This window comes from Papaver somniferum, chromosome 4 (assembly GCF_003573695.1).
Source record: "Papaver somniferum cultivar HN1 chromosome 4, ASM357369v1, whole genome shotgun sequence".
NCBI lineage: Eukaryota > Viridiplantae > Streptophyta > Magnoliopsida > Ranunculales > Papaveraceae > Papaver > Papaver somniferum.
In genome coordinates this window covers 158,896,498-158,968,586 of record NC_039361.1, presented here as the reverse complement: position 1 = coordinate 158,968,586, position 72,089 = coordinate 158,896,498, and the positions used below count along the sequence as shown (strand labels likewise).

Genomic DNA, 72,089 nt, shown 5'->3' with positions numbered 1-72,089 from the left:
AACGGGTACGCATACTGTCAAACACTTCCAAACTTCAGTTGAAACCAGTACGCGTACTATAGTACCCGGACTTCAACTGACTTCACCAGTTCGCGTACAGGTACGCATACTCTAGCTCTCGGACTTTACCTGATCAACCAGTACGCATACGGGTATGCATACTAAGTTCCGGTCTTGGATCAACACATATGCAAGTACACATAATGTGCTTATAATCTAATCATGGTTAAGTGTTCTAAACTCCCATTTCAATCATAGAAACATTCTTGGAAGACGGCAATAGATGTCTCACACAAACTATTATCTTCAAACAAATTTTCACGTGATCAAATGATCAATACGAAACATTCCGAGTCTACATCAAATGACTGTCTCACACAAATCATGTAAGATGTTACCAGATGATTTTCACATGATCATCTTTTGACTTTCGTCAAGAATATAAGATGAACTTGGTTAAAGCGAAAGCTTACCAGCACATATTTCGAGAAATATGTAAGAGAGTTAAACTCAGCTCGAAATATCAAATGTGTATAAGATGAAGTCTATATAGGTATAAAAGTTTTGTCTCAACTAGGAGATAGAGTAGAAATAAACTTCTGAGTGATATATGAGTTTCAGTCTCCACATACCTTTTGTTGATGAAGTTCCACAAGATCCCCTTAGTAGTTCTTCGTCTTCAATTGATGAATGTCGTGAAGTCTAAAGCTCAATTACACATTCTATCCTAGTCTGAGACATAGCTATTAGTATACTAGAAATCAAGACTTATAGTTTTGATCACTAAACTTACAAACAAGCTTGAGATAACAACGCTTGCGAGTTTGTCCGAGCAGTGCTCTAATACTTTTTTTTTGGACCTTATGGTTAGCTAGGAACGACCTAATATACCGCCAAAAAAAAACAACTTCAGCCGAAATCTTAATTTGGGCTCAAAAACTACAACAAGAATTCACTGCGGCACTAGATTCCTTACCACCGGTCCTACCAGGAGATGCACCGATATATAACCACCCAAGAGGAGACAAAAGGATATCTACATTATCGGTAGGATGGTCAATTCCAAACATCGATTGGATTAAAATTAACACAGATGGGGCAGCCAGATGTCACCCAGGTTTTGTGGGAGCAGGATTCATCTACAGTGATTCTGGTGCACGAACTTTAATAGCTCTAGATAAACCTTTAGGAATTATGACTTCCTTAACCGCAGAAACTTGGGCTCTAAAATTGGATTCAAGAACGGAAACAGAAAGACGATGGCCAAAAGTTCTCTTTGAAACTCAGAAAACCTTTTGCGCTTCATCACATCCTCTACTCCTCCACACACCCCGCCTAGCACATCTCAGGGATGATTGAGGAAATAAATAATAGATTCAGACGGATACTACAAGCTGCCATTCAACACAACTACATGGAAGGAAACCAAGCAGCAGATGATTTGACCAATCATGCGGCAGATGGAAGTCAATTGGGAAACTCATCAACCAAAATATGGGACAAGGCAATCCCGATTTTTATTACTAAAATTTTATTTCATGACTCTATGAGTACCACATACCCACAATTTTTTTTTTTCAAAAATCATTGTTATTGATTTAAACCAAAGAATTACAAAACAAGCAGAAATAAAAGACAAAAGTAGACAACATATCTTAGGCCCAAAAACAGAAAAAGAAAGAAGGCCTCATCAATTACATGTCTTGAGCCCATTAAAGAAAAAAGTTTCAAAACCTGTAGTAAGTTTTTCCAGGCACCTCCATCAGTGCATATTATCTGGTCTGTTGTGAAATTTCATTACATGTCCCTTCAATAGATACACACCCTTCTTGGCAAAGAAATCAGCTGAGAAATTTATTTCTCCGTAAACACGGTTAAAGTGAATAGATTTCAATTTCTTGCAAATGTACCACCATCTGTTCCACACAAACCATGGGAGATTTTTTTTATGAAGGATGCAATAGCTGATGTAGAATCTGTGTTGATATTTAAATTAGTTTTAGAGTTCAGCACTACCCATTCCAAAGCACCAATAATTCCCAGTACTACAAAGTTTGTTGATATTCCCAGTCCAAGACTCTCAGCAAAAATGAAATTCCCTCCACTGTTTCTAGATATGAATCCATATCCATCACATTCAGGATTATCTTGAGATGCACCATCACAGCAAAGTAAAAATCTATCTGCTTCAGGCAGGGAAAAAGTACACTCTATTCCTCTAAAATCTTTCACTCGTCTACAACCAATGTTAAAGTATTTCAGAACTTGGAAATCATAAGAAGAATTGCTCATATTACCTTTTAACCTCACTTCACAATCTTGGACCATCCTAGTAATTCTTTTTGTTTTGCCTTCTTATTATCAGGGGGTAAATTCTCAAAAAAAAAAAAGCTTATTCCTGGTGAACCAAATATCCACCATTATATTGAATGCTGCAACATGCCATAATTCCTGTATCACTGAACTTTTATCTTTGCAGAAATTAATAATGTCATCATAAGATTTTGGTTTGAAAGCAAAGATTCCACCAATCCAGTTCCATAATCACAATTCCAAAGCAAATGATTAATAGAGTCTTGATCTTGCAAACAGCGATAACATCTGGAAGCAATGTTCATACCTCTTTTTTTTTTGCATTTTCATCTGTTGTGCAAGCTTCTCTAGTAATTTTCCACACATTTGAAGCAGTAAAAGGATGTACACATGCTTTCCATATTCTTTTATACCATCTCAGCTTAGGTTTTCTTTGTCTGACCATATTAATTGCACTATGAACTGAGAAAGCACCATCTTGAGTTGCAGTCGAAATCAGCTTATCAGATGCAGCAGTAAGTAAAGGAAAATCTTCAGCTGAGAAGAAGACCAACATTTCTTCTGGTATATTCCAGGTGTTATTCATAATCAAATCTTTCACTTTCATATGAATTTTCTGCTGCATATATTCATTTTCTGGGTAGGCTTTAATAATACTTGAATCCAGTATCCAAGCATCCTTCCATACTGAAATATGTTTTCCATTGCCTACTAGTCATCTAGTATTATCTTCAAAGTCTTGTACAACCCATTTAATTCCAAGCCAAATAGAAGATTTTTTGCAGTGTGAAATCCAACATCCATTTTTATCTTGATCTTTAGCTAAGAAGAACTTTGCCCATTCTTATTTAGAGGTAAGAATTCTCCATAGTAATTTCATCAAAAGTGCTTTATTAATGTCTTCAAACCTCTTTATCCCTAAGCCACCTTCCTCAATATGGGTATACACTTTGTCCCATGAAATTGTGATGAACTTTTTATTTTCAGCATTTCCACTCCATAAAAAATTTCTAAGAATTCTTTCACAAGCTTCAATAACTTTTTTAGCCCATCTATATATGGACATATTGTATATAGGAATACTACTCAGTACAAATTTAATGAGTGTTATTCTAACTTAAGAAATTTACCAATCCATGTAGCTAATCTTTTCTGTAGCATTTCAACAAAAGACCAAAGGTGTTCAACTTTAATTTTTCCTTGAACCAATGTGACCCCCAGATATTTGTCAGGAAATGAAGATAAATTCATGTCCATAAATTCAACAATCTATGTTTTTCTAAGATTGGAAGTCCTATCAACAAAGCATTTAGTTTTAACAGCATTCACTACTTGACCAGAAGCAGATTGGTAATCTATGAGTAGTTGTTTGAGATGGAGTAAAGTTTTCTTGCAGCCATTACAGAATATAAAGATGTCATTAGGAAAAAAAACAGATGTGAATGATGAATACCTTTTTTAATGACCATAGGTTGGATCTTTCCCACTTGAATATAATGAAGTATATTTCTACTTAACACATCAGCAGCAAGAACATAAAGAATAGGAGATAGGGGGTCTCCTTACTTAACTCCTCTACCAACTCCAAAATACCCAATTGGACCAGCATTTAACATGATAGATATCTTGGTTGTTTTTATGAGTATCATAATTCAGTTACAGAACTTTGCAGAGAATCCATATCCCTTTAGAACAGCTAGAAGATATTCTCAACTAATAGTACCATAGGCTTGAGATATATCCAGTTTCAAACCCACATTTCCTCCTCTTCTATTAAATTGCATTTCATTAACTAATTCAGATGCTAGTAGGACTTGTTCATGTATATTTCTCCCTTTGATGAAGACACATTGTTGAGTGGAGATCAATCTATGCATTGACTTGCTCATCTCACATACCCACGACAAATTATAACCTAATTTCCTATCAATAAAATGCATGCTTCAAAAAAAAAATGTTGGCTAATATGGGCAAATCGGAATTGAAAATTTGTCTTGATTCGAAGAGAAAAAACAAGGCCATAACCTGCAGCATTGCTGATAGGGGTGCCTGTTTGCCCGTGGGAGTACCAAATACTCCTATATAAGACAATTTTTATTCCTTCAGAATGGCACACCCCCAGTCAAACCGGTACCCTTATCAGCAGCCATGATAACCTGGAGGAGAAGCTTATTTGGACAGTCCATCCTCTATAGTTAACCATATGATTATGCCAATTTAATAAGGTGTATCCACATACTTTAATGTATTATGTACCACCAATTCCGAGATCAAGATCAAGGATCAAATTCCAATTCAAAGGTAACAAACTACCGACAAGAATACCAAACAATCCAAAGATTGGGAGAATGGTTTTGGGATTATAATCCAACCATTTTGAAAGGGTTTTCTCTTCTTGGAAAAGAGAACTTCTCGACCTATTCCAAGTTTAATGCATAGATTGAAACCTCAAATCACACTACTTGGACTCATTTCAAAACCATAAAAAGCTGTAAATATACAAACTAATTTCTTTTGTCAACAGTCTCCCCTGAATAAATATTTCCAAGAAAAGCAAAAAGTACCAACTAGAGATGGCAATGAATTCATTTCCATCCAAAAATATACTATTCAATCTTCTCATTTGAAAGCCAATCTGCTCTCCAAACAACGGGAGGAGCCAAGAGCCGCTCTGTTTTCCATCCTGTCAACTTCAGCTGTATAAAATTATAACGGATTAGAACCATCTTAGTGACGATATTGCCAACAATAAAATTAAGCTACATGCACAACAGTACCTTAGCAATGTAACCTTCATAATGTTTATCCATCCATGACCTACTTTCTTCGTGAACGAATTTGGTTTTATTGACATGATTTCCCAGCACAAGTGCATGGATAAATGACTGCAACACATCAGCAGCTGTTGACTGCTTGTGCACATACACATTGACAACTCCACTCTTTGGCATCAGCAAGTACTTCTCTGAAGAGGCAAGAAGAAAGGAAGCTAAATGGGACTTTTTTGCTTGATTAAAAAGATCAGAACTGGTGAAAATAATGCACAACTCCAAATCGAACCTTTCTTATAGTAAGAACCTGTTGAACCTGAGAGGTCAATCCTGTATTAGCAAGGGTATTTTACAGAGGTATGTTAGTGAAGTACATCAAATAGTCATAACATAGTCTGGCATGAAAGTACAAAGAAGATGCAAACGTACATATCCTTGTGGCTAAGTGAAGAAACTCTGACACCTAAGTGTATCCTCTTGTGAAGCAAATCATCAGTCTTTGAGCGCCATAAGCTAGTCCAAGAGGGCAATATATGCTCCATACTTGAGACCTTCTCTGGGGAGAGAACTGGGAAATGATCGATATAAATAAAATGCAAGCAGCGTAAGTTACAGAAACTAATGAGATACATATACTAGTTATTGAAAATTTCAAGGAAAGGTAATATATGGATACAAGATGCACTCCACAGGGTTTATTCTGTAATAAAAGGTTTCTTTAGAGATGTTAGTAGCATCAAGGAAACCTAATTTCTGGAAACAGTCTTTGCTATTCAATATAACGAATTGTCAGGAAACTGACCAAAACTTAACGAGGTTTTGTTCCTTCCGAAGTAGAACTCGTAAGGGATTCTGGTTATAAAAATGAATAAACCAGCTAAGGCAAACTGATTGAAGTGAACATATCGGTTTTGTTGTAGTTTACTGGTGATGATATATTTAAGTTGATTCAGTGTTTGAAAGTGCCTATTTAGAATGAGAATGATATCAGCTGGAGTTTCAAAGTTCATGGTCGACGCACCAGCAATTTTGATACCAATTTCGTGGATGTCAGTAGTGTGCATCTAGAATCTTACTTTTTACCAGACACTTTGACTAATATATAGTGCCAATATTTACCACACAAACAGCTGAATATAAGAAAAAGAAGAACAAAAAACTATTTATTATATGATGCAGAATTCAGAGCTAGTCCAAATGATACCTTTTCCAGTTTCCATGAAACCCTGTAAAAGGATTGAGCTTCTTTGGCAATTCAAAGTTGTAAGCGAAAGACAACAGACTGCCCTGTAATTTGCTGAAAATCAAAAAAGAAAGCATTCATTAATATTTGGTATGTTTCGGTAATAAACTATCATCTGCAAAAAAATGTTCAAGAAAGGTATCTAAGAAGGGAATTTTGAGAAATAGAAATCTAGCGAGATAAAGTACGTTTTACTGAAAAAGAAAAATACAATAATAACATTAAAATACATGAAAGCAGAATCCATTGGTGAACATGAACCTCCAAAACTGCCACGATTGTACAATACCCATGTAAAACACATGCATAACCATATAAAGACAAGAGAAATAATGCTCTACAAATGGTTTTTCCCTCAGTCAAGTATCCATTATGTTTAAGACTTTGTACTCTTTTCTTTTCTTATTTTAAAATCGAACGGAAGTTAGAAATTTACTGGGTCCACATATATGCAGTTTATAGTTTAGTGTAATTGATAATGTACAGTTAGCAAATTTAAATTTCAGCAAAGCTATAGTCAAGTCCTACTGTTATGATTATGATCTCTTGCAAAAAGTTCTGACCTGGCAGATGCTTAAGAAAATGAACTTACCATACATATGAAACAGGGTGAGAGACAAGAAAGAGAACCAGATAGCTACAGGATGTCCCATTGTGACACGAGCAAGAAGCATTCCTAAGATCATTCCTGTCATCGTTGCTAGTGTCTCTTGACTCCCTTCCTATAAAGAACAAACAAGTTGGTGAGATTTAACAGTATTCCAAGCAACTGTTTCTCATATCATTAAAATGAGACTCCAAGTATAAGTAAGCACCTTGGCAGATATATCAGCTGCATTGTTTTGAAGTGAAAAATGTTGTGTCAAAGCAGCTCTAGTTGCTCCACTTGCAACTCCAGCTAATAGAACAATGTATTAGCATATAAATCTTAACTAGGGAGAATACAAAAACCATGGGATGATACGAAAATATTGACACCTTTTGACTAAGCAATGGCATACTTATACATGCTATTGAAGTCTGAAATGTAGAGTTTATTTACTTACTGAATGATCTCGATATGCTACCCAAGCAGACTATCACAACAAATGCAGAAGGGAAGAGAGGAGAAACAAGATCCGTCAGCATGCCTGCAATAAAAGTGTTATCGAACAAACAAGGGGTTATACAATTTCCAATCTGTTATTCTTATCACGGAGGAAAATGCCATGTGAAAGAGAACAGGTGTACACCATTACACCAAGACATAAATCAGCATAAAAAGGGAGAAAAATCCACTCGATGGTCTCAATGTTTCCAGTACCAAGATCATTCATAAGGTCTGCAACTAAACGCCACATTTTAGCATTATTGTCCAGATTAGAGCCCTGCGATGGGAGAAAAGAATATGTTTGAGCCATTTGTACTCTTCGAACAAAAAACTAAAAGCATACAAAAATACTTCAGGAAACAGGGTAGGAATTTATAAACGATAACAGCATATACCATTATAACTGTTTCTAAATAATCAGTTCTAACTTAGATGAATCTTGTGGATAAAATGTACATTCCATCATAACACTTCCACTAATCAATACATCAGAAGATCATATGTCACCCCCATCGAAAGCTATTGATTTTTCAACGAGAAAAAATTAAGTATAAAGTGAATAGAAAAGGATAATACCTGGTAAAAGGTGAATAAGATACCACCAAGCATCCCAGTAAAGTCCCTCAAAAACCACTGTTAACAGATTCCAACTCTCATCATCATCCAATCTATAAAAACAATAAAAAGTACCATAAACATAAAATTACCAGAAAAATCATACGATTCATACAAAGCATAATATATCAAGATCACTGCAAACCAAAACTGCACAAGAAAATAAATCAGAACTACCTGAAAAGTGGCACCAATGACGGTTGCTGATTTCTCACCAACTCCAATAGCACTCAACAAAGCCTGAAGCAATTCAAATTAAAATGGGCACATATCCGAAGCTATGGTCCATTCTGAATTCACATAATAAGAATGACTTACTTGAGTAGAGAGCATCATTCGTATATAAGTTGATAATCCCTAACAAAAGGAAGCAACAATTCCATCAAAATTCATAGAATCTAACCACTGAAGTAGTATTAGCTTAACAAAACTCAATAGTTTGTAATTTACCTGCAACGAATCCCAGATTTGAAAGGGGACATAATCTGGAGTTACACTAGTTGGAAAACCCTGGAAAAAGACATAATGTTTAAATATATGGCTCAAAAAATGAAGTTAACAAGAAAAGTTCAAATGTTTAATTGAGCTATTCCAGAAATTAGAATTCCCTTTAGAGAGAATGACACAATCAGGTGGCTGCGCACCAACAAATGGTGAGTTACTGTTAAATCTGCCTATAAAGAAGTAATATAAACTGAAGAAAGTAGAAGTGAAAGTAATCAACATCCTAATTCTGCCAATTGGGATTCTTTCTGGAAAATCAAACTTCCACCTAGAATTTTCCATTTTCTTTGGAAATGCTTGCAGAGTTGACTTCCAATATCTAGATTTTTGCCTAACATTATCACTTGTTGTTCTTTGTGTCAGTATATCCAGGAAAGTATTCAGCATCTGTTAATGGAGTGTGAGTATATTGCTAAAAGAATTTGAAACGCTAACTCCCGTAGTTCTCCAATGGGATCCCTTCTCCAATTTATGTGATTATATTGCTACTTTTCTGAAGCCTCCCGGATGAGATTCGAAAGGCAGGTCTTGGTCTGATAATTCGTGATTGTTTTTAATTTAATTTCCTATTAAAACAAGAATAAAATTTAACTGAACTTACCTCCGGTACAAATGCTCCAATAATCCGTGTAGATACTTCACTGAATCGATTCCCAGATCTACGAATTCCAGAGAGACATGAACCAATAGAGTGAGGAAAACGTTCGTGACGAAATAAATAGATGATGATAATAGTTATTTACAAATACCTTTGAAGGGAGAAAGAAGAAGGAGTGAGAGTTAAAACAGCGGTTCTTGAGAGCTTAGTGGAAGATGATCCATTCCATTCCTCCATTATAATAACATTCTTTGATGATGATGATGAAATCCCATCTTGTTGTTGGAATTCCGTCATCGTCGATCAGCTTGCAGTATCTCCTGGACTCTGAAAATTGGGAAGATGGAGAGAAATCGGAGAAAGACTCCCTCGCAGGGTTTTACACGGATAAAACTAAGGCTGCACAAGACCCGGTCCAAAGTACGTGTACCGGTTAGGAACCGAAAAACCCCGACTTGTACCGTACCGGACCCGGAGTTGCCGGTACATGTACTGGTTCTGAAAGTAGAGACCTGGAGTAGGCCGGTACAGGTACTGGTTCTGGGGTGAGTCCCGGCCTGTCCCGACCCATATGTCCCGGTTAATCATAGCCTTAGCTTTTTTTAGGAATCTTACATCCTGACCGTCCACTAAACATATATATTTCCAATTTTATTGACCTACTCACTGTTTCTCTCGATTCTTTTTAAGAAAATCTTCTACTCTTCTTCGTTTTTCCCGACAGAGAGTCACCCCCACTCACCATTATAGCCTCCACCACCAGAATCACCACCACCGTATTTTTCTTGTTCTCTTGTTCTTTACACTTGGGTACAACTACTATAGATGTTAATTAATTTAGGGTTCATGTTTAATTGATTTTGGAGAAATTAGGGTTGTGGTTGTTTAGTTGGGGGTTTAATCGATCCATTACAGAGAAGTTTCAGATGACGGAGAAGATAAGGTGGTGTAATTGGTTAGGATGGAATGGTGCTGCTTCACGAATTATTTATAAATCGACTTATCTTCTTAATGTTCTTCAATTTTGTATTATTTTTTTTTGGAATTTCATGAATAATTGAGGGAACAGTTTGGAGGTTTGTTCAAATTTGGTATTACTTTAAGTTAATTGAGATTGGTTTAAGCATTGGGTGATGCCTGGGTTTTGTATATTCTTAACGAGATTTGCTTGATTTCGAATTTTAGGACTTGTAGTCTTATAATAGGGTTTCCTAATTCTATTGTTACGTTTACTGTTTAGTGTTTTTGATTCATTCTTTTCCCTATCCTTGATTCCAAGTTTTGTTATGTCTTTGAGTTGATTAGAATAGTCTCATACGTTTTGTTATCTTTTGATTTTGTTGAATACACATAGAAATGTGGATTTCGCGATTCAATAACTGATCAAACTAATCTCTTGATCAATGATTAGTACACTGTCTATAACCGATTTAGATCCTGGGACATCTTTTGAGTACCAATAGATTTGGATGAAGATGATTACGTAACTACAGCGGGTAAAAACCCGGTACCGGAGTGGAACCGGCCAGTCTCACCGGTACAGGTACAACTCCAGGTACAGGTACAGGTACCGGTCCTCAAAGTGAGGAACCGATCAACACCAGGTACATGTATCGGGTTCACAAGAAACCCGGACTGTACCGGCTCATGTGCAGCTCTAGATAAAACTGAACCAGGATGCAGGTCATGCGACCAAATGTTTCTTCAGGGACCAAATAAATCAACTACTGTTGACCAATGTCAAATGTACTTTTTTTTTTTTTGGCTAAGAAACACACCATTGCATTAACAAAGAAGAGAGTTACAAATTACATTCAGGTTTACCTTCCTAAACAGAGAGTTCAGAAAATTTGGAAGGGAAAACCACATACCCTTGAGACTGTTTTTCCTAGCCCGACGTGCAAGCTGGTCTGCTAGAGAGTTATTCAACCGTTTTATATACATAACTTTATAAGAAATAGAACTAGAAAGCAAATTCCGACAAAGTTCCAAAAGATCCAAACTTCTCCAATCCACACAAGAATTGTGACCATTCAAGAAATTCACCAGTTGGAGACAATCACTAACAAACACAACTTTGGGAAGTTTCATCTCTTCTGCCCAAAAGATTGCCAAAATTAGAGCAGCAGCTTCAGCTCCTACTGCATCTTGAATTAAACCAAAGTCTGGTCGATCCCTTCTTACTTTTCCTGCAACATCACACCAAATAACACCCATACCCAATTTAAAATCTTTAAAAGAGCCATCTACAAACATAAAATGATCCACTTCAGACCCTGGAATTCTAACATCACGAACACAATCCGCAGAACAAAACTGCTGAGAAATATAAGAACTTATCATTCTCTTGATATCCAAAATGATCCCGTTCATATCCACAGAAGCATTATTGAAAATCACATCACATCTCAATTTCCAGACACACCACATAACAATAGCACCAACACTAGGCCAGGAGACTTTATAGGGGGACATTCCCAGAATAGAGTCATGCCAATAAAGGAAAATATCGTCAATCCATTCAAACTCAGTAGTTACTAAGTGATGTAGGGAAAGACCAAACCAAATACGCGATACCACAGGACAGTTTATAAATAGATGCATAATAGTTTCTTCATGAACATGACAGAGAGGACAAGACACATCCACATTCGGGTTATAAAGCTGCATTAAATAATTGACAGGAAGCATATGTGCAAAAAATTTCCACATGAAAAACTTAATTTTCGGTAAACAATCAATACCCCAAAATTTTCTCCAGAAAGCAGAGTCTTCAAAAGAAGGAATATCATTCATATAGATTTTATAAGCTAATTTAATAGTGAACTTACCATTTCTGGTATGAGCCCACATAAGAGAGTCAGACTGCGATTTATCCTAATAGACATAATCCTAGTAACTTCATCAGGCGAGAATAATTGATTCAAAAGAGCCACATTCCAACAGTTAATAGTATAATCGAAAAGTTCAGACACACAAGCATAGTTATTGCAAATAGAATGCAAAGGAATTGGAGGGTTATCATTCCCTGGAATCGAAATTGCATTACAAATAGGAGTGAGAGCCACATTATTTATTTTAACCACTGAATTAGCCTTAATGAATTTCAGACCCTTAACAATGCCTTTCCACATCCAAGAGGAGGAATCAGCAGCTTTATCAATTTCTAACATATTCTGATTAGGAAAGTACTTATCCTTAAGAAATGTAAAAAGCAAAATATTCTGATTCTTCAAAAGTCTCCAACCAAGCTTACAAATGAACATCCTATTAGTAGCATAAGTATTTCTAATACCTAAGCCACCATTTAACTTTGATTTTCCTATATCACCCCATGAAGGAAAATAAGACGCATGCTTTAGACCACCAGAAAGTTCTCTGTATAGAATCTATTTTACTAGTAACAGTCTTAGGAAGAGGAAAACAGGCCATATGATATGTAGGCAAGCCAGACAACACATGCTTAGTTACCACAGTTCTACCTGCAATATTCAAGTTGGATTTCTTCGAAGAATTCAGTCTAGCATAGAAATTATCAATGAGGAAATTAAAAGATTTAGTCTTTTTCTTGCCAATAAACAAAGGAGTACCTAAATATTTTTCAGAACTGCTAAGAAACTTCATGTTAAGGGTTTTCGATAAGATCTTAATGTGTCTATGATGCATTTTCCCACTAGTTATGAAACCAGATTTATCAAAGTTAATCGCCTGACCTGAAGCCTTCACAAAAACATTAATAACCTTAAGGATATTCTTTGCATAAGTGACAGAATCTTTGCAAAACAACATGCAATCGTCTGCAAAAAAAAGATGAGAAATAGAGGGACTATGTTTTCTGAACCTGAAGCCCTGAACCAGTTTGTCATCCTCAGATTTAGAGAGCAACTAAGATAATACCTCCATACAAAGAATGAAGATATAAGGTGTAAGACAGTCCCCCTGTCTAATACCCCTAAAAGGAAGAAAAGTGTCACTTGGGGAGCCATTGACCAAAACTGAGTAAGACACCGTGCTAATACACTGATAAATCAATTGACACCAATATTGAGAGAAACCCAACTTTTTAAAAACAACAATGATACATGACCATTCTAATCTATCGAAGGATTTAGAAAGTTTAAGCTTTATTGCTATATGGCTATTTTTGGAATTTTTCTTTTTTGTCTTAAAAGAATGAAGAATTTCATGCGTTATCACAATATTGTCATGAATCTGACGATTAACAACAAATGCAGATTGAAAAGGAGATATCAGAGAATCTAAAAGAGGCTTCAACCTATTAGTTAAAATTTAAGATATTACTTTGTACACACAATTAGCTAGACTAATAGGTCTGAAATCATGAGGAGTGGCAACATTCTTGATTTTAGGAATTAAAAATATATAAGAACCATCAACAATTAGCTAGACTAATAGGTCTGAAATCATGAAGAGGCTCCATACGAAAACACTTCATTCATATTCATCTTAAGTAAATATTCTCTAATAAAATTTGGAGGAAATGAACCATCAACACTACCTCCTTGTTTTTCAGAGCTATGTAAAATGAAGTTAAAATCTTCAACTAATAACCAGGGGTTGTTGTTATTAACTAACATGTCATTTAAAAAATTCCACTGATTTCTCTTTCCACTCAGAGTTAAAGACCCGTAGATAAAAGAAATAACACAGTTTTTAATTGCAGGCGTAATGTCACACAAAATATGTATCATGTTAAGAGAACAACCTAGCACTTCAATACTCGATTTTTCAAAATACCCAAAAGCTAGACCACCCGATTTACCAATAGAAGGTAGAAAAGTCCAAGCATCAAAAGGCAAATGATGAGTGTATTTTCTAACTATATCAGTATCAACCATTGTTTCAAGCAGACACACACCATCCAATTTATATTTTCAAACCAGATTATATAAATGTCTCCACTGCTTATCAGAACAACAACCATTAATGTTCCAACATAAAAACTTCAACTCAAGTCAAAATAAAATCTAACAGTTGAGGATGATAATCAACAATACAGTAAGCAGCGACAACAAAAGACTAGGAAAAAAGACAGGTTCGAAAATAAATAAACTGTAAAGACAAATAAAATATTTACTAGAAATTAATTTTTACTTACTAGATCATGGGCAGGAGAGGTGTCAGCTTCCATGGGGTCCGGGTCCAGCATCATGAGATCAATTTCCTTCTCAAATTCTTCGTTGGAGATAACAGGTTCAGGTGGTAATGCCGCAAGTGGCATCGGTTCAAGTATAACATTGTCTAAAAACTCATCATTATGGTCACAATCATTCATAATATCATTACCAGAAATGAGGGGGAAAAACGAGTCAGAGGATAAATTCATCTCTGAAGCAGCACCAAATATAAAAGCTGAGGAGGAGACCACAGTCTGAGAAAAAGTCGAACATGATACACACCAAAAAACATTCCCTCCCGAAAGCTGACCAAACAATAGGGTAGGTCGATCAGCATAAGCAATATCTCTATCAGTGCTTTTCTTAAAACAACAAACAAATTTTGGATACCCAATCCCTGAATATATGGTTTTGCAAGCTTGAAATCTGGAGAGTTAATGGTCCAAATTATGTTAAGGTGATGCTTCACTGAGATTTTATAGTAGCTACAGGAGTTATCACACAGTAAAGCAGCAAACCTATGAGGAAACTCTTCAACATCCTCATCTAAAACTAATACCCTAACTTGTTCAGCAGCAATTTCCATAGCATATACAAACAGGTTGAAGAAGAATGAAAAGGAAAACTTGAAACTCAAGAGATGGAATGAGAAAAACCAACATATTCAACCAGGCAGATAGAGCATAAAACTAAACCAAAGCATTAAATCAGTCCTTGGAATTTAAAGATGAAAGGACTGCAGTAATGACAAATACATCACGCTTATAAGGATTAACCCATTTATATCATGCATCTGAAAAGATAATAATGCTTATACTCAATGTACAGAGGATCAAAGAGCAACTGAAATTAGTTAAAGAAATCTTCCAAGTGTATAAAAATCTATGATGCAGCCTCCCAATAACAGACATAATTTGTGAGCTGATTAAAATTAGTATCTCTCTGCTTTTTTTTTCCAACAAGAAACCCCCATTAGTTTAAAGCTAAGATTAATGCCTACGAGCCTATCTAACAGTCTCATAATAACCAGCATTAAGAAGGGACTATACAACAACAGAAAAAGATTCATATCCTCAACAAAGCAGTCCTCAGATCTTATCTTGAAATAAAGAAAGATTCTAAACAGTTAATGAAAATAATCAACTCCCTACCAGAGTAGGATCTCAAAATCCCCAAATCCTTTGAATGACAAAACTTCATATCTTATATAAAGAATATTTGAATCTGATGAGATATATCAAATAGACAAAGAGAATTCCTGGAACCATACCAAAAAATCAGATAAACCCATCTTATCCCAAGCCTCAGTTTATTAATCGAATCTCATGATGTAGTTTCAGAAACCCCATGGCAACCTATCCTTTAGCTCATGACCTAAAATGAGAAACCAAGAAGAAACTTGGAACAATTTAAAACAAACAGAGAATTAGATGAACATCAAATAACAAACAACTAGTATCTATGAATTCATGATTGAAAGAGGAAAATTAAAATTTATGAAGAAATCGATAGGTCAAAATAAAATTAGGGCATAACTTAAAATAAAAAAAAAACAGGAATTATAGTAAGAACTATCAGTTAAAAAACATAATAAATGGAATCAATAACTAGTAGAACATGATTTTGCTAATGAATTAACAGGAGAACATCTGAATTGAATCAAAAGATCGAAGAAGATTCAAAAGTTGACCAAGTCAACGTTGCAAGAAAAATCGCCTTTGACTCACGCTCTCCAACCCCAACTATTGTGGTCATTAATTATTATCACTAGGACGAATGTCAAATGTACCTAATCTTTCAAGATTTTCGTTGCCGTAACTCGGAAGTTGAGTAAAGTCCTTTTTTTTCTATCTATTTTTATTTAGACTACTCCTGAGTCCTAATTCTAAATCTACTATTTAGGATTTCTTAGCTACAAGGATTCGAATCCCAACCTCCATGGAGAAAGGGAGCATTAAGTCGTTGTCAGACTCACTATTTACGACCTTGCGTTTATTCAAGGGATATGATTATCTCAGGTTTAAAAATCATTGAATCATTGTATATTATTTTGTCTTTTTTAGGATCGATATAAAAAATGATGCCAGTTACTGGAATATCTTTCTCGTTCCTCTATAAAGGAAATTTCCGACAGGGGAAAGAAAAATCTCCGACAAGCTTAACTACTCAGATCTTTTAGATCTGAGCAGTGCCAGTTTTGATCTCCATATATTAGATTGATTTTCTTTGTGTAGAGAGGAAATCAATCCTAAACCTAACCCGTAACTCAATCTTCACCATCAAACCTAAAACAACCGCCATGGATTTAGCTAATCTCATCGGCTAAATCCTGGATTCATCGGCACTTTCATTTCATTTGGGTTGTTTGCCCTATTGATATGACAATCCCTTCATTCTTTAAGATTTTATGCTTTCTCGGCTTGATAAAAGTTGGTTTTCATCGAAGTAATTTTATATTTGATCCTCATCGATATATCCAACCATGGTTCCAACTGTTGCATCTCTTCATCTCTTTAATAGAGGTAATATCTCAGCTTGGTACCCCCTCAATCTCCTCGTCATAGAAGTAGAAAAATCAATCTTCAGCTTCTATCCATTTACCCATATTTCATATCTTGTAAATCTATTCTTTAAGCTTCAATCTTCACCTGTTACTTCCAGAGACTATTGTTTTTAACTTCCGGATATCTTTAATCCCTGTGAGACCAATTTTTTGTCGTACCTATCTCTCTGAATAATTCGTCCTCTAATTAGTTCATTAAACCTTGTTTATCATACCCTTGTTTTGCCGCTTTTGTTTAAAGTTGTAATGGATTTTAGTTTTTGCGTCCAATTACAATTTTAAATAGTTTTCCTGGGCTAGTGAAGCCCTTGTTTGTTTCATGAATGTTTACCAATTGATTATGGTTTGAATGTTGTAAGGAAGGTAGCTCTGACCACCAGATTAGGTTTAGTCTTAATTGTTCGTATAATTGTGTTGGTGGTGTCCTCTCCTGATATTTTCTCCTCAATGCCTTTCTCTTTTTCCTTGGTGATGTTTTGTTTTAGTATATTTGAAACTTTGTTTTGTTTCCTAAGGCTTAACGGATCCCCTATGTTTTTTAGTTTTTATACCAAGGAATTGTATCTCTCCTTGTAATTGTTTTTATTCTGATATAGTTCAGGTCTTTTTTTGAAGTTCATTTTGAATTGGGTTTTTCTTTTTTAGTCTCTGGGATAACAATGTTAAGCTTTAAACTAGGCAATCAAAGACAATAACATCAATGATTTATCCATTGCAAGCCAATCTGCATATCCATATGCTGGTTTTTCTGAAATCCAGGAATGTACCACAGCCTCATAATTACTTTGTGCCACAACAGCAAGCGAAAAACCTAATTGATATGCGAATAGGACGGTGAATCAGACACCTTTACCTGATCTGTCAGTTACATTTTACTTTACCTTTCAAGAGGTTTTTCGTATTAATCGAGTCTGTAATTCCTTTGTGCTGATTTTTCAGTTTAGTAGCTTTTGGTACTCTCTAGCAGTAGTGGCTTTTTAATTGTTTTCCTATTTGTATTTTGGTTTTAGTTTAGTAACTTTGTAATATCAATTGTAGCTTTTAGAACTAAGTCCCCAAGGGTTAAAGATTGGATACTGCTTCGAATTACTTTCAGCGCTAAAAACTCAAGTTGAAGATATGGATAACATTGGAAAACAAGGAGGTAGACAATATATCATCTCGGATCCATTGCATCGAAACTCATCACCAACATCCAAGTTCATATGGACTCGGACATGTCCATCAAAAGTACCGCTTTTCTTGTGGAAAGCATTCGTCGAAAGCCTACGGAGCGTCGACAACCTCATCCACCCCACCATTTGCAACATCTATCCTTGATGAAGTTTTAATCCAGAGATTGATTCTCACAGTCTACTTCTCTATCATGTTATTGTAACTCAGGTATCCGAGTCTTCTGAGTATTCAATACTCTCTTGTAATGGGCTATTAGTAAATCAATGGATATCATGCTTCAAATTTATTTTTACTGGAATCATAATATATTGTCAAGAATGGGTAATTGTAAACTTGCATATATCTCTTTTGCGCCAAATTCATGTGGTACATTAGTACATTACACCATCCTCTATCCTTTATTTTTTGGCTGACCAACCGGAGGGTCCGAAGGGAGGGAACCCCTTTTACGGCCGTTTTTTTGTAAAACGTAGACTAACGCAAATTTGCAATTTGATAAAAATATTGGAAATGGTTTTGGTGTTACTTTCACCCCGTGTCAGGAAAAGTGATACTTTCACCCGATTTCAGAAAAAGTGATACTTTCATCTCGTGTCAGGAAAAGCGATACTTTCGCAGTTTAATTTTTGCCTATTTTTAGGCAAAAATGAAACTGCGAAAGTATCTCTTTTTCTGAAACAGAGGTTGTACATACCTAAAAATATCATTCCAACAAAATAAAAGGAGGCATTACGAACTATGGAGCCACCATAAAGGATGCATAACTGTTTATACAGTTGTATTTTGGTTCATGCATCTACTAATTTGGTTATGCAACCACTAAAACGATGTATATGCCTCAAAAATAACATTTCAACAAAAAAAGATGTATAACGCATTATGTAATTAGCAGTGTTTCGTTTGTTTTCGGTCGGTCCTCTCCACTGCGGCAGCGGTGTTCTAGTCTTTTTCCTAATTTTTGGTTATAAAATTTTCATATAATCAGGTTCACGGACTTGTCTATGTTAAGCATTCTGATTGTGAGAGAAAGAGATATAAGTACTTCATAGGATTTGTGATTGTGATTCATTAATTTGAACTCTCGGAATTGTATTCGAGTTTAGTCCATACAGGTTTCCTAAGAAAATGTTGGTGGTGTATTTTGGTACCCCACGTGTTCAAGACACATACTGCAGAATGTCTAGAATCACACCATCGAGAAATAAATGTTAATATCCCCCGCATTTCTTTGTTCACATTTAAAGTCTTGAAAGCTCGCACGGCGTGCAAGATCTTTGCACCTTCCAAAAGGATTCTTCAACATGACTTTATCCCATTTTCCCCAGCTGTGTGAGGGTGCCCGAGTAGCCTTGAATTCAACAAACGAGGGTTTATACTTCCCTCTTTGCAAGCACATCTAACAATCGTGCGCGGTACAATGCCATAAGATTGGGTAATTCTATCAAAGTTTGGTATGAAGCAACCAGCGTAATAAGGATCAGCTACTTATTAAATAACGTCATTAAATATCTTATCACATATTTTGGGAACATCTTCTGGAGTAGAAAAACCAGAGTCATGACTGGAAGTTGTGCTAACATCGTCTTTGTGACCGGTAGAATCTACAGAAGAGAGAAGGGCGTCATATTAGTCAATCATAGCAACGAATAGGTAAAAGGATGAATATATACACAAATATATGTTAAAACCCTAGTTTACCTGGTTGTGTTAAATGGAGAATTGCGAGAAACCGTGAAACCTCTCACAAATCTGAATCCACCTGCATAAGAACAATTGAGTAAATACCAATCAATTAATCGAAGGAAAAGGAGCATCTGAATAGTCAAGTTTCTTACCTAAAAAAGAAATTCTCAAGAAAAGAAGCTAAGAGAAAAGAAGCCGTCAAAAGATAACAAGGGTTTTCTTATTTTTCATCTTTTTCTTCTTTGGTCGTGATAAAAGAAGGGGGGACACTAGTTACGCATCTTGTGCACGTCATTCAACCTTGTTGGTGAATGTCCGATCTCACTTATTTTGACTTTCATAACAATACAGATAAGTAACGCCCCTTCTCACTCGTAAATTATAAATTATGCAATATTGATGTCACCATCTAATGCTTACCACAAACAACTATTATGACGTGCTAACCAGGGACTAAGGTTGATGGTGATTTTTTGACAAGGGCATGCAAGGTAAAATAACCTTGCCCTAGTTGCAGAAATATAATGAAAATTCCTGACCCGACATCAAGATATTAGAGAATTTTCGTAATAAACAATTTGTATTCCGTGAGAGAAACAATAATGCACATTCAATTAATGGACCCAGTAGTCCCATAGTTACTCTAAATGTATATGTATGCCAAATTTCTGGGATTTCCTGGAAAAAAAACTCGTTATTTCATGTGCGCCGATATATACACCTTTTATGCTACGTAGAATGTAATATTTGTATTCAGAACAGGATTTGACGTCATTCTTGAATTAACATGCTACTGAAAGTAGTATATTTAATACATAGTCATACCGAGTATCGAGAATCAATGCACATTCAATTAATGGACCCAGTAGTCCCGTAGCTATTCTAAATGTATATGTATCCCAAATTTCAGGGTTTTCCCCAGCAGAAACCTCGTTATTTCATGTGCGCCGATATATACACTTTTTATGCTACGTAGAATGTACTATTTGTCTTTATAATAGGATTTTACGCCATTCTTGAATTAACATGCTACTGAAAGTATTATATTTAATACATAGACATATCGAGTATCGTCTCAAGTCGCAAACTCCCACGATCGAGTCCCTTAAACATGATATATCAGCGCCATCGTATTCAAATTCGTACTACGATAGTATTATACTCCAAATCTGAGCACGACACATTGCTATAACTCAAACTACATATTATAACCACATTATAATCAAGTCATGATTAATGGCATAAGGATTGCGGCACATTGGCTAGACACACCCAAACCCATAACATATACTACATATCCCATAAACACCTTAGCCAGCTATAGTTAAGGCCATAATACAACCGTTGTAGCTTATAATGCTCTGGCTAAGATAAAAATGGACTAGTGGCATGGTTGGAATCATCCCTAAGCAATCGTCCAAGTACATGGCATAACCAATCACAACTTGGCAAGCTACAACCAAAATTGTGGCATAGCCACTATCGCGCGTACAAGTCGTGAATCGCGGCCAATCTACAAACCCTAAATTGACCTGATTATTGGCCAGATGCATGGCACAACTTACCACGGTCGAAATATCTTGGATTGACCTTGGCCAAGTCTGTAACACGGCTTGATATGCTAATCTCACCTTAGGCATCTACGACCAAGCTTCTGGCCTAGCTCACCACGCTCGAACAACTTGGCCAGATCATGGACAAGTCCGTAGCTCATCTTCTATGCCCAAGTACTCTTGTCCAGCTAACGTCATCTCCCCTGGAAGACTTGTTATAGCCTATTGTACCTCAGCCAAACGTAATATCCCTATGGGCCCTTGGCATACGAGGTCAAATCTGTATCATAACTATGGAACCTTAGCCAGCGCAGCTAAGTTCATGCCATCACGACCCTTGTGGGACCTTGGCAAGTTATATCCAAGCACATAAATCGGCATTACCCCATCGGTCGTGAACATGACATATCCAAGATTATAAAACCCTAATATGTTATTATGGGCCAGGACCAATCAACAGCTTAGTAAAGATTCGATCTCAGCTTAGCTACACAAATCTTAGCTTAGATCCACCAATTCTAACTTAGTTATCCTAGTTGAAATAGAAATCACATCCCAATAGTCTTGACCATAGTAAGTCCAAACCTTAGTTCTCGGCTATGGCCTAGCCACATCATTCTTGTGTGTCATCTTCGGCCAATACCGAGCCATATCCAAATATACATTGGCCCAACCACTGTAGATGAATACTAACATGCTACAAGGTTGTACATATGTTGTGAAAGTCTATGTCCATGGCAACTGAGAGGGGAATGGTCATGGACTAAATAAGTCAAGCCATGGTGGCTGATTGTACAAGACACGCCACGATAGCTCCCCTGTACCATGGCTTGACTTATGCTATGGCCCACCATTCCCTCTCAGTTTTCGTGTCCAAAGAAAAATGTACTAAGCCACTACACAACCGCAGCTTTCCAAGCTAGCGCTATTTTAGGTCATGGCGTGCCAAACCTTAATGCCGCATTAGGTTTCCATACCATCCTATGCTAATAGACACGACTAGATCTAATTTCGATTGTGGCAGCTGAGCTATCTTTTGGATCTTAACCTACTAGGCTAATCCTAACACCATTATAAGCTATGACAGCGCCATTATAGGCTACTATGCCACTTATCTATTTTATCACCATAAATAAGCCATGAACATGTCATGCCAAAGGCCATGCGATTATTTAACACTCCAATATATCACATAAAGATTATGTCCTGACATATTTCTCTTCATCTTAGCAGTAGTAGAAAGTGTAAACATGCTACGCTACTTTTACGCCATTAGCACGCCATGCTAATTTATAGCATCATAACCAACTATAAACGTGCCAAGCTATCCTCTAACGCCATAACATGTTGTTAGCATGTTGCGCCGTGGCCAAGTTGTTTTCACAACAACTCCACCAAAAACGATCAAATATGCCTATAAATACATGTGGCATATCAACATCTATGATTTAGCCTAATACTAGATGACCGCTGCCATGGTGCGCTGACCAACCTGCCGAAAAAATTGACACAAAATTAAATTGTGTACTCACAATTTAGTTCCGCCATAATGGCACAGAGTCGGACTTGTAAATTTGTACAGTGAAATTGTAAAGCAAGGAGATGTTCAAACAAAGATATCATATTTCTTTGTAAAGATACGTAAAGCAATTTCTAAAATTGTATACAGTTGAAAAATACATCATATATGTCAGTGGAAAATAGATATACATCCATATAACTTAACCAAAATTATGAAACACTACCATATGTGTCATTTCCAGGCTAGCTGCAGAATCTGCCAGGGTCCAAAACTCCTTACAGAGGTTATTAAGCTCTTCCCAACGAGCTAGTGCAGCTAGGCATCGTATTCTCCCTATAAGATGCATACAATAATACTAAGCACCGTCTTCATGACATAGGGTCAATAAAAGAATTACTAATACGAGTATAATTTTAATATATGTGATAAATAACTAATTATCAAAAAAGATGGTCCATAAACTGTTGAAAATTGAACATTGAACGTCTAATGCTTTTTGGCTTCTCTCAAGTTAAGAACACCTTGACATCTATGTCGCTCATCTTCTTGAACTGCTTTTGAAGGGAACTCAAACACTAGGGACAGAAGATATGCAAAAGAGACAAACGTGTGATACATACAAACCTATTATAGCATCAATAATGCCATGAGGGCTTGCAGCCTGAGATGCTTTGGTAGTGTGCGCTTTGAGAGCATCATCCCACCGCTGCAGTTTTTTATACCTAAGAACCATAGAACAATATGAAAAAATGACTCCGATAATTAAATGCTTATAGTACAACAATACATGGAATGTTTATTTTCAGCAACGAAACAGAGGTCCTTTCAATATTCCAACGGAAGCCTGGGATATAAACCTTGATTAGATGGGAAAGTCTCACATGAAATTAATATTTATGAACACCGTGCATATTAGATGTAAAACTCATTTGGAGTCTTTAACATAGAGGATAAATAGACCTCATGCTGGTGCAACTGATTATTTATATGTATAAGAGCTTCAACAACAACGACTGGGCTAGCATCCATCTTCTTGGAGCGGGAACCTTCAAACTCCATTTCCTTGTAATTGAAAGCCTCCGCAAATGCTCATCACTGAAAAAAATTTGGCTTCAGTAGAGCCATGAATACAATGGAGGCCTTCCGAATTCAAAGGGGAAATATGCCAGGTATGTAAGCAAGCACACTGATAAAATTTCGATCAAAAAAAAAATGAACATTGCCTTTTCTGCAAGTTCACCAAGGAGTCGAATATCTATTGGAAGACGTTTTTCATCATACTCCATAAACTCAGCCTGCAAAGTCGAATATTTATTATATCATGTCAATCCATGGTGGCCGATTGTATAAGACACACAACAATAGTTCCCTTGGACCATGGCTTGACTTATTTAGTCCATGGCCAAGCTATGGCCCACCATTCCCCTCTCAATTTCTGTGGCCAACAGAAAACGTACTAAGCATGGCGTGCCAAATCTTAATGTCGCATTAGGTTTCCATGCCATCTTATGATAATAGACACAACTAGATATAATTTCAATTGTGGTAGCTAAGGCCAAGTTCATCGAGATATCTTTTTGGATCTCAGCCTACTAGGCTAATCCTAACGCCATTATAAGCTATGGCAGCACCATTATAGGCTACTACGCTATTATCTATTTTATCACCATAAATAAGCCATAAACATATCATGCCAAGGGCCATGCGATTATTTAACACTCTAATATATCACATAAAGATTATAGCCTGACATATTTCTCTCCATCTTAGTTGTAGTAGAAAGTGAAAACATGCTATGATATTTTTACGCCATTAGCACGCCATGCTGATTTATAACATCATAACCAACTATAAACATGCCAAGCTATCCTATAACGCCTCAACAAGATGTGAGCATGTTACACCGTGGCCAAGTATGCCTATAAATACATGTGGCATATCAACAACTATGATTTAGCCTAAAATAAGATAAAGTCCATGACTCTTCTAAAATACCTTCGAAATATCAAAATACGTCACATGGGGAGATTTTTCATGGGGTACTGGTCTAGTGGTTTACAACAACATGCGGCGTGACGACACCCTATGTGAAAAGTTATAAGTAGTGGTGACTGTTATAAGTAGTTGGAGAGATCATGGATACGTGAAAATGGGATTCCAGAAACTTCCCTAAAATATCTCACACTATCTTAATTATCACCATGTTTCTCATCTCTACACAACCTCACTACCTCCACTACTTACGCGAAAATAAGTGTGTTCCAAACTACTATAAATAGGCTACTTAGTCTATTCAAAAACAGAACAAGCTTTCACACCCAAAAACTCTGTTATTCTTCATAGTTTTTAATACCCAAATAATACATAATTCAATACCGCTGCAATTTCTTAAACTTTTCTGCTTCCCTCCCCTAAGATCAACTCATCTTCCTCTCCTTGTGACCGAAGATGGATGGAACGGCTACTATCGTAGTTTAGGCTTGTCCTATTCGATTTTTATTTTTGAACCTAAAAGGAAAGTACCACAATGGTGAATTTATTTTTCCTAGAAGTAATTTTTAGGTACTAACAAAAGGTTTATTTTCCCCTTGCTTTTCACCTATTTTTCAAAACTTTACTCACAGAAAATCGATTCCGATCTTAGTTTGACATATCGAAGTAAGATAACGTTAATTCTGGTTTTTCGTCTTCCTGTTAAGAAAAGTTAAGAGTTAATACGGATTCTTGCTTTTGCTTAATGAAATAAGGTTCAGTTTTTTTATTACAATTGATTCATTATAAGAAAAACTAAGTTAATTCTGATATTAGTTTAGGCTTATCAAAATAAGGTACGATTATTCAAGTCTAATAGGTTCTTGATAAGAAAACTAGTTTTCTAAACTAGTTTAGGCTTATAAAAATTAGGTACAATTATTGTGGTATAATTGGATCCTGATAATTAAGTAGCTAAGTTAATTCAAATCCTAGTTCGACTTGTCAAAATAAGGGAAATTACTTCGGGTAATTGTTTTAGCTAAAACATATTAATTTGGTAGTTTCGGTTTTAGTGTTGCTTATCAAAAGTGGTATGTTAAACCTTCTTGATTGACTCTTATAGGTTGTATCGAATTCTTATGAACTTGAGGGTCCTTTCGAAATACTGGTTGTACTTTTTTATTTATTTGTCATTTTTGTGACAAAAAGGGAGAGAAATATATGGAGTATATAGTGGCTCATAATCACTGAGAAAGGTTATATGTGCTGAAAAGTGTATATCAAAACGAAAAGAGTAAAGCATTGATTAAGGGGGAGAAACATATCATGATGTGTAGTATCACATACTATGAAAGTGAATAACATATATGTTTGGATGAATAATACCTAGCTTTCCTTTAGGGGGAGCAAAGTTTTTGTTATTTAAATGCTTCAACAACAGTATTTATTTTCTGAATATATACAGGTTATGGTGTTGTTAAAACTTGGAATTAAGCGTATGAAGAATGAGTTAAGAGACTGTTATGTAATTTAATATCTTTATTTTTTAATTTTTATCACTAAAATTGACAAAAGCGGAGATTGTTAGAGCATTGCTCGGTTGAACCCACCAACCATCGGTATGTCAAGCTTGGTTGTCATATTTTAATTCCAAAACTTGAGTTGCTTGAATAGATTACTAGAGTCAACTTCGTTAGGTTAGACTAGGAAGTCTAGAAATGTTGAAACAAACTTGTATTACTCTGAATAACATGAAAACGTATCGGCATCAACGAACTCAAGTTTCCTCTAAGAAACATAATTAAGTTTACGACTTAAGGCTTCACTTAGGGATTCGTTAGCCAGGTCCAACTATCTTTACCTTGATAGTTCGTGTATTCTGATATTGTTCTTTCTGTTGTCGAGGTTTACGTCGATTTCCTTCAAGAACGAGATAGATAGAAATCACAAAGTTCTCTTCGTCTCAGACTTTGTGATTCCTCAAGATAGATATCTCAAACTCTTCTTTATTAGTCGGTTTAACATTGTTCCTGAGAAGTGGTTAATAATCGAGGCTTCTCAGCTAACTAAGTGTAAATGTTTTGAATATGTGAGGTTTGCTAGATTTGTGTATTGCAAATAGATTTCCAATCCTTTATATATTCGGTCTAAAGGGAAATCTAATAGGCTTATCAGTTAGATGCAGATTGGTATGAAAAGTCTTCACTGAGGACACCAAAGGACTGAAGACGCCATAAAAAAAATTGACCCCTCTTGGTGTAGAGTTCCTTTATTGGGAAATACGAAATGGCACGTCCACTAGAGATAATTATGAAATTGGTATGTCCCATTTTCAACATTTCCTACAAATTTTATCTTTATAATAGGAATATCACAAGTAGTATATAATCAATCTTAGTAGATAAGTTCATATTAATTATGATGAATTACGAGCTTCGTTCTTGTAGAATTTGTATCTTGAAAGATAGATATTGATATGTATACTTGGCAGAATTCCGATCCTCTTGTATTTGGATACGATTAGATTGAACTTAAATATTGATTTGTGAGATCGTCCAAGTACTCTTTTATACAACTAGGTTCACAAACTTTATTATCTTAAATATTCTTATCGTGGAAGAGAAAGAGATATAAACTCTATATACGTATTGTTCAAGGATACTTAGATCTATTTGCGATTGCATTAGGTTTTGTCCATACCGGTTGCGGAATCAGAAAATTGGTGGTGTACTTGAAACCATCTCCTTTTCAAGCATACTGTTTCGACTGACTGTATTTCCCTTGCCCGCATCTGTTCTGTAGATGGTTGTGATAATGTGCTTGATACGTATGGAGATCTTTACAGGGAAGCAATATTACCTGAAGGCTACTTCTTTTAAGATTATGATGACCTAAAGAAATTAAAATGTACCTCACCATTGGTGGCGACTAGAGCCTAGATACTGAGGCTGAGACTCTGAGACTCATACTTCTCTTGAACTGAGATGAGGTACAAAAGCGTTTGATTGGGCAAAGGAAATACAAATAAAGCTATCTCCATCGATAGGTTTGCTTCAACTGTAGTTAAAATTAGGCAACACCTACCGGTAGGCAAGTCCAAGTGAGTTGTGGCCCAAATCTAACTTGTAATTAACTACTCAAAACTGTACTACCAAACAGTATACTGTATAATGGAATTTCCTAAACTGAAATAAGTAAATTTTGTCGACAAGTAATGATAAAGGTCTTTATCAAGCTTATCAGGATAGAAATCTTGATTAAAAATGTCTTCATCAAGCTTATCAGGATAGCAATCTTGATTAAATTAGAGAGCAATTAATAGGAGTGAACCACTAACTATAGCCAACTTGCACGAAATGACAAGCATTTAGTCCATATATAAACTCATCGACACAAGTATATACTTGATTATCTCATACCTTAGACCCCTCAAGCCATCTGCTCCATTTTTTTCTCTGTTAACTCGATCATCATCGTAGAACTGTATTGGAAGTTTCTTATAACGCAAACCCATATCCAATGGAAGAAGAAAATAGGCTGCAAAGATTGACAGGAATGGCCCGCGAGGATATATTAAACTGGTTTACATAGACAAGGTGTACGAGATCTGTGTATGCTGCAATAACATCTCGTGCTGCCGTGCTGGTGCGTATGATTTCATTTTCTCTGTTCTTTTTCAATTTTATATTTTCCCGCTAACTGAATATATAGGAGAACAGAGAAAAAAAAACTGAGATAAACTATTTTCTCTCGCAATTTCATATGTACCAGCATGAGCTGTTGTTGCAGCATACACGGATCCCGTACACCTTCTCCATGTAAACCAGTTTAGTATATCCACGTGGGCCATTCCTGTCAATCTTTGCAGCCTGGTTACTTCTTCCTCTATTGGATATGGGTTAGCATTATAAGAAGCTTCCAATACAGTTCTTCTACGATGATACTTCATTCTATCGAGTTAATGGAGAAAAAAAAATGGAGCAAATGGCTTGAGGGATCTATGGTATGAGATAATCAAGTATACGTTTATGTCTATGGGTTTATAGAGGGACTGAATGCTCTCTTATCAGGATAGCAATCTTGATAGTAGAAGCTGAAAAATCCTAAGAAATACCACAAGGGCGTTTCACGATCTGCTGCCAAGTTATCAAGGAGACGGAGAAGAAAGATTGTACCAAATCTCTTTTGTGCTTGCAAATATTCAGCTTATTCTTAGGGATGATATGCAGATTCCTTAAGCAGCTTATCGTTATATTGTAGAAAAGAAAAGAAAAAAAAATGTAACAGATAATCTCCTGGACTAATAATTTGAATTCGTGTCTGTTGAACTCTATGCACCAAACTACTGATGGTGGGGAGTTTGTCCCCTGTCCAAATCAAAAAGACTACGTTCAAGTTCGGGGTCGTTAGTGGTTTCTTGCTTCTAAGAATCAAAAGACATTACAAGAAAATAACTTAATGAAGTACACACCGTGGCTAAGAAATCACAGGGAGATAAAATGACGCCAAAGTTTACCCCAGCTAAGTATATATACACAGATTCATTATCAGATGTTTAAATATGACTCTAGACAGAAATGTAAACCATAACAAAAGACTTCGCTTTCCTGATTTTGCATCCAATGTTTTCTCTGATAAATACTAGTGTGGAAGAACGAAATGCCTTACTCCGCTAGTAAGATGAAGTGGAAATTGATCAATTTACACAAATGGTACGAACAGAATCCAAGATTTCGTTAACTTCTCATTCAGCATTGCTAGTGGTAATCAGAGGCAATTCTCTAAAAACTGACGATGCCTCTTATTTGGATGTGGTTAACTCATTTGACTCATCTGAGATGGCCAAAAAGGGCAGGAAATTGGGATTGCAAAGAAAGATGTAAGATTCAATATGATACAGAGAGGTATGACAACAGACCTTTGTATAGAAATTGGTTAGGGTAAGAAAGGTTTTCTAGGCCACCTCCGGTAAGGTTGTACTTGTTTTATCTATTGACAAATTTGTAACTTCGTTGCTGTCTACTTCAGTTCCGAAAGTATCTCTGAGGAATTCTACCGCCATGAATGTGAGAGCAGAGGCTGGAACATACCATATGACTCTAGGTACACTGCCTCTAAACAAACCCCTTCCACCTTCAATCATCCAAATCCTAGTAACCGCATCCAACCAGCCTTTATACCTAAACAAGCAAAGTGACTGCATTTAAAGATGGTATATTTCAAATCTTACCCATCCTGTAAGTAAATATTTGATAAAGACATACGATGCAAGAACAGAAGAAATGGTACTAACTAGGTCTTTGAAATATAAATAGGCCTTCATAAATTTACAGACAGACAATGTCCAACTTTACCTCACAATTGGACCTTGTACTTGAAGTCTTGTTTTAATGACATCAAGCGGGGTAGTGAGATATGCACTAAAACCTGCAAAATCAAGAAAAGGGGTGAAACGCCATGTCATTGCAATAATGAAGAACCCCCATACAACAATTTGCAACTATCATACAGAAAGATTCTAAAATTTAAAATTAGAGAACTAAAATTTAAAATTAAAAGCAGCATAACAGTTAGGGTTAAATTGTCCAAGAAAGAGACTTACCACCGGCCAAGCCCCCTAGTAGTAACCCCTCAACAGAATTACTAGGTTGAATATCTGAGTTAGGTAACCATCTTTGCTTCCCATATTCAGCAAAATCCCTCAGGGATTCATAAAATGTAACCTGGACAAGAAACAACCATTTGAGACAAGTATACATATCCATAGTCAATGACCATCATCGAAAGAAGGAAAAAAAAAAATTTGTTCTCCAACTGAGAACTTAGCGAATTAGCTCAGAATATACCAGCCTCTAATGCTACCAAAAAGAGTGCAATCATCTTATATTTTAAATGGTGCCAACTTGAAATGATAAATCTGTCCATATATGAATGAAGTTGATGCCTTAACAAGTAATAGCATGCCACAATCCATGTAACGTCCATATAATCAATATCATAATGACCGTAGTGTGCCAGTGTACTGAGTAGATACATACCATAAGACCAGCAAATGGGACATCTCTTGCAAGAGTAGACCAATATCTGCGCCAAATAATTGATAACCACCAAAAAATAAGCAGTCAAAAAACAATATGCTGATATCAAGTATTTTAATCTAAAACTTAAACACTTTTTTCTGAAACAGCTCAGACATTAGTGAACACCTCCATATCGGTATTAACTGACCAGATATAAACTAATAATGAGAAAGTTACTAGTAACAACAAGAATATTACATTTCTATAATTTTTTTTCGAATTTTTGCTCTTTCTTGGTTACCAAATCATCATTAAATTAGAAAACTGGAAAGGTCTTTCATTTAACGGTATCAGATAAAAGGGGGTATACAAGATACCACTGACTTGCCCGTAATCTATGTGGTTGGATCGACATTACAATAAAGTAAAGTGACCAACAACATTGACTGAGAAGATAGAAAGTAAAAGCAAGAATCAGCATAAGGAATCTACTATTTTATTCTATTTTCTACAGTACTTCTTACTATGACAAACACATTTAATTATCAAGATAGAGTCGGGATAAACCCTGAGACATACCCAGCGTATAACCCCCGCAGACCTTGTTGTTTCCAAATTGAGGAGCCTGCCTGAAATATGCCGGAGTAATACACATACATTTGTCCTCCAGATTTCTGGCAGACATTTTCTTTCATGGCCATAGAACTCCAAGACTTTTTGGTGCCTTGTACCTGCATACGCTGTTTCACCACTTCACATGGTACATAGATAAAAGATCCAAGTGTATCTCCTGAAACATGCCAACGAAAAGGAAAAATTGAGGTCCTTGGTATGATAACTAATTCTGGTAACTGTACGTGATTTAAATTTGGAACTGCTTATTCACTTCACAGAGTATTGAAATATTTTAACTCAAATTCAAAAGAAAAATCAACATAAAAGAATGACTAATGCCACCGAGATGCGATAGAAAGTCAAAGTACCATCCAAGGAGACATCAGCTCAAACTATAACTAGAAAACCTCACCAGCTCCTCCAGCAATGAAGTATGCCCAATGACCCCCGAGGTTCGGATGCAATTCTTCGATCCACTTTTTAGTGGACTCAATGACACCAAAATATGTTGCCCCAGTTGCGAGGGATCCTGTTAGTGCAGGAGTTACTCCTCTATAGAGCCCTACAAGGATGCATGTTTATAAAAGAGTAAGTATGGTACAGCTTCAAAAATTATAGAGTTCTGTAATCTCACAGCTGCGACGACCTTATAAACAAAAGCGAAGACTGAATGTAACCTAGCATAAGAGACATATAAATATTGACCTATGGGAAAGCCAACGTAATGCTAAAATCAATTTTGATGCAGAGAGGAATTATTTGTTGAGAAACAGATAATGGTGTGAGGGTGTATTACTCATCAAAGCATTAGAAAAATCGTAGACAGCTACGAGAGTACTAAAACTATCCATAGTGTCTTTTCGTAAATGGCATTTTAAATGTAAATGATACACTGTCATTATTATTTAACCAACTTCAGGGGTTTTCATTTAGAAACATATACAGTTAGTTAGAGGACCTAAACTTAATCCAATGAAAAAAATGTGGCACTTAGCACAAAAGAGATTGTCTAATAAAACTCTTAATCATTGCGAGAGAATAAGCAGACATACAGTTCCAACATCCAATAAATGAAGGATGCGACCTCTAGTGTAGCTTATTTTTTAACCATGTGCAAATATAGAACTTCACTTAAAATGTAATGTTGGATTATAAACTACTTAATTCATAAACTGAAACAAAAAACTAGATAAATAAGGGAAATGCAGAAAAAATTGAAAGAGTACAGTAGTATGTATAAGCTCGTGGATTGATACGTCAATGATCAATCTAAGATAAGATTTCTATCAGGTGGGATAAGGAAAGTGGAAAATGCAAAGGTACATTCCCCAAAATTTTGTGGTTTGTCAATCTAACGAGTATCTGTCATTTTCCATGGATAAGCTAGTTAACAAAAGGAAAGACCAAATATAACCTAGCATAAGCTTATAAATACTGACTTATGGGAAAGCCAATGTAAATGCTAAAATCAATTTTGATGCAGACAGGAATTCTTTGTTGAGAAACTCACTCTCTTAAGCTCAAAAGATGGTGTAAGGGGGTATTACTTATCAAAGCATTAGAAATATTGTAGACGGTTACGAGACTACTATAACTATCTGTATTGAATAGGTAAGTCTCTTCTTATAATGGAGGAGTACAGATTTGTAAATGGCATTTTGAATGTAAAAGGTATGATCTCATTATTATTAATCCAAGAGGTCAGTTACTTAAGAAATTTTCATTTAGAAGCATATACAGCAAATTAGAGAATCTAAACTTAATCTAATCAAAAAACAAATTATGCAGCACTTGGAACAAAAGAAATTGTCTAACAAAACTCTTATTCTTTTAATGATCGCTGAAGGATGTGACATCTAGCATAGCTCGCTGTTTGTCTCATTTGCAGATACAGAACTTCACTTAAAATGTAATGTTGGATTTAAAATCACACCCAAACAAGAAAGCTAGTTAGTTCAAACTGAAACAGAGAACTAGAGAAATAAGGGAAATTCCAGAAATAAAATGAAAGAGTATAGTCGCATGTATAAGCTCGTGGATTGATATGTCAATCTAACTCGAAATTCTGTCATTTTCCATGGATACCCAGTCTAACAGTCTATGTAACACATCTAGAGTCCCATAACTCTTTAAGGCTTGCTTGAAATACAAACATATACAAATACCTCTATATCCATCAACAGCCCAGACTTTCCGAACCATCTCCAAGATACTCTTTGCAGGCTGAGAAAGATGAAGCAAAATATCAACTGACAAACTATTGAAACATGATATAATACTGAGCAAGATACTTAAAAATAAAATGAGGAGTTTGATAAGCGTAAGATAGAGGCAAAGGCCAAACTACAAAACGCAAACGAAAGAGAAACATAACTCTCACTCACAAGTCACGACGCAAGCTGAACTCTGATACACCTTAGTAAATAATACAACCATGTTAAGTAGCGGCTGCAGTTATACCAAATAATACGTTTTCAGCCTTCCAGCCAGAAAGTGTTACTCACACTGTTAAGTAGTGGTTGCAGTTGTTCTCCTTATTTCCAATCATGTGATAGGAATTCTAATATTTCTAAACTCATTAAAACAATACAAATGCATGTCTTACGCAACATTTCACTATGCACCTTTGGGCAATAATTGGGATTTTGTGGACGATGAGTTTTGACTACACAAATGATGCCGTATGTATGTTTGGTGGACAACATTGCTTATGAAACAGAACTCTAACCTTGGCTTCGCTAAGTATAGCTTGACTCTGCATCCGCGTCTTTATAGTATCAATTGGATGCATCATCCCTTCACCAAATCCCCCCGCAGCTGCTCCGAACAAGAACTCCTTCCATACTACAATGTACAACATATAGAGTTAGGCATCAACAATGCACAATCCCAAAATTAACTAAACGGCCAAGATATAGAGAAACTATTAGGGTATTTTATTACCAGCAGCAGTAAATCACTAAACGCCCTAAAATTTCACAATTAGCCACAGAATAATTCGCCTCCATCGATTTTTGTTTGAGAAAATTCGTCTTCATCGATTTTTGTTTGAGAAAATATGCGTAATTTCGAACATGATTGGAAATTTAAGAGAGAAAAAATTATAAAAATCGGGAAAAAAGATTGGGAGAAACTAGAAATGCTTACCGAAGAACTGAGTGTTGTTTTTGTTGTTATTGAGGAAAGATGACACAGACACTTGACTACTGTCTTTAAATTTGTGTTTGTCCTCCATTAATCGAAGCCTGAAGATGTAAAATCCAAATGGGTTTTTGATTTTTTCGCTGAGCAAAAATGGGGTTTTTTCAGGGTTTTAAGCGCTGTTTTCCTCCCTAAATTTGGTTCTTTCTTTCTTCTGCCAAAAGCCTCGGGTTATTTTGTTTGAATCATTATGTTACCTGGGCTGAGCTTTTGGAGTCCAACCCGCAAACTCGATCCGACCTACCCACTAATTTGTCGATGGTAACTTGGCTTTGGCAAGAAATTTGTAATCCATTCAGAGTTCAAGGCTAGGTAAAAGCATGCGCCAAATAGATTTGGGGCATGGCTGGAGATGCGTGATAAGTTTCGCATGAGCCAAATGGTATTTGTCCATGGCCTGTGTAGATGCGAAAAATCCTACTTTTACATCCAAGAAACATAAACACACACACATGAAGTGAACAAGCGAGAGATGCACAAGAACACAAGATATACGTGGTTCGGTATGATTACCTACGTCCACGGTGGTAAAGGGATGATCTTATTATTCAATTCAAGGTTACAAAGTATGTATCTCACCAACGAGCACTTTATTCTCACTCTTAAACTCTTAGTTTTCTCCTCTCTCTCACTGATTACTTGGTCCTTTAGCTCTCTACATATCTCTCCTTTTATAGCTACAAATGATGATACACCCAAGTTACAGTGTGTGTCGCGGTATATCTTCCTTGATGTCCTTCTCGGGTGGCTGGTGATGTCTCATCCGAGATGCAGGGTCGAACCTAGTGATGTCTTCTCCCGATGTCCATTCATCCGATATTGATTGCTCAGCCGAGTGTAGACGATGTCGCCCTTGATTTTATTAGCCGAGTCTTACTTTGACCAGATTCTCTTTATCTTCTCAACTACCTAGTCAGTACAATTATTGCTCTTGTACTCGATGGTTGTCTCTTCCGTCACCTCCGACCTTTACACGTATTGTATTCATGGGTTCTCTTGGTGTCTCTTTTCTCGTGCCTAGGCCAGGTAAAATGATTTGGTGCTTTACACTTCCTCTGTTGTCGATGCATTACTACCTAGGATTTCTCCACCTGGATCTGTGAATTATTCACACCTACATTTATGCCCCTTCTGTCACTCGTGTGATCGACACGAGGGAAAGAAACCGCTTCGGCTCCCACGTCCGCTGCAATGTCGTGTTTCACGCTATGCTTTCCCCACTACACTCGTCTTTATGACCTATTGACCTTCTTCGTCGGTTACAATCGTTGGGACTATAAATTCAAATCATAAACCCTTGGTCTTTTATTTTTACCTTTTCCAAAACCTGCACTCTCTTTCCTTAGTTTGTTCTTTCAACTGCTGCTCTGATATCCCTTCGTCTTCTGAATCTTTGAGAGCTTCAATCATCATTTGATCATTCCATTGTTTTCCCCTTGTTGTTGTTGCGATTTTTGCCACCTGTTATTATTTTTTGGTTCGAGGTTTCTTCCCAACAGTTCTTCCATGACTTCTTCGACTCCCTCCATGACGGAGAAGAGGTGTGTCAGTTATACCTTTTCTGATGATGATGGTGTTTCAGTTGATTCTTTGTTTAATATTGACAACCCTTCGCACCATGATTATCGCGCCCTTAACTCTATCCTTTCTGACGGTTCTCGTTCGTTTTCATGTAGGAATGATAAGAGAGTTGCCAAGGATTTGACTGATGAACAGTTCATCAAGAAGTTAAAAGATGATTTTTGATCTCCACGGTTATGACATCAAACTCTTATCGGGCCAAAAAGGTGTCTTGAAAAAAAGTGATGTCATGAACTTTCCTCACTCAGCCGAGGCGACCGTCATCACCAAGGGTCAGTTGGAGCTCGGGTTGCGCTTTCCGTTGTACGATTCTAGCCGTCTCTTCATATATGAATCTCTTTCAAAGATTCTTCCTTCTCGTGCATTAGCTCAATGGAATGGAGACACCTTTCGTCTTCTAAACGAGTGGGAGAGGCGAGGGGCGAGGAGAATGCACTCCCACTGCTTGGTCGACCTATGATCCTTCTGAGGCAGGCGACTACACCTATGCCAGCTTTGTTGCCAACTGTCAAAGTGGAACTTCCACTAATGGTGATCTTGCTGGTTTTGATGCTATTCCTCATCGCCATAAGACTCTCCCCGATGGTGTCAAGAAGTTGTTGTTGGATGAGGATCCAGATATAAGAACTTCAAATAAGCATGCCTGTCACACTAGTGATGTTGCTTGGAATTGAGTCCCTCTTTCTATTTATGGTTCTCTTCTAAGTGGATGATTTCCTTCTCCAGCCGAGCCCTATCCATTTTGGGTGGTTAACGTCGATCGGGTAAGTTGCTTCGTCGGCTTGACTTTGTCGGCCCGGGTATCTCTATAAGTCATGTTTTGATTTATTCCTGCTTTGCAGCCTCAGTCTCAAAGTGGCCAATTTAAGGCTTCGGTTTCTAAGAAGAGGGATAGAGGTCCTAGCACGGGAGTCGAGGGAGAGGCAGGAAACGTAACAGATATACTTCTTTACCTAAAGTACATGTACTTTCCCCTATTTGTTTCCTTGAATGGATCTAACGAAGACTCATGTGCAAAAATCGAAATCTGATAGGGGAAATGTGGAGAGTGTTTCGACGGCTGATGGTAAGGATCCCGATGATCGGATTCTCTTGTCTCATTTTCTGGGGAAGTCGCCTCAGAAAGCTTCTGATGTTTCTTCTACATTTTTAGGTGGTAAGCCAAGTGTAAAAGGTAAATAACCGAAGGGTGATGAGTCTGCCTCAAGGAAGGTTATGCCCCAGCAGCCTGCTGATGAGGGTGTCACCCTCGCTGATGGTATTGTGTTTCTGTTGTCTGACGGTGATGATGAAGGTTTTTTGACGAGGAGGACGAGGCCGGTGGTGTGAGAGAGGAGGAGGAGGAGCCTAAGCAAATAGAAAAGTCTGTTAGTGGTGGAGATAATGTTGGTTCTGAGGGTGGAAAAAATGTTACTCCTGGGGAGAGTTGTTGAAAACCGTGCCTCCTGTCACTTCTGCCCCGAGCTCGGGTGGGACTACCTTCTTTACTATCTCGGGTCCGATGTGTAACTCTATGGGGGCTCTTATTTCTCCCGACTTTAGTTCCTTGTCCGATGAAGAAATGATCATTTATGTGTCATTGTACTCTACCGGTCTGAAAGGAACTTTTGATCAGATGGTGAGTTGTTTTGCTTATTTTTACATCTATGATGTAAGATGGTTGTTAATGTTCATAAGTTCTCAGACTGCCGATAAGGAGTTGTTGGAAGCTGCTCATCGACAGAGGGAGCTAGCAAAAAAGGAAAGTCTTCGTCTCCAACTGCAGCGAGAGCAGGAGCGAACCCGAGAATTAGAGAAGCGACTGGCCGAGACCCAAGTTATTTGCTCGAAACCTACACTTCCATGATTGATTTTGTCTTGCCAATATCCTGATTTTAGTATTATCTTGTTAGCCAAGATGTCTAGTATAGATGCCGACGCAGCTTCTAAATACCGTTTGTTAAATAGAAATTTGGACATTGAACTGAGCCATGTTGACAATATCCATCAAAGAATTGTGAATAAGGACGATAAGATAGATCGACAAGAGTCTGAGCTCTAGAAACTTCGACATGACCTACTTTGATATAAGATATTTGAATATGTGCCTGACGAGATGGATATTCGGGCGAACCTGTCTCAGTTCCAAGGAATAGATGCCGAGAAGACGTTGTTGGCCGACATTTTGGAGAGTCAGTGTGATAGGTTGAGACTTCAGATTAGGGATTTGCACGTTGATCACCAGCGGATATTTAAAGAGAAAGATACGACGGAATTTTATAACCAAGAATTAAGGGAGAAACTACGACAGTTTGATCAGGTATCCCAAAATTTGGAGTGGGTTCAGGCTCAGTTATCGGGCCTTCAGTTGTCACATGATCGGCATAAGGCTAGCTGGAGCGACCACAAAAAATATTGCCCCACCAATGAGTTCAACGAACATCATTACGATGAGTTAACTACTAAGATCTCAGCCCTTGAGTGTAGTTTTCTTAAGTCCGATGAAACCGTTAAAGTAGTTTTTCCTTTGCTTGAAGGTGTTGTTGCCTGCGTTGTGTTGTGTTTGTATTTTGATGTTATGATGTTGTTTCCCCTATTACTAATCGTCTTTTCTCATCTGCAGTTGAACAAGGAAAGGTGAAGTCTTTGGAGGAAGAGACTGTTCTTCTAAGGGCGAGGGAGACCCAACTACTTGGGCAGGTAGCTACTGCTGAGGCAGCATCGACTCAACTGACTCGGGATCTTGCTGCCCAGAAGGAGAGGTTCAATACCGAGCTTGTCGCCGAGGTGAAAGAAGGTGTGAAGGAGGTTATGGAAAACAAACGGGTCGATGCTGCTGCTAAGAGGGAAGGTTCGGAATCGGTTACGCCAAAGGCATATGTAGGTATTTTGTAGTGCTGCGCCACTATTGTGCCTTATATTGGGATGTAATCCGCTTGAACATCTTCATCTTTTCTGACAATTTTCTTTGATGGGGTGTTGCGTCGCCAATCAGTTATTTTCGTGTTGCTTTACATTTTTTTACTTGCGTTACTATGGTCGTACATTTCCTGTGATAAAATGTTTCAATGTGTTAGTATAAATGCCATTTCTGCCGAGCACACTCAACAGGGAGGGTCATCGGGCCCAATGCCATGTCCCGATTGAGGTATTTCATCACTGTCATCTTTGATCTAGTGGTAGGGTATTCGGTCATTCCTAGGTTTTATTGGCTCGATATCCCCAAGAAGTTATCAATTAACTAGCTTGGGCAAGTGATTTAGGACACTTGCGATGGGAGCAATGTTGTATGCTCGACTGTCGGGTACTCATGCCCCGACAATCGGCCACTGGTTTCCAACTACCAAGGCCCTTAGACTACCTCGGCACTTGCACACTGCCATTGCCCCGAGTTCGAATAGCCCGTCGAGTGTAAGACACCTCGGCACTTGCATACTTCCATCGCCCCGAGTACGAATGTCCATTCGAGTGTAAGTCACCTCGGCACTTGCACACTGCCGTCGCCCCGAGTAATAATGACCATTAGACGCAATTGTCACATTCCCTAACCCACGTGGATTTTTAAGGAAATAAATGACATAATATCATACTTGTTTACACACCTCTCATGGGTGATATAACTTCAGACGCCTAGTGTTCCACAGTCGTGGTTCGGGTGTTCCATCTGGCTTCAATATCTTATATTCCCCCTCGCCAACTCTTTCCACAATGGTATATGGTCCACCCCATCGTGCCGCCAGTTTCCCGCCCTTCTTGTCACGTTCGTAAATGGGTAGCTCTTTCAACACCAATTGCCCGGGTTGAAATTCTCTCGGTCGAACTCGTTTGTTGTATTCACGTTGTAATCTTCTTTGGTAATTTTCCATTTTTTTAGGGCCATTTCCCTAGTTTCTTCTAAGTCATCGAGCTTGGATAAAATAAGTTATGCCGAAATATTCAGTCTCCATGCCTCGGTTCTTGTTGTATGTATCATTGCCTCAGTTGGGAGGATAACTTCTGTTCCGTATGTTAGTATGAAGGGTGATAATCCTGTTGCTTCCCTTCTGGTAGTCCTGTAAGCCCATAGGACGTTCTAGAAATGCTCACACCACTCACCATATTCTCCATCCAGCTTGTTTTCCAGGTTGTCGACTATAGTTTTGTTTGTGATCTCGGCCTGCCCATTACTTTGGGGGTAGAGGGGTGTCGCCTTGCTTTTCCGGATATTGCAGGTGTTAAATAGCATGTAAATGTTCTTGCCTTGTAACTGTTGTCCATTATCCGAGACGATTGATGCTGGTACGCCAAAACGACAAATGATGTATTCCCAAATAAAACGAAAAAACGTCCTTATCCCGAATGTGCCGTAGTGGTGCAGCTTCCACCCATTTTGTGAAGTGGTCAGTATCCACGATCAAATATCTTCTCTGCCCCGACCCGACATGTAAGGGTCCTACAATATCGATCCCCCACTTGGCGAAAGGCCAAGGGCTAATCACCGAGTTTAGAGTTACTGCAAGTGCATGTATCTTTTTGCCAAACTTTTGGCATTCATCGCAAATTAATTCCATATGTTTTGCATCTTCGTTCATGTAGGGCCAAAAATATCCCATGGTTTTGGCTCGGATTGCCAAGCTTCAACCCGAACTTTGGTTGCCCGCGGCCCCATAATGTAGCTCATTCAATATTGAGTGCCCCTCTTCTTTTCGTAGGCACCTTAACAGTGGCCCTAGGTAGGACTTTATATACAAAACACCGTCTCGTAGTTCGTACGCCGCTGCTTTTCTTTTAATTTTGTTGATCTCAGGTCATCCCTTGGGTAACTCTCCCGTCTCCAAGTATTGGTGAATGGGCTTTCGCCAATCACCGGCTTCGTATTTATCAGCAGTGGTTACCGCTACATATGCTTTTATGTCTACTGGATCAGGTACAGATGGCATCATGATTCTCATGACTCTGATGCCTTCAATGCTCGGGTCTGTTAGCATGGAGGCGATGTATGCCAACGCGTCCGAATGTCGATTATCTTTTCTACAAGTATGTCGGAACTTGATGTTTGGTATTTGGCCGATATAAAATTTGGCGATCTCCAATACTTCTGCAATACTGGGTCGTGTATAGCGTACTTCCCATTGATCTGCCTAATAACTAACTGAGAGTCGCTAGTCAGTCTCACGTCGTGGATCCACATTTCTGCTATCATCCGCAGAGCGTGTATTACAGCCTCGTACTCGGTGACATTGTTTATTGCCTTAAATTCAAGCCTAAATGAGTTAATAATCTTCTTCCCCTTTGGTGTGGTGAAGACTAATCCTAAGCCCGACCCATCTTTATTGGACGACCCGTCTACGAAGACTTCCCATCGCGTAGGACTGCAGGTTTCAAGGAGGTCGGATGGATATTCTCGGTCTTCTTCCATGCCCGGAATGTTTTCGCGAAATCGTCTAAAGGGAAATTCGCCAGAATGTCGGCCACTGCTTGTGCCTTTATTTCCGTTCTCATCACATAGAAGATATCGAACTGTTTGATTTGAGAGCTCCATTTAGATATCCTTCCCGACCTAGCTTCACTGTCAAGAATCGATTCTATGGAAGACATCGTAAGCACTCGAATTCTATGAGTTTGGATATACATTCGAAGCTTTTGTGTTTCAAATACTAAGGCCAGTATCAATTGCTCAATTCTGGTGTAGTTCTTCTCCGCTGGGTTCATAGTTTTGTTTATAAAGTACACATGCTTCTCTTCTGCCCCCACATTTTCGACTAAGACCGCACTTATGGCATAACTCGTTTCCCCGAGATATAGGGTAAGCACTTCATCGGGATCGGGTCTTTGTAACACTGGTAGGCTTGAGAGATGTTGCTTAATCTTTTGGAATGCCTCCTCACACTCCTCGCTCCATTTGAACTTTTCCCCTTTTCTTAGCGTCCTGAAGAAGTCTTTACATTTATCCGAAGACCGTGAAATGAATCGCCCTAGTGCTTCCAAGTTTTCATTTAACCGTTGTATATCTTTTATTATCACCGAGGATGGCATTTCCAACACAGCTCTAATCTTGTCCGAGTCTGCTTCTATTCCTTTATCGGTGATTATGTATCCCAGGAACTTACTCGAGGTAACCCAAAAAGTGCATTTGGTCGGGTTTACTCGCATCTTATATTTTCGCATGGTTTGAAAATTTTCCCTAAGGTCGTCAATATGGTTGGCTGCCACTTTGCTTTTGACTAACATGTCGTCCATATAAACCTCGATGTTGTTGTGTATTTTGTCCTTGAACATGTCGTCCACCAGCCTTTGATAAGTGGCACCAGCGTTCCTCAACCCAAATGGCATTTTAGTGTAGCAATATAGCCCTCTGGGTGTAAAGAAAGACGTATGTTCTTGATCCTCGGGAGCTAGGGGGATTTGATTGTATCCCGAGTACCCGTCCATTAGTGTTATCTCCTTGTACCCAACTATGGATTCCACTAGCTGATCGATACTGGGGAGAGGAAAGTTGTCCTTTGGGCAAGCTTTATTCAAGTCTCTGAAGTCTGATGTGATTTTTTTAATTGTTGTTGTAGTAATAAAGATTCGGACTCTAAGACTTGTCAAGACTAAATTTAAAGGTTTAAATAAAATAATAAATAAAAGAGAGATTTATTGGGACTAGGATTCCACCAAATTCATAACATGAGGTTCAATTATTTATTCTCAATAATTATCGCTCAATAAATAAAGTAACACAGACTCTTATTTTTGCCAAGGTAGATTCTTAAATATTAGTTATAAATCGTAAGCATGGGACATCAAACATTTAAGAAAGCATGACCCATCAAATAAAATGATAACTAATTAATCAAAATCATAATTCTAATGTTAATTAGTGCAAAAGTCAAGTAAAAAATAAAATAAGTTCACCATTTATGATATTCGGCTTCCTCCGTCGACCCAGTGTAGGGGTCTAGCTTCTCATGATAAAAACACACTCAAAAATATAATTCATAGCTCAAATGGTGTTTTTATTAAAGAAAACTAATAATACAATGAATCTGCAACGCTGCAAGATCGTTACAGAAATCACCGTTACAAGAGTTGTTGCAAATTCAAATTAAGCGTGCCAAATTGACTGTTACGAGTACTGTTTATAAACGACATTTATCTGCGACAGTCAATGGACGTCAACTGTTCTTCTTCTTCTCTGCAGCAGCAGAGAAATCTGCTCTGCAACCCTCTGTTCATTACCCCTATCACTCGATGCTCATTCTGGGACTCGATCAAACCTATTTATAGCTTACAGGGATCAAAATGTTGCAGAATTAACTCCATATCATCTTCTTTTATTTTCCTGCATATTTACGAGATTTTGTTTCCATTCTCTACTTTCTTTTATTCTCACACGTAGCTGCAGCTATCAAAACTTCCAAAGATAGAGTATAACTTAAAGAGAAAAAGATATCTTCCTTGTTTTATCCGTGTAATATTTCCCGATATATTTTTTCTCTGCATACTATGAAGATTTTGTTTCCATCTCTTCACGTGGTTGCTTTCTTCCTAAACGCTGCAATATATTTACTTCACGCTCTATCCTTTCCTTGGACTGAGTTAAACTCGTGCCTATCCATACTCCAACTTCAGCTATATTCGAGGAGAACAAATGAGTACACGAGATATTTCTTCTCTCTACTGAACTTCCTCACTACTTAGGGTTGTCAACAATCTTCTCAATAGATGATATAATGGAGAATATCTTCTTTTACATCTCACGTATCTCCAAATAAACACAACAACAGATCTTGAAAATACTTGACCTGTTTTTATCCAAACGGTGAAATATCCTTCCTCTTTTGGTTTCAACGCAATTACCACCCCTGTTTAGTTGAAAAGGTCAATCCTGATCAAGTTCTGTGAACAAATCCGAGAAAACCTCGGTCAAATCTCTGCCAGAGAACTTCGCAGAAGACCAACCCTTTTTCCCGCCAAAAACATCTTTAAACCGTAAAGAAGAAGAGTGCTCCCTATCCGGTCCTGGGGTCCCCATAGAAGGTGGGTGCAAATAGTGAAGAGGGTGCCCCTTAGTAATTTAGGTGCCCCTTAACCAATATTGAGAGTCCGGATAACATGTGTCCTTCGGGTACAAATAACATTTTTTTCGAGCCAATTCTCCACAAGATCTTATTCTTCCAAAAACAACTAAAACAAGTTTATTAGAGAAATAATGAGTCCTAACTATTGTAATTATGGGTGAAAATGCGTCACACTTGCGTGCTCATCAAAGTCAATGCAGATCCTAACCCCTCCATTCCTTTTAGTGACTATCACCATGTTTGATATCTATTGAGGGTATTGAGCCTTTCGAATAATCCCGACCACTTGTAGCTTCTTTAACTCGGCCTCTACTGCGGCTTGTAGCTCGGGTGAAATTCTTCGCATCTTTTGTCGGATCGTCTTGAATTTGGGATCTATCCTTAAATGATGTGAGCATACCTCTGGGTCGATCCCCTCCATATCATGCATTTGCCAGGCGAATACATCCATGTGTTCCCTCAATAGAGTTATCAGCTGCTCTGTCTGTTCGTCCGATAGCAGGGTTCTAATTCTTAACATCTTTGGTTCTTCCTCGGTTCCTAAGTTAACCTGTTGAGTAGATTCTAAGGCCGAGAAATTGGGCTTTGGATCCCTTTAATGCTCGGTTTTGCCTTCAACCGATGTCGCCTCCTTTGATTGCTATAAGATCTCTTTTTCGCCCTTTTCGTAAGTTGTGATGGCTTGTGAGAGAACCTTATCCAACTCTTCCCCTGCTTTAATCTCCTTGGCTTTGTTCATTTCTCGGCGTTGTCTTGATCGTCTTTCTTCATTTTGCTGGATATCTAACTGCATGCACTATCTCGCGTCTTAGGGGTTGCCTAACACTTCCACCACCTGTCGATAAGATGGGAATCTTAACCTTTGGTGATATGCCGATGCCACCACTTTGATACCTGCAATCCAAAGTCTTCCGCGGATCGCCTCATAAAGCGATACGACATCTACCACACAGAAGGTGGTAAGTGTGTCCAAGTATCCCTCCCCATCCGAGACTCTGAGAGTGACTTCTCCCTTTGGCACAGTAACTATATCATTAAAGCCGTAAATTCGATAAGTTGAAGGGATTAAAATGTCATCAGACAACTCCATTCTTTTAAATGTATCGTAGAAGAGGACCTCGACTGAGCTCCCACTTTCCATCAGCATTTTTTTGACTCCCCACTCCTCGATGAGCAAGGTGATTACTAGGGGATATCCATGTGTTTGGCCATTGGAGGGAACATACTTTACTGAGAATGTGATCGGCTGCATCATCCAGGGTTCCATAGGTAAGGTTTTTTCCATAATGAAGATCTCTTTCCCAACTCGATCCCTCTTGTGGATTCTAGAAGTAATGTTGGTCCTTAAGTCGAACCCTTGAGTTGCCGAGTGTGAGATGGTATTGCAAATGAACTGAGTCCCACGGTCAATCCTCACTTGGTGCACAGGAACGTCGGGTTGGGTAGGTGTCGGCGTTGTCTTAACAAAGTGTCGCAAGTACCCATCTCGGATCAGATGTTGTACGATATCTTTTACCTCTCGACAATTGTTAGTCGAGTGGCCTCGGTACTGATGGTAATGGCGGAACTCGGGAAGATTTCTTATCTTATAAAATTGGATGCCCCTAGTCTTGGGTTATCTAATGTCGCTTCTCTTTTCTACTTCCTTGAATATTTCTTCTAATGGTGCGTTTAGAGACGTGTAAGTTCTTGGTTCGTGACGGGGCTTTTTCCCCTTCTCGACCCATTCCTTCTCGACTCATTCCTTCTTTCCCGAGACTTGTTGTGGTGCCATCGGCCTTTTCCATGATCGTTTTGGATCTCCCTGTGGGACATGCTCTACTGTCGCACTGGCTTCTTGTACTCCTCTATCCTGCACCCCCTCTTGTATCTCATCCAATGCGATGTAGTGCTCCTGCATCTTCCTCATCTCCCTTAGCATTTTTGGCTTCTCAGTGTACATTGCTATCCAAATAGGGTCAGATTTTCCTAATGAATTTTCAAACCCTAAAATTTGTTGATCGACAGGGACCTTTCCGATATCGGTACACAGCTTCCTCCACCTATCCGTTAGAGATCTTAAGGGTTCCCTGAACCTTCGTGCCAGTGTGAATAGCTTATTTACCCTTGGGCGACCAATGCTGTTATGCATATAGGTTTCAAAAAATGTTTCCACTAGGATGCCATAGTTGCCAATGGTCTCATCGGGCAAAGTATAGAACCAGTTCTTTGCCTCGCCTTCTAGACTTGCTGGAAAAAACTTTCACATAACCACGTCATAGTTCTTCCATTGTAACAGAGACATGCTATACATCTTGATGTGCTCTCCTGCGTCCCCGGTGCCATCGAACCTGGAAGGAAAAGTTGGGAGTGTACACTTTGGGAGGAATGGAGCTCGTTCAGGCTCCTTGGTGAATGGAGTTTTCTGTACTTCGCTAATTACTTCTGCCAGCTTATCGTCCTTGCCGTCTCCAGCCAATTTCTTGACCATCTCCTGAATTTTTCTTGAGTTTGGCCTCAGTCGCCGCCTCGGGTCTCCCTTTATGCACTTCCTCGTCGGTTGAAGAGTTCTCCGGAGGACCGTACCCGCTTCTCGTATGGTTAGGGTCGGGTATGCGACCTCGGACAAGGGGTGGAGTTCGAGTTTGCCTCGATCGTGTATGGTTGCTAGAAGCTCCTCGGCTCGATGACCCTCGTGACCCCGACCTCTGGTTTCAAAGTTGATAGTTTTCATGCTCTAGTACTATGTTTCTTCCCTGCAATTCCATCATCATGTCTTCCTGCCTTCTCTGGTTGGCCAGAATTGCTAGCAATGTCGGGTCGGTACTCTCGTGACTGTAATGACCATTTACATGGTTTCCTACCATGTTGGGTGGTGGAACCGGTGGTGCCAAAGGAGGATCTACAAGAGGAGCGGTTGCTACTGGTGGGATGTCTCTGGTGGCATTTCCCATCTCTAGATGCACCCGTCTAAGCCTCTCGCCTTCTTGTTCCAAGGAAAATCGATATTTCGCGCGTTTCCTTGCTCGTCTGCGGTCCTCTCGCATCATTTATGCTTCCTCGTCGTCCTCTGTGTCTGATGCAGTCATTCCGTCTCGGGTTGATCCTTAATCCTCTCGGGGAAAGATCATCATCTCGGCCTAGGTCGACTTCCTCGTCGACAGTTGCCATGCCTCCACCTGGTACCTGGGATTCTTCCTGCTGTTGTTGCCGACTGTTTTATTGTCGAGAGTCCGTTACTCCTTCCTGCGCACTAGTTCTTGCTAAAATTCGATTCCTCATAATCCTGCCCGTCCCGGAAGTACTTGCCATCAGTTTGGGTATAATCGACACTCTTCGGCTCGCCCTCCCCCTACCTACGTCAGCAAAATAAATAACACCTCACTTTGGACTGTTTTCGAAAAGGTTAAGGATGAAGTACAACAGTTTTAAATTTCTGAAAAGCTCAAACAAGTACGATTCCTTTTTACTTCAACATGCTGAACTCATCAAACCAAGTGATTTTGACTAATAAGACGACTTCTTTAAATGTTATTTTGCTACGTCGCTTTCGGTACTTTTCCCATGCATTAATTACTATTTGTCCTAACATTCTTTATGCCAGAAATCATTAATCATTCGTACACTTGATCGGAAAATTTCTTTCTTGGCTAGGGTTTGTAATGATGACTTCTGTCAATCGCTTTGCCGGTGTCTCAACTATGCAAGTTGCCAAAACAAGGTTTCTCAACCTTTCGGCCTTCTAACGGCGATGTAAGGCTCTTGTTATGGGATCAGGATGAGACTGTCATCGAAGTACTCACCATACCCTTTCTAGCCATAGCTCTGGAAAACCACAACTCAATGATTTTGAGTTGATTTTGCCGCTACTACTGTTGTGTTTAATTAACCCATGACGAGGTATGACCAGTAAGATGAAGTTTCGTTCTAGCTTCTACCAAGCATCAAAGATGATCCTTTTGGGAGCTTCGAAGTTTTCTAACAACTCGTCTTAGTCACAGAAGGAAACACGATCGATCATAACTCAAACCTGAGATCTTAACTATTTCAAAGGTTTTGACGTAAAGAAAATATTTTCAAAACAAAATCAATCACAAGTTTCTTTGACTCAAGATCGTAAGATAAGAAGATTTTTTTTCTACAGGCGAAAAAAGTTTTGTTTAATAAGAGAAAAACAGTTCAGGTCATTGAGCAAAACAGTTTATCAACTTGGCGGCAACGGTGGTGTATTTGGAGGAGATGGTGGTCGCAATTGCGGTGGCGATGGTGACGATGAGTTGTGGTGGAGTTGTGATGGTGGAATGTTGGTGATGGTTGTGAAAAGGTGGTGGTGATGGTTGTAGAGTTGTGGTGGTGGTGAATTACCGTTGGTGCAGTTGGAGGCGGTGGTGGATTGATTGAGAAAGAAAATTATTTCTTTTTGGAAAAAAAAAATAGTTATGTGTAATAGATTACTAAAATATAGTTTATTTTTAAGAGGATAAGCTTTATATATAAGAGGAGGGGTATATTTATATTGTGATAGGGGTATTTTTGAAGGGTTCCAAAACTAAGGGTATTTAATTAATATACCCAACTCTTGTTAGGAGTTCATGTAAGCATGTGAGAAGTTTTTCTTGAAATGATCAGACAGAAGAATATATACTATGGTCCAGAGTACTGGAACCGCGTACAATGATGGTTCTTAGAAAATATATCTTGCGAACAAAGTCGTGTTATCTCAATACTTAAAACTTGAGTCATGAAACACAAGCACAGAGAGATTTAGTGTTCAAAATGTCTTAGATGTATTTATGAGAGTCATAACGATGTCAAACATATTTTAGAAAATAGTCTAAATGCATCTGCTTTGAGTTTGTACTGGGCAGGTGTGCAAAAGGGTACGCGTACCTATGGACCAGTTCGTGAATTCATATGGCCAAGATACGCATACCAGGTATGCATACCCTAAGGAAATTCACGAACGCATGCCCTTGAGGTATGCGTACTTGGTACACGTACCTCACCTCTTTACACAAACTCAAAACTAGGGGGTATGCGTGCTGGGTACATGTACCTTCATGTGTCCATAATTTCAGTAGTCCTGAATATTCTATTTTCCAATTATCATAGATGATGAACACCTTTGCGTTGGAAATTTTCAAATGATCAACTTGAATCAAAAATAGTTCATGAACGATGAATTGTTCTTAACTAAGTTAGTCAAGTATATGAACAACTATTTCTTTAATCATATTTCGAGATGTTTAAAAAGACAAGCTTGATTCGGAATTTATTCTTTGCAATGTCTACTATAAGTCATATAACATGGTCTCATATAGATAGAATGCTAACACTTGTGAGTAAATAGGAAGGTTCGGTCTTTACATACCTCTTTTTTGATGAAGTTTCCAAATGTCTTCGTTTAATATTTAGTATTCAATATTATAGGATTATTCAGTGATATCATACTCTAACCTGGTCCGAGACTTGACTTTAGTAGACTAAAAATAAAGTTATAGTTTTGTGCAACCAACATTCACAACAAGCTCGAGATAGCAAAACTTCTGAATTCGACGCAGAAATGCTCTAAAAATTTCCCCCATTGTCAATTTTAGTGATAGTCACATGGATTCAAAATAAAATAGATCTTCCAACTCAAATTCCATAATGCTTGATTTCCTTGGTTCTTCAACATCATCTTGAATTCTTCGTTCTTCAAGTTCTTTTATGGTTATGCATATGATCGTTTCAGCTCCGTTGTTGTTGAAGATCCGTAGTGATAACAACTTATAAGAATACTCTAGTCGATATTTTCTTGAACAAAAAATCACTTAATTGTTGCTATACCAAAAATATAGTATTCTTACCTTCCTCGAAGTTCAATTGCACCAAAACTTTGAAACAATACTATTGTAGTATGGTATACCCCTTAGAGCGTCCACAATGGACGACCATAACCAAAATTTTGGTCCCCAAACGAACCAAAGTGTGACGGAGTAAAGATTAAATACTAGACTAAAACCAAATATCAGACCAAATATGGTCTGAAATCCAGACCAAAACTATATTTGGTCGAGCGGAAGTTAAAAGTACGCTCGATACCAGGCACAATTTTAAAGTTCGTTTGGAATGGGACGAATGTATGAGCTACACACGAAATCTAGGTGCATCTTAAGTGTCCGTTTGATGGTGGGGCGGATGTTATACATCCGTTTCAATTGAATCAAGCATTAAGTGGTACGGGCATATAATGTTGGCTTGATGACAAGCGAACATTTAAGCTATTCTTGAACCAGGCGAGCTTATTATGTGCGCTCGATCAAATTTTACTCGTGCACCATAGCATGAGACCACATAGTAAACCTTTTTTTTAGTTTTTTTTAGTTTTTGATCTTTAGTTATACTCGCGCCACTGCAGTTGCTCTTAGTCACTTACTACTTTTGCATAATAGGTAAAACCTATGGATTATAGTCCTTTCCTCCTTACATAATACTCCGAAAAGACATATATTGTAGTAAATTGTTCTTCCCCTTTTGTCAACAAAATTGGCAAAGGCAAAAAACAAGGATCGTAATGAATTAAAACAAAAGAGTTATCAAGACTAGAGAACACATACCATCTTTTGTTTAGATGATATCACCAAGTAAACTTAACGTCTTCATCAGGGAGATATATAGGTACAAGCATCTCCTACAATTATATAGCCGCAATCCCCACAAAGATATGACAATTAAGCACAAGTTCAAATTGATATCTCCCCCATTTGATGTCATTCCGAAAGAACAACATGAGCGACCTTTATCCAATTACAGGAGAAGGATTTTTTTCGGACATCTACAAATTTACTCGCCAGTTATGAGCAAAGTAAATTTGTATGTAATATTTTTTTCTTTTCTTGCCAGTTATGAACAAAGAAGTTAAAAATAACGATCTTAATGTTAAAGGCATCAAGATACATTATTTTCGTGAGAAAAATAAACATCCACAAAAGCTATTCTTTAGGCCAGTTACGAACATAGGGGACAATTTATGCGATATGACTTAACATAATAATTATATATTCCCTAGCCATATACGGACGTAAAAGACTAAAGTTCTCGAAATTATTTTCTGGCAATAACACATTCAAGGGAGAAAGCTGATTACTGAAGAACATCTTAAGGAGTACGTGCAATATATTCAGAAAAAGTGTAATTGTGGGAAGATAAATATTGCAATTCCTCTTTTAGCCAGTGATGAACACAAAAAGTTAAGAGTTTAACCTATGAGAACATGTTAGATAGTCGTTCTAATCACTAGAAATATGATAACAAAGAAAAAATCTCACAAAATAAACAATACATGTATATAATCAATGAATATTAGGTATTGCGAGTCATCTCCAAAATAAAATTAAATAAATAAACTTTAATCATTGCAAGATGACTATACTGAATAGCTCGTGTAATTAACCACATATAGATGCTACTCCAAAAACTAGTGTTCCTCCTTAAAACATTAAGAATTGAATTTCTACAAGGAGTTAACTAGTGAATAAAAATAAGGGAATCACTAGATACCATTGGAAACATCACTGATTTTGAGGCCTTTTAGTTTGTCTTCAATAACATCCACAAACTCTGCAGGAAAAATTTCTTTATTGAGAACGTCATTGCCATATGATTTCATGAGACCAAGGTCAGAGGAAACCTTTTTCAACTCTCAACATGTCTTGACCTTTCAAGGCTTTAACAAGTTGAATCTTTGCCTCCTTAAATTGTTTAACAAAATCGTAGACAACATTAGCATAAATCATTTCCTCTTGTTCTACATCTTGATGATCGTAGGCAATGTGTACCAACTCACATTAGGATGATCCTTAGCAAGGTTGTGAAATCGTGAATCGCGAAGCGAATTATTTTTCAATTTTGAGAATCGAATCGTACGTTAAATCGTGAATCGAAGATTCATGATCGATTGTTGAATCGCTATATTATGTTACAAATTTCACTGAACAAAATGAAACAATCTTATAAGTCTTGATGTTTGATATATAAGTTGTCTATACATAAAATACGTTGAATAATAACATCAACAACAAGTTAGTATTGTGGTACAAGCGTGCATTACCATGAGCTTGACTACTCAAGTTTGAATCTCTACAACACTTAAACTTTTTTCCATATCATTAAATCATATTTTTTTGTAGGAATTTCAGTCTGATTTGGTCAAAATCATAAGTCAAAATTGGTCAAAGTACAATTCATAAAATAAACGATTCAAGGAAACAATTGTCGATTTGGGAAAAATTAAGTCGAATCGGAATTGTACGACTTTCACAACTACGATCCTTAGTATTATCTTCCACTTCATCTTCTATCAGGATTCTTTTCTTTTTCCCTTTTGACTAAATACCACTGCAATTTTTACCATGAGATTCTTCCATGTTTTCGTAAGACAGACATGGGAGAATGCTTAATTGTAAGAGCAACTTGAATTAAGAAACTCAAACTCAAGTGTATGGTAGATATATATGGTGAATTCAAGAGGTATTTCCAAACATAGGGTCTGTTCCATGACCACCTTTTAGGAAATTGGGTCAAAGAGGGAAATAATAGAGTTTTTTTTTTTCAATTTATGATTTTTTATTATAAATTTTGTTATTTTTATTAACAATTTTTTTATTTATGAATTAATTTTTTTATTTTTAAAAAAATTATTCAATCAAGACATAAACGTCTTTTAAAGAACTCGCAACATGTTCCAAAACCCAAAGAGCATGATTGCAAAAATCCCGATATGAAGTACTTTTCTATAGTCACATATTAAATCCATCAAAATTGCTTAAGTTCTAAATACCAACTTAGATGATTGGAAAAATCTAAGAGCCTAAATTTTATCTTAGCTTGATATGTGTAATTCCCCATGGATCATGTTCTCATCTTTTGCATGTCAGATAGGAAGGGAGAATAATATAAAGAGCATAAGATTTGTTGAACCTGAAAAACACAGGGGTCTAACAACCATACCCAATATTTCGTTAAACAATCCGTGAAGTCTAATGCTCAACTACACAATCTATCCTAGTCCGAAATATCGCTATAAGTAGACTAGAAATAAAGACTTATAGTTTTGATCACTAACATTGACAAACAAGCTTGAGATAGCAACGCTTGCGAGTTTGACCGAGCAATGCTCTAACAGAAATCACATGAAGTTATTACATTTTGGACTAAGATGTGGTTGCACCAAATTAGTGACTTATGGTGATGGTGCAAAGAGACAATCGTGATACATAATGTATAATCGTTGAGCCATTTTACTATATTTGTCACATAACAGTTTGAGGATTGATACATTTCTTGGAGCAGAGGCTCAACACAAAGAGGTGATTAAATATTTTTTCTTTCGTTTAAGATGATGGAAAATAACTGGACATAGTAATGAGCAATAAACCATTCAGTGAAGAAGTGTAAAGAGTCACATAGAAAAACTACTTGAATCAAATATAACAAGTGTTATTTGGTAAACCCTCATCTCACAAGATTTTTTTAAGATGAGGATCCAAGTCACGGGTGCTTAGAGAGCACATAGGTGAGTATTTTCAAATACACCATGAGAGACATGCTAACCTTCGTATTTGGGTATGACTATTCCTTTTGAGTTACTACCTTTTGGACTAGAGAAGTTATCATAGAAATTAATATCATCATGGAAGGAGATGAAGTTGGAACCCGAGTTTTTCTGCTTTTCCTTGAGGGTGTATGATAACTTATCTACGAGATCCTTGTAACATGTGATCATCATGTTCATGTTAGGAAGTTAAACCGTTTCTATATTTGGTATCTCGTTAGATTCATTAGTAGTATTATGGGTACTTTTAGGAACCCATATTTACGAAGGTTTGTTTGAGTTCTTACTAGAGTGTTTTGATCCACTACTCTTATATACTGAACGATTATTAGTGGAGTAAGCAGAACTAACATTGTTGGAGTATGATATTTTAAAACCAATACTCATTATTTTTGAACTTATGACTAGAGTTTGGTGACCATTGAAGGATTCTAGTTTTAACTCAAGAAGCCTCCTGATCTTGTTATTATGTCAGACGTGATATTAATTCAAAATAACCGCTTCAAAGTGGAGAATTTAGTGAACAATCCTTTGTGTGCTTTACGTTATTGAAAAATGACTAAAATCCATATGAACTCATGATATCAGTTTTGGCTTTTTGAAGATCCCTTAACATCGTTAAAATCCACGCTTGAAATAATTTATGAGAACTCGTTGAAATTGAAATATTTTGTCAGCATGAAGTTCGAGGACATGCTGGATTAACTTGTTTGTATAGACTAGCGTTTCCAATTTTGATACTCATGTTACCTGTTGTTCTTTCAAATTAGAACTATTAATATGTGATTCCTCAGTGTGGAAGATGATATATGTGTTACGTACGTAGAAATTATTGATTTATGGTCCAGAAGTACCATGTTAGAGTATCAAGTGCACATTATCATGTTGTTGTTGTTTTGCAGGTTACATTTTTAAAAGGCTAAAATTGATTCTACGATGAAACTGAGTTTACAAAAGCCTTTTCATTATTGTGTCTGAAGTTAAAGAGACAAACTAGAATTAGTTTGCATCAAATGGAGGATTTAAATAAGGTGGAAGATGGTATTTGTGCATCCGACACAAACTCTGGCAGTCAATTCTCCATAAACTGCAAAAAAATAAGCAGTTTTCTAAAAATTGTGTTATGTTTGCACTACCAACCATTTTAAGAAAACCATACTTTAGGGAGAGTAAACTCGTAGAATCTTCCGCTGGACTTAATCACGATGTACTTTTCCCCTTCTTCGCCAAGGTTTTGTCTGGAAGGGTTTTCCCTGCAAGATTTTAACGAGGTAGCATATGCGTTTCCGGCACAATCATTATTCTGTACTATTTTCCTCTGGTTAGTTTTTGTCTAATGTGGTATTCCTGATGAGATTTTAATTAGGCAACACTAGCAGCGACTTCGGTATTATTATGTTTTTATTTTTCTTTTAGTTTTTGTCCCAAGTGGTTTTCCTGGCGCAAGCATCCAAATTTTGTCCCAAGCAGTTTTCCTGACGCAATTTCGACACGGTAGAAATTTCATTGTGGTGACATACCTTATTCTGAGCTCAGGTTTTGTCTAGAATAGTTTTCCTGACACAGTTTTAAAGGAGAAAAAATTCTTGACGTCATCAACATTTTAGAATTAAGACTGTTGTACACTTTTTCTATTTCTTTTTATTTATTTTTTTTCCCGATCAGTTTTTATCCCATTAAATTTTCTGGCAAGACTTTAATAAGACAACATATTTGGGACGTTGGTCATTCAAGGGGGAATGTTACATATTGTCGGCATGTTGGGTGTGTGGATGACCACATTTCCATGGGACCCGCACAACCGACATTTGTACTAGGTGAGAGGATTAATCTTTGTTTTGTTTTGTTTTTTGATAAGAAAAACCCTAGATTAAATGTAAAAGTCAAAACAAACTTGGTGTTGATAGTTTTGAGCATAATTGTTGATAACCCACATAGTTAATAATAATTGTTGTATTAGCAGAAACATCATCTAATGCAATTGCCGTCTGGCTTGCAGATTTACTAATTGAAGAGTAAATGAAAAGTTTTGTAGAAATAGAAACATTCAAAAGATTTGGAATTATGTCTTCCCACAGAGCTTTAACTTGCCAATCCATACTACTTGGAAGTCTTGGGATGAGCCTAATTAGGTTGGTGTTGTTAGCTTCAATGTTGATGGTGAAAACTTGAAGTTCTAATCCCCATTTGCACGCATCAATAGCCGCTAACACCTCTAAAACATCCCTATTCAACGTTGTGAATCCCATAATCTTCATTTCCCTGAGATAATCTAAAGTGTTTCTTAGAATCATTGTTGTTTTCATAAGTTTATTTGACTGGTCTAGTTTGGCAGCTCTGTTGATTTTGGTTGTTCCTAAATCTGGACATTTCAAATCTTTCGTTTGAGTTGGTGCCATTTCTAACTGCGAGTTGTTCCTGTTGCTTTGATTGTCTTGCCAATTCTCTCTCGAGAACAATTCAGCTCTTGCCTATGTGTTGAGGGTTTGGGATTCCTTTAAACACCTGATCACATCTCACTAGCCAAATGTGCCAAACTATAGTTGCACATAAAGCATTCCAAGGACCCAATTCGGTGTCCTAACCAACTGGATTGGTACTCCAACTTAATATCCATTGCTGAAAAGACAAGTTAGGGAGCACAAAAAATTTGTAGAAGAGGCAAACAAACACTCCTAACAAAAGGACATTCCACAAATATATGCTTCAGAGTTTCATTTGGTTGAGAGGAAATGGAGAATGTGTTTGGAATGTCAATATACTTAGAAAGTTTATCATCTATAGGGACCATATTATGCATGTAATTGAATATGAATAAAGTAAATTTTGAAGCAGTTTCCATACTCCAAATTTTATCTCAGGGGAAGTTGGTAATAGTCTCAAAATTTTTGATGCTATGATAAAGGGAAGCTATAGTGAATTTTCCATTCAGTTTTAGTTTCCACTTTATGGTATCATTTCTATTAAGACGTATAGGGATTTCACAGATGGTATGGACAGTACTTTTCTCAAAAATGAATTGAAGGAAGTTAACATTCCAAGACTGTTTTACTACGTCGCTAAGGTGGCTGACCAGGAAAATGTTATCAGGCAGCTGAGTATTCTAGCGTGTTAGGGTGCCATTGACCCTCTGTTATATGGATCGATTGACCATTGCCTATTTCCCAAATGCACTGAGGTTTAATTATCTCAATCCCCTGTTGAATGCAAGACCAAATCCAAGGTCCTGCGGTGCTGATGTTTGGGTCAAGAGGATGTTTACATATACTATAGTGGCTGGATCTCAGAGTTTGAGACCAGACGAGTCCAGGTTTTCTAGAAGATTCTAAACAAGCCTTCCTAGTTTGCGCTAAATTGTTTCCTTCTAAGTCTCTAAATCTTATCCCTCCTAGGGATATCGGAATGTTGAGATCCATCCAAGCTTTTAAAAAATAGCCTTTTTTACCGTCCTTCTTTCCCCATCAGAAATTTCTTTGTAGGAAAACGAGCTGGTTGGTAATGTTTTTCGGAATCTTATAATAACCCATCTGGTAGATGGGTAAAGATTCAAGAATTGACTTAAGTATCACAGTTCTAGCAGCTTGGCTAAAGTATCTTCCGCGCCAATTCTACAATCTACTTCTAAATTTAGATATCATTGAATAAAAAATATTTATTTTGGAGGCTCCTAGTTAACAAAGGCTCCATTTTTTTGAATTAACACAAAATGGACAAGTATCTTAACTTGATGTCAAAGTTGTAGACTTGTGGAATTTTGATATTCCACTCTCCGTACAAGTATCAGTCGTGGGTTAGGCTATATAATCTTGAATTGTAATGTAATAAAGGATATAACGAGACTAAGTTAATAGATTGTTTGGATACTATTGTAGAAGTTGTTTTTTTACTCCTTGAAACAAAAAAATCAGAAATTAAAATGATTTTAGAAATAAAAAAGTTAATTTGTTGTGAAGTAAAAATATTTTATTTCCGACTTCTAAACACGCTATAAGGAAATGAAAGAGATTAAAGCCTTCCCTTTCCTTTTGTAACTATCTTTTTATTTGTTATTTTATTTCGTTTGTCACATATCATGTAGATTGATAATAGGGTGTTTGGATGTACACTCACAAGTTACTTTTTGATTTCTGAAGGTCGTAAAGTCAGAAACCAGTTTAATAATTATTTTTCGGAACGATTCTAGAAGCACAAGAATCAACTTATCGTGAAACACTAGTTTTTGTTTCCTAACTTCTGTTCCAAACGCGCTCTAAAAAGACCTCTGAAATAAAATAAGGGCTTCTTCAATCGATGCCCGAGGCGACAGGTAGGCGCAAATAACATGATAAACCTAAGTAAACTGTTTTTTTTGGCTGTTCTTTCACAACTCCAGGTGATCTGTATCACTCTTCCTTGTTCATCTTCATAAGAAGCTTGTAATGGAAGTGGTGGTGATGAGATTGTGATGGACGTGCTGCTACCTGAGGTGAAGAAGAAGAAGAGAAAGAAGAAAAGGAATTAACCGTAAGTGTGTCTACATTTTTGAAATTTGGATCGATTTCTTTATGTTTGTGAATATTGGAACTTGGAACCCTTTGTTTCTGATGCTTATCAATTTCAATTTCTGGCGACCTTCCTTCGAATCTTATTATGTGAAATTTCTTCTAATTCATTTTCTGTTGAAATTCCCAAACAGTTATCTCAGAATTCTAAATTACATTTCATTAATTTATGACTCCGATTCAACACGTTCAGTGGAGGAATTTCTGGAATTTTAGTTCTCTTCAAGAACTTCATCATCTTTGCTTAGATTGGGATTTGCTAAGAGGAACATTACCTTCAGCATTAGGAAATTGTTCTTCGTTAATCAACAAATTTCATCACTGACCTTGATGAATTGGGCATACGAACCAAGTAGAGATTAACAAGCGTCACCATTGTTACCATTTTATGAGTAACTTCATTGATTTGTAGCGGCGTCATGATTAACGTCTTCCAAGTAGTTACCTGCTTACAAGAAACATGGTTAGCTAATGGTGAATATTTTAATTAGATGTACTTGCACTAGCCATAATAACTGTAATCTAAACAGGGTTAGCAAATGATCTGATAATCTCTCTTTTTTATACCTGTTTGATGAATTCAAGCTCAACTTCTAATACAAATGGATTTTCGTCATAGTCCATTTATATTAGAAGACGATGTTTGGTCCAATATATGGGATCAAAATCTTGGGTTATGATTTTCTTTTTGTTTGTATATGATGATTAAACCATGCTATTAATGTTGTTCTTTATTTTAATTTTCTGTATGTTAATTTCATGTGTTGATTAGACTGTTCAAACAAAGAGTAGTGTTTGACGGATACATTATTGATGAGCTAGACCACGGGAAATGGTTTACCATTATTATTCTTGCATTTAATTGGGTGCGTGTTTAGGTGTAGTATAACATATGGTAGATTATGCCCTGCACTTAACACAGTGATTTGAGAGATTGTATGAGGTAAGGATGTGACATTATTTTGGAGATGAAAAGGAGAAAATTATGAGTCTTTGATATCATTTGTGCACAATTCTTTGTATGTGCATGATTTTTTTAGTATCACAAATTCACAAGTGAATCGGTATGTAGGGTGGGTACAGGGGTTTCTATGCTCAAATACAGTTCCATTGACACTAAAGGTTGTATCTGACATCCGTAAATGCAGTGGGACTATCCTTGGGACATCAAGAGGTGGCATCATACCACGAAGATAGTTGACAGCATTCAAGACCGGGGCATTAACCAGGTACAGAGATATAAGTGTGTATTGCTTTCATATCAAAGGTTGTGTATTCAACCTATGAATGATTTCACTGTATGTTATTATGTTTGATTACTTTAGGGCTTGATTACTAAGCGGATCTGTTTTAACATCGGATTGTTGATTGGCTTGTTACCATCTCTAGGAGCACGCATGTGAGGCACGCAAAGAAGCTGTTGTTAGGGGCAAGGGATTCAATTGTTAACATCAGATGTCATATGCGCAAGATGGGAGATGAAGCTGTGACCGGTAAGTTCTTTTTAGACAATTTTCACTTGAAAAGAGATATAAAAATAAACTTGAAGCTTGGCTTTTTAGCTCTAAATAGATGCTTATCCCTGTTTATATTTCCTGTTTACATTTAAGAATATGCTAAGGCTTTCTGTTCGAGTATTTCTGATTGTCTGAGGGTACGAACTTCAGTATATAATCATATTCCATGTTAAGTTCGTTGAAACCATGTGCTCCTCTGGATTCAACTTTACGAACTTAGAGCTGTGAAACTTACCTTATAAATGAACACAAGAAAAAGGAGAAAGGGCAATTCTTGAAATTCAGTACTACTAACTGAAGATTATATCTGCAAGAAAAGTTATCTCGATTCCAAATTGCAACATTACAATCAGATGACAACTCTTGCACCATATCCAACAAAATTTTGAACTCTTACGTAGTATTGACGAAGGAGATTTATACACGAACATGTATTGTGTCTATTAGGAGCTTTGGATAGAGCTGAACCTTAACGTAAAGTGGTAGTTGTCAAACATCAGTGTCTGAGGTTCCTTTGGAGGGTGTTGGTTCAGAAGCGACTCTTCTACCTCGTTCGGTTTTACTAGTGTCTGCAAATTTTAAGCATCCTTGGTGTAACCCTTTCTCCTTTTCATTAGAATTCCATTCTGATGTGTAGTATTCTTCTTCTGTGTGCTTTTGTTTTGATGATGGACCAAATAACATTCCACCCCATTGTGGGAAGTAGATCAAGAATAATGGGAGTGTGCAACATATAATCATGATACCCATCAGAGTTATTCCTGTTTCTTTTGAATATCTAGAGCCTTTGAAAAATATTAGTTGAGTAATAACTGCACCAACGTTCCCACCAGCTCCCGTCATTCCTGATATGAGTCCTAGTGATCTGAAATCCATATGTTATCAGAAAGTTAGTTCTGAAAATCTGTTCTTTACCTAACAGAATTGGTTCTTGTAGTTTCAGGTAAGCACTGCAAATAGAAGAAATAGTCGGGGAAGAACAAAGGAAACTGATTATCCTAGTACACACAAGAGAAAAATATTTTCAACTTAAGAATGAAGTTATTCTACATTCCAGAGACTAATTTTACTACAAATCTACTTCTGAACAAATAACCGCTGCAGTATGTATATTTCAGAGGTTGAAAACAATTTGACCAGTACTGAGTTTTGTAGTATGTAAATCTAGAAGCAAAAGCACAATCAGAATGGAAGTAGTTACCTTCTGGAGACAAAAGGAACTACTCCAAATGTTAGTCCACATGCAGCTTGGACAAAAAAAGAAAAAACCAGCATCACTGCGACTGATGCACCTAGTGAATTTACTCTCCCAAGAAGAATACAGAGTAGTCCACCTAAGGTTTGAACTAACCACAAGCTCCAGAGCCTACCTCTCATTCCAAACCTCTTCGCCATCATATCTGACAACACACCCCCACCAGGTCGAGACACAATATTCGCTAATCCAAAACTTGCTGCAATGATTCCAGCAGTATGGAGCTTCAGATTGAATCTATCATAGAAGTACTCTGCTACTATGTTGTCTACTGTCAGTTCTACCCCGAAACTGTACCCATAAGTCAAGGCCAATATCCAACCCCTGTAATTAGTGATCCCATGGTAGAAAACTTTCGATAGCTTATCTTTTGGTTTCTCACCAGATTTCTCAAGTCGTCTAAAGTTTCCATCTGGCAGGTCTTGACCCAAGAGAAAAACCGCATATGCTGTTAATGTCTGGAACAGCGCAGGGATGAAGAAAGCAACACGCCAGGCAGTGAAATCAGATGGTCCGATTTTCCTTATCAACTCATATACAAGTGGCATGATGAGTTGGGTGGCCCCACCTCCGAGGTTTCCCCAGCCACCTGCAACACCATTAGCCGTTCCAACGACATTTGCGGAGAACATGCTGCTCATCCAGAACTGGGTTGAGACAAAGGTGGCAAGTGAGAAGCCTGTGAAGAAGCGGACAAGGAGGAAGGAAACAGGGGATGAAGCAACAGCTGTGAAGTAAACTGCTGGTGAAGTTAAAAGTATGAGCGCCGAAGAGGCAAGCCGTGGGCCGAAGAGGTCACATGCTGTCCCCATGACAAGCCTTGCAAAGACTGCACCAGAGACTGAAGCGATCCCTGCATTACCTATGTCAGTGGTAGTGAGGTTGAGGTTGTCCCGTATGATGGGGAGGAGAGGTGGTGCCGCGAAGGTGGAAACGAAGCAAGAGAAGAAGGAAATCCATGAGAGATGGAAGGCTCGCATGTGAGGTTTTGCCACCGATAGTAATCGAAACTCAGTCGCTTTGTTCTCAGAATCCACCGGTAGAGCAAATTTTAAACGCTCTGGTTCTGATTCCCGACCATTCATTTCCATTGGACGAGTGATTCAAAGATCGGTGAGTTTGCTTTAGTGGTATTCTGTTTAATATCTCTCTCTCTATATATATATGTGGTTTTAAAATGGTGAACCTTTTTCTTCCTTTATATGTTTTGCAGATAAGGAGATGAAATCCTATGGATATTTAAAATTACACTTGCATATAGAAGAAGATATTCAGGTAGATTTATCTCTATGAACACCGAGTCCTTGCATTTATGTGTAGCACATTGAATGTAGAAACAACAGATTGAGAAACCATGAAATGATTTCTCTTTTGGCGACTTGTTAAGTACTTTGACTGAATTGTTTGCTTTAACAGTTGGAAAGATTGACATTTCTTTTGTACATTTATGATTTAGAGCCTATAGTTAGTCACCAGTCACTCTCTAGGGCCTGAAGAAGTTGAATCTTTAAATTTATAGCTGCACATTTACGGAATCTCATTGTCTGTTGTGACTTAAGATATGGAAAAGGAGATGGTGAGAGTGATCTTGGAAGTCAAAGTTAGGCTTTTAAACACCATAGGCCCCACACTATGGCCTGGTACTTGGAGTAACCGAAGTAAGATCGTGAGTTGAGATTTTGAGGAATCTCCCATGTCCTGGGATAGTGGAAAAGTCTGACTTTCTCTTTTAGATTCTTGTTTCTTTTTTTCTTTTTTTTTTTCATTATTTCCATCTTTTAAACTGTTTGCGCTCTCTTTTTATTTCCCATTGGTGAGTTTGAAACTAAGTTGTTATTTGTGAAAAAAGGCTGTGCGTGTTCCTAAGAGTCTAAGAACATGCACTGATTTGAAGTGGAATGATTTGTCAATGTGTGCAGAACGGCTAGCTGGAGCCTAGACGGCATCTTTCAGGATATTACTTTGAGTGTGGAGGAGGAATACAGAAAACTTTCAGAATATTCCAATTTTCAGTGAAGAATCTTACTTCTTTAAAATATTGTAGATTCTTCTTCTATGTTTAGATCCTTGAAACCGGGTATGACTTTGTCAGTGATTACTTAAGCTCTACTGTAGTTGTTTTAATAGTCAAGTTTGGTGCCTGTTTAGTGCAGATATTATCCTGAAAGGGGTGCAGAACTAGCCAATAATTGATAGCTTTCGTGATAACTCTTTGTTCTCCATCAATCAAAACGCTGCCGGAAAATTGGATTTCCACGTAGACAGTAATGTATTAGTAATCAATGTGAAGTTGAAATGTGAGACAAGGAGATTATTTGTAGGGGGCTGGGTTTTTGGGGGCTTAAAATGATAATTATAGCCATGGGTGTGGTGATGGGGAGACCCAATCCATGTAAAATATCAAAACTACCCCCACTCAATTAAACATATTACCTTATTACCCAATTTAATCTAATTAGAAAAAAAAATGATCTATTATCCATCTCTTTTCTTCTCTTTCGTCAAATCATGATCAAAATCATCAACTTTTTTTTTTTTTTGACGGCATCAAAAATTAAGAAATTGAAACAACTAAATAGCCTTATAATCTCCGGTCCATAACTTTTATCAGATAAGAATCGATAAACCCGCTATTTTCTTTTTGATTACTTAAATACGTTAAAAAAATCAAAATATAATTTAGTTTCGGTTTCAGAAAATACTTACGGCTAGGAATTCATCTTTTTCGAACCGTAAGTAGTTCATTTACGGCTAGGAAGCCGATTTTTTCTTCACTTACGGCTGGGAAATGATGAATTCCTAGACGTAATAATGTTTATGGCTAGAAGTTTATCATTTCCTAGTCGTAAGTTGATCAAAAAATCCAGAATGAATATTTGAAATAAATTTTATACCCAATCTCAAAATGAATAATGAGTATATGTATCACTTTATACTCGAATTCAAAGAAAATATAAGTTCACACTCGATTTCAGAATGGACATGGTTTTATATTGATTCCAAAATGATATATTTATACTCTATTTCAAAAAGAGTATAAAGTTATAGGTGATTTCAAATGAGTACAAAGTTATAAGCGGTTTCAAAATGAATATAAGTTAATACTCGATTTTAAAATGAGTATCACTTTATACTCAACTTCAAAATGATACAAGTTCATACTCATTAAAGATTGAGTATGAAGTGAAACTAGTTCTTAGGTTTATTCATTTTATGAATATCAGTATGTATTCAACCTTAAAATGAGTTCACCTATATACAAATTTTTCATATAGAGTATAGACTCATTACGGCTAGAAAAATGCTGAATTTTTAGCCGCAAAAAAGGGATTACGGCTGGAAAATGTTGAATATTTAGCCGTAAAGCAGGTACACGTCTGGGAAATTTTAAAATTCAATCCGTAAATATATGTTTACGGTTAGGAATTCCTAACCGTATGCACTTCTGATTATCATAAAAAATGAAAAAAACAGAGGTTGTATTACGGTAAGGTTTTCCCGGCCGTAACTTATCCTAGGCTGAGTCTCCCAGCTGTAATTTGTTCTGAAAATACTAAAAGAAAACTTTCGGCTGGGAGTTCTTTATTTCCCACTGTAAAGTGTTGATTTCGGTTGGGTAGACAAAATATCCCAACCGTAACCCCTAGAAAAACTCAAATTTTTTATGATTTTTAACGGAGTTAAATCAATCAAAACTGTAACGAGGACATGTTTATAAGGTTCTCTTGACTATTTTTCAAGATGTATTTCATCACTTTCTTCAAAAAAAAGTTCATTTTTTTTATCAAAATCCCATTATCCTTCTTACAAATCCAAAAAAAAAAAAAGGTTTTGATTTTCAAAAGTTTAATCTAATGATTAGTATAATCCTTTCACTAATCTTAATTAGTTTAGTTAATCATCCTGATTAACACTACTTTAACTAGATCACCGCTGCCACGGTGAGGGGGGCCGACCGAAGAAAATCGAAACACCGTTATGCGTAATGGTGTTATAAGGCTAAAATTGATATGCATTCAATTTATGGTAATTTACATAAATTTTCTCCATTTTTTATGCATTTTTTGTGATGGTTTGCATCAATTTACCCATGTATTATGCATCATTTATGGTGCTTTGCATAATAGCTATGCATTAAATTTTAAAAGTCACTATCGAATTTTTCGTAAAAACACTAAATTTTATATTGTTGTTTGTACTCGTTGTGTAGATTTTTTAAAATCCTTTCCAATGATATAAAATTTGTAAAATTCTAAGGCACGGATTTTTAGATATGTTATATTAAAGTTTGATTGCCAATTATACCCCTGAAAAAATAGGATGTATAAGGAGTTATAATAATTAGATTAAAAGGAGGGACATTTTAGGCTTTTCATGTCCGAAAGACTACCACCAAATTCACTTCCAATCTTTTTATCAAATTGAACATTTTTAACTCTTAGAGCAAGTCTTTTGGTGGAATCCAAACTATTCCAAGTGTGGAAAAACCATGGAATGTCAAGTCTAGTGGCTTCCAAGTTGGGGTCTTCCACAGAAAATCCAAGCAAGGTTCTACGGTTTCGTGTAAGGATTCGTGGAATCCATCTGGACGCCAATAAGAATAGCGTTAAACGCAATTAAGAATAGAGCTAAAAAAACGCAATTAAGAATTGCGTTTTTTTTTTATCCGTCGATTTAAACTGAGTTGTTGAAATCTAACGACTGAAAAAAAAGCTCCATTCTTAATTGCGTTTTTTTAGCTCCATTCTTAATTGCGTTTTTTTAACTCCATTAAGAATAGCGTTTCTACTATTCCACCATTACACTTGCGCTTCCATCCACGGTTCCAAATGCTGAGGTGGCGTGGAAGATGGATGGATTCCACCATAAGACTTGCTCTAAAAGGGACTCCCTCCCTACGAGCCTTCCCGGCGGTCGGCCCAATTAAAGGTACATTAAGTGTTATTGAAAATAGACGGATAAGGGGTTCTATAGATTACTATTTCATAACCTATACAACCCCAAAAAAGACCCGAACGTTTAAAGCTCCAATAATAGAATTCTATTTATTTTGTTTTGCTTTGTTGGGAAAGAGAGAGTGAAGGAGTTTTTTCTTTTTCTTTGTTTTTGTCATTTTCACTTTTACTTCATTGTTTCACTCTATCTCTTTTTCTTCTTTCGAATCGATGTTTTTTTTATCGGTGATAAGTATCGCACGTACCAAGTCTATGGGCAGTTAAGTTATTTGCATTAAAAAAAGAATTATGAACCTAGGAGTATCGATAAGAATGGACCATATTATAATATCTTATTTGGGCCTTGGACCAAATAATATAATTTCCCATTTAAGTTTTTAGGTTGTTTTGATCGAACTAAAGCCGATTAACTAATCAATATTCTGGTGACATAAAATTGCCAATTCATAAAGTATTGACTAATCAATATTTACATATTCCCATCATACTCAGGAACTCATAAAGTAATCGATACTCATCATACATACAAACAACAATTTAAAAATAACTATTAGTTCAAACATATATAAAAAGCTAGTAATAGATATGATTACTTTTTTCTTCAAAAGGTAAATAGAATATTTTTTTCTCTTTTCAAAAAAAAATTAAATATATATATATTGGTGCTTTATATGTCTCTTTGACCCTAAAACGTTGATAATGGATCAAAACAAATACAATCATTTTTCAGATTTTTAGAGATATTCTAATGGATCTATCTAACAACAATATACAAATGTTAATTATTATATACAGAAAGTTAGTGATAAATGCATTTCTTTTCTTCTTCAAAAGGTAAATAAACAAGATAAATAAAAGGTAAGTAAACATGTGTTTTTTTATCTCTTTTCAAAAGATATAAATTAGACTACTAGATAATATGTATTTTTGTGCTCTATATGTATATTTTAATCTAAAACGTCGATGATCGCACAAAACAAACTCAAGCATATTTCATATTTATAGATATATAATCTAGTGGTTCGTATCCAACAACAATGCACAAATGTTAATTATTCTATTATAATGCTACGACTCTAAACCACAAGAAAATATGATAAATCATAAAATCTTGATTATATGAGAATATACAAATAGAAAAATGCATAACATAAGAGAGATTACTCCCAAGATATTGAACTAAGAGAGAAAACTACAAGGAACAACTGTAAGATAACAAGTTAAAGAAAAAAAAAGAACAAATCCCCGAACAAGGACACCATTGCTTAGGAAACAATTATAACTAATAATAATGTGTTTTTAAGACTAAAACAACTTATTAAAGAGCGTGTATATAAATTGGATGAAAGATCAATAATATACCTTGGTAGTGGAGTTGAGACTCTCGGCTATATTTCGGTGTTTCAAAATTTTAGTTTTCGTGGCCACATTAGTCACTCCAATGTCTCTTCCTGCTACCTTATGGGAAGGATGCTTCAATATTTTTTTTATCCTTGTAGGGATAACAATATCCGAGAGATAAAATGTGCAACAAGTAAAGTAGAGAGATAAGAATTTCGTTCACTGTTAACCACCAAATCTATAATTTCTATCTTAATATCAAAACGTAAAATACGGATACTGAAAACGTTATACTAGAGTTTACAAAATGCATATATGAAAAATGATAAACGCTAACTTTAATCAACACTATGAAAAATCTGTTAGGAAAAACCCTAAATTTTTTAGAATTGAATCATGTATATTCATTTAAAACATAAATTCTTTGAACAAATATGGTTAATATAGGTGTTATAAAATCAGATGAAAGTAAATAAATGAGTATGTTACCTATGAGAGAGGAGAAAGGGTATCAACCACACCGAAATCAGTCATGATTGATTGATCAATTGTTATTCTTCTTACACAAAGCAGTTACTTTCAAATATTATTTTGATAATTTTGAGAGAGAGATTTCAGACTTGGTAGTAACTATTTAGAATTGTGAAGTGCAAAAACAAGTTTTATTTGAATTTTGAATTTCACGAATTCTATTTGAATATGAATTTCATTTTTTAAGAGGAAAGGGTAGCCAAGGATCGACACAATTTTATACGCTTTTTTTTTAGGATCTCAAAAGTGTTTCTTTTTTATTCTTATCACCCCGATCCGTGTCCAAATTTGTGCACCCCCGATAAACTGAGGTGCATATCCCGACCCATTCTATTCGTCTAAAATTAACTGACTTTAAGGTCAACAAAATTTGTTAAAAATATTTATCTACGTATTCATGTTTGCAAGCTCATTACCACTTAAACATAAAAGTCTAGTAAGAGCCAAACTACGAAATCCCTGACTAAAACTAAAAGAATATAACCATCAAAGTGTACTATAAATCAAGCATGCGAAATACGTAGCTAAAGTGCCACTGAAGCTTGAATACTAACATAACACTTTCAACAAAGATTTGTGTTTCAATCACTCAATCACGACAACCACTACGACGAATCTTTTACCGCACCGCTGACCATGAGCTTGTTCTTGAATTTCCTTGTCACTTTGGGATTTATCTCTGGTTGGTTCGATCATAGTAGCGTCAACCTGATTTGAACCTTCGCCAAGTTGTCGACTCCTCTTCACCACCTTAGGATGGCTTGGCTGCACAACTTTCTTTGAGAGTACATTGGTCTACTGTTTGCAGATGGTAGTTTGTTTTTCAGTGAACATCGACTCTCCACTGCATATTTTATTCGTCATTTTATTCAAGGGTTTCTTACCCGCCTTAACTTATTTTCAATTATACCATAAAGTAAGTGATTTATTTCATATTTTATAATAATTTTAAAATCGTAAAAAGGGTATGATCTCTTACCACATCATCTTTGCCATTAGAATGAATCTCCATGGTTTCAACTCCCTTATTCTTAGCCTCCATATACTTTTTATGTGCCTTTCATTAACCTTATTAGCATGAGATTGACTTTTTCTTTTTACTACAATAGGATGGGAAATATCTTGATATCATTCCATGTATCTTCTACCAATATCAGTAGAGTCATCGTCGAAAGGTATACATTCGGTAGCTTCAACAAGGTAGTTTCACATATTTTTCCAGTGATCTACTATTGGAGTTGGGGTATGGACATACTTAAAACAATTCTTTGTATTCTTTGTTTGGTGAACCACCAAATTATTAAGTTTTTATTCTCCATGTTTCGTATATTTTGGACACTAGAAAACTGTCAAATTATTTTTAGAGGATTGTATAGTGGGTAAGCATTGGGAAACCATAAAGTTCTGTAATAACCGAAGACATGCGAGAAGTCGTGTGTCTCATGTTCCTCTGATTCAATAAAGCACGGGTAAAAAATGACTTGTTTAACATTCACACTATCCAACTTCACCCTCAACTTTGTAAACTGATTCTCTTTAGACTTCTTATGCACATCCTTGAATAAGTAGTTTCAAGTTAAGATGGGCATAAACCCAGGATTTATTTTCCTCGGCCAACTTCAATTCAGGAAAGTAGTCGTACACCCACAACTATGTGAACAAGAAGAAAACAAATCAAGACAGGGGATTGTCCGGCTATTAAAACATAACAATTGGGCCAACACAATAAATTTGGCTACAAATATTTTTTTTTCTTAACCAAATTTCTTTGTTGACTAGTATTTTTTATAGCTTACTGATAAGTGCATAATTCATATGATTTTAGTGTCCATTCCATACTTGTTTTAGCTATTATTCTTGCATATTTTCGTATTATTACTCTTATTTTCTCTTATTTGTCTCTATTAGTTGAATCATCCAAAAAGGATCTATAAAGTGCTAAAAATATCTAAGAACAGAAGTATTCCAAGTATCCAAGTTCTCAAGTCCAAGAGAAGTGGAAGAAGTGCGACGAAAAGGAGCAAAACGCTCAAAATAAAGAGACGGGCCAAAGACCGAGATTAAATCATTAAAATTAAGGATTTCTCAATACCAAATTGAAGATAATTCAATTATAAATGGAATGGAAAAAAATGAGGTCATTCCGAGTTCGGACGAAGAAGTTACGGCCAAAACATGTTTTATCGAATACCGTAGACAAGCAAGTTTGCAAACGGGTATGCAAACGGGAGTAACTAAAAAATAAGTTTGCAAACGGGTATGAAAACTTATTTTCCTGGATTTTATTATAAAATATAAGTTTGCAAACTGGTATGCAAACTTTTGAAGGCCAAAAGTCCCGAACTATGTTTAAGGTCTTTGTTTACTACTTTTTAGGTCGGTTTCCGGAACCGACTAGGATACTTGAAGGCCAAGCAGTGTAAACCTATATAAATAGGTATTAGGCCTTTCAAATAAATATATATCTCATATCACAATCTAGGGTTTATTATACACCAAAAACCTAGGGTTTACCCCTTTAGGGGGAAACCACCATTAATCATCTTCTTTGTGGTATGAGTAGCTAAATCCTTTGTTGATTAAGGATGAATTCAATGTTCTAAGCGTGAATCTTTATTAATAATACAAATATATTTGAAGTTTTAATCATCTTTGTTAGAGCACTGCTCGGTCGAACTCGCAAGCATTGCTATCTGAAGCTTGGTTGTCAAGTTTAGTTGCCAAAACTATAAGTCTTGATTTCTAGTATACTTATAGCTAAGTATCGTACTAGGATAGTAAAGTTTAGTTGAGCTCTAGACTCCACGACGTTCATCATATGAATACGAAGAACTACTCAAGGAACTTGTGGAACTTCATCGACAAAAGGTATGTGGAGACTTAAACTTATCTATCACTCAAAAGTCTATCTATTCTATATCCTATTTTGAGACAAAAGTCGTATTGCTATATAGACTTCGATTATACACATTGGCTATTTAAAACCGAGTTTATCTCGCTTATCTATTTCACGAAATATGTGTTGGTAAGCTTTTTCTTTATCCAAGTTCATCTTTACTCATCTTCGATTATTTAAATAACTTGAAAATCGCTTTGATGAAAAATAGTTTTTGAATAACAATTATATAACATCCTCTAAGAAAGCTTCAATGATTGAAATGAGAGTTTAGAACATGTAACCATATTTGGATATAAAAATAGTATGTTCTCACAGTGCAAAAGTATGAAACCGGCAACCGAAAGTATGCGTACCCGTACGCGTACTGACGGTTGTTTGAAATACGGATAAGTATGCGTACCTGTACGCATATTGGCGGAAAGTTCACGTCCGTGAATTTCTGCTAGAGTTTGAAAGTGAAAAACAAACTCAATTCGGTTACTTAAGTACGCATACCCGTTCGCATATTTAGGTAGGTTACTTTCTAAAATCACTTTGTTCATGAACTAAAATATTTATATAATAAGGAATGCAATCTTTGGAAACTGTGGCTATAATGTTCATGAATCCATTCAAGTGAATCAAAACCGGTTTTGCTTCAATTATGTCTTGTATACTTCTACAAGATCTAAGCAATTGAACAACTCTCTAACTAGTTCATTTGAGTCATTTGAACTAGTTATGGTGAAGATGAATAAGGTTGATATGAAAGTGCTCATATGGCTAATCATTGGTTAACTATTGTTGAAACGACTAAGTGTACCCGTTTAGGTACGGTCGTTCAAACCTAAATGAAGTTACATTTCATTTGTGTATAACAAGCTAAGTTCGATCTAACGGTTGAAATATATTAGCTTGAATCTAATCAGGTTTTCATTTACGGTGAATATTGAATGCTTTGTTACTAAGCTAACACTGAATGCAAACCCTGATTTTAAATCTATATAAAGGATAACTCTAGAAATTGGGAAACCTAATTCCCACACCTCCTGTGTGTTACTAGTTTCATAAGCTAGAGTCGATTCTCCTTTAACCTTAGGTTTTTCAAGAAACCCTGTAGGTTAACGACTTAAAGACTTCATTGGGATTGTGAAACCAGACCCAACTATTTTCTATATAGTTGTGTGATCTGATCTTGCTGTTTCTATCGTGATTGACTAAAATTGTAAGAATTAGCTTGAGATTTATATCTCCGATAGGCAAGATAGAAAAGTAGTCACAAACACCTTCGTCTCATCGTTTGTGATTCCGCA

At 36.8% G+C, this 72,089-nt stretch overlaps 3 protein-coding genes and 3 long non-coding RNA genes across 8 annotated transcripts; 3 read left to right on the top strand and 3 right to left on the bottom strand.

Moving 5' to 3' along the window:
- Positions 1-4,653: 4,653 nt before the first annotated feature.
- LOC113271736 (protein root UVB sensitive 3-like) lies at positions 4,654-9,493 on the bottom strand. The gene is made up of 15 exons (XM_026521638.1): positions 9,286-9,493; positions 9,138-9,195; positions 8,483-8,542; positions 8,351-8,389; positions 8,210-8,272; positions 7,994-8,050; positions 7,631-7,694; positions 7,374-7,457; positions 7,143-7,225; positions 6,920-7,049; positions 6,289-6,381; positions 5,514-5,652; positions 5,374-5,414; positions 5,091-5,278; positions 4,654-5,009 (listed from the first exon to the last, which is right to left on the bottom strand). Exons 1-15 carry the CDS (start codon positions 9,429-9,431, stop codon positions 4,920-4,922), a joined length of 1,335 nt encoding a protein of 444 aa, XP_026377423.1. The 5' UTR covers positions 9,432-9,493; the 3' UTR covers positions 4,654-4,919.
- Positions 9,494-27,950: 18,457 nt separating this feature from the next.
- Positions 27,951-29,085, top strand: LOC113271735. The gene is made up of 2 exons (XR_003322297.1): positions 27,951-28,388; positions 28,533-29,085. It is a non-coding gene; the product is annotated as an uncharacterized LOC113271735 (long non-coding RNA).
- Positions 29,023-34,714, bottom strand: LOC113271734 (mitochondrial substrate carrier family protein E-like). The gene is made up of 9 exons (XM_026521637.1): positions 34,526-34,714; positions 34,107-34,222; positions 33,544-33,601; positions 31,791-31,940; positions 31,343-31,553; positions 30,782-30,827; positions 30,346-30,466; positions 30,098-30,170; positions 29,023-29,923 (listed from the first exon to the last, which is right to left on the bottom strand). The coding sequence occupies exons 1-9, from the start codon at positions 34,611-34,613 to the stop codon at positions 29,698-29,700; spliced, it is 1,089 nt and encodes a 362-aa protein (XP_026377422.1). The 5' UTR covers positions 34,614-34,714; the 3' UTR covers positions 29,023-29,697.
- A 23,309-nt stretch (positions 34,715-58,023) lies between these two features.
- Positions 58,024-61,621, top strand: LOC113271731. Of its 3 annotated transcripts, XR_003322293.1 has the most exons (5): positions 58,024-58,261; positions 59,448-59,528; positions 59,689-59,792; positions 60,754-60,759; positions 61,491-61,621. It is a non-coding gene; the product is annotated as an uncharacterized LOC113271731 (long non-coding RNA). The 3 variants fall into 3 exon arrangements; XR_003322294.1 differs by lacking the exon at positions 60,754-60,759 and having other exon boundaries at positions 61,491-61,620; XR_003322295.1 differs by lacking the exons at positions 60,754-60,759; positions 61,491-61,621 and adding an exon at positions 60,760-61,009.
- On the bottom strand, positions 60,088-62,638 carry LOC113271730 (high affinity nitrate transporter 2.5-like). The gene is made up of 2 exons (XM_026521636.1): positions 61,018-62,638; positions 60,088-60,681 (listed from the first exon to the last, which is right to left on the bottom strand). The coding sequence occupies exons 1-2, from the start codon at positions 62,160-62,162 to the stop codon at positions 60,306-60,308; spliced, it is 1,521 nt and encodes a 506-aa protein (XP_026377421.1). The 5' UTR covers positions 62,163-62,638; the 3' UTR covers positions 60,088-60,305.
- On the top strand, positions 62,042-63,231 carry LOC113271732. Its single transcript, XR_003322296.1, has 3 exons — positions 62,042-62,184; positions 62,285-62,346; positions 62,991-63,231. It is a non-coding gene; the product is annotated as an uncharacterized LOC113271732 (long non-coding RNA).
- The last annotated feature ends 8,858 nt before the right edge of the window (positions 63,232-72,089 follow it).

Coding starts and splice junctions, on each gene's coding strand:
- LOC113271736 (XM_026521638.1), bottom strand. CDS start 9,431: ATGACGGAATTCCAACAACAAGATGGGATTTCATCATCATCATCAAAG. Junction 9,196..9,285: donor TCTTCTTTCTCCCTTCAAAG/GTATTTGTAAAT, acceptor TGGAATTCGTAG/ATCTGGGAATCGATTCAGTG. Junction 5,415..5,513: donor TCACTTAGCCACAAGGATAT/GTACGTTTGCAT, acceptor TTGCTAATACAG/GATTGACCTCTCAGGTTCAA.
- LOC113271734 (XM_026521637.1), bottom strand. CDS start 34,613: ATGGAGGACAAACACAAATTTAAAGACAGTAGTCAAGTGTCTGTGTCA. Junction 34,223..34,525: donor AAACAACACTCAGTTCTTCG/GTAAGCATTTCT, acceptor TGTACATTGTAG/TATGGAAGGAGTTCTTGTTC. Junction 30,467..30,781: donor TCCCATTTGCTGGTCTTATG/GTATGTATCTAC, acceptor TTTCTTGTCCAG/GTTACATTTTATGAATCCCT.
- LOC113271730 (XM_026521636.1), bottom strand. CDS start 62,162: ATGGAAATGAATGGTCGGGAATCAGAACCAGAGCGTTTAAAATTTGCT. Junction 60,682..61,017: donor GTTCCTTTTGTCTCCAGAAG/GTAACTACTTCC, acceptor TATGGATTTCAG/ATCACTAGGACTCATATCAG.